Source organism: Bufo bufo, chromosome 1 (genome assembly GCF_905171765.1).
Source record: "Bufo bufo chromosome 1, aBufBuf1.1, whole genome shotgun sequence".
Taxonomy (NCBI): domain Eukaryota; kingdom Metazoa; phylum Chordata; class Amphibia; order Anura; family Bufonidae; genus Bufo; species Bufo bufo.
In genome coordinates, this window is record NC_053389.1 from 793,665,904 (window position 1) to 793,737,992 (window position 72,089).

General features: G+C 48.1%; 2 protein-coding genes and 1 non-coding gene across 3 annotated transcripts; all 3 read left to right on the top strand.

Annotated features, from left to right (window-relative positions):
* The first annotated feature begins 840 nt into the window (after positions 1-840).
* Positions 841-21,867, top strand: TNPO2 (transportin 2). The gene is made up of 25 exons (XM_040415049.1): positions 841-968; positions 3,114-3,227; positions 3,459-3,534; positions 4,881-5,030; positions 5,222-5,328; positions 5,632-5,765; positions 5,842-5,923; positions 6,005-6,127; positions 6,217-6,335; positions 6,517-6,577; positions 9,337-9,505; positions 9,693-9,845; positions 9,931-10,156; positions 10,599-10,770; positions 11,043-11,129; positions 11,239-11,346; positions 12,206-12,364; positions 12,443-12,530; positions 12,702-12,800; positions 12,888-12,983; positions 18,328-18,403; positions 18,486-18,585; positions 18,660-18,734; positions 20,017-20,163; positions 20,252-21,867. Exons 2-24 carry the CDS (start codon positions 3,129-3,131, stop codon positions 20,122-20,124), a joined length of 2,667 nt encoding a protein of 888 aa, XP_040270983.1. The 5' UTR covers positions 841-968; positions 3,114-3,128; the 3' UTR covers positions 20,125-20,163; positions 20,252-21,867.
* Positions 10,869-10,936, top strand: LOC120987509. Its single transcript, XR_005776105.1, has one exon. It is a non-coding gene; the product is annotated as a small nucleolar RNA SNORD41 (small nucleolar RNA).
* A 2,772-nt stretch (positions 21,868-24,639) lies between the features above and the next one.
* FBXW9 (F-box and WD repeat domain containing 9) lies at positions 24,640-49,819 on the top strand. Its single transcript, XM_040415053.1, is given in 13 exon segments — positions 24,640-24,736; positions 31,314-31,773; positions 35,880-35,979; positions 35,981-36,011; positions 36,091-36,219; positions 36,993-37,105; positions 37,531-37,622; positions 37,853-37,972; positions 37,975-38,000; positions 47,817-47,930; positions 48,256-48,345; positions 48,610-48,675; positions 49,475-49,819. Coding segments are annotated over 12 exon segments (1,377 nt in total). The 5' UTR covers positions 24,640-24,736; positions 31,314-31,352; the 3' UTR covers positions 49,550-49,819.
* The last annotated feature ends 22,270 nt before the right edge of the window (positions 49,820-72,089 follow it).

Here is a 72,089-nt window from a genome sequence, read left to right on the forward strand (position 1 = left end):
AAAAAACGGACACACGGATTCTTCACTGACATCTTCACAGATTAACCACTGACCCTCTTGTTATGGATGTCTACATGGACACGGACGTGTGATAGAGGCCTTACTGGGAGCAATGGATATTGCAATGAAGGTCCAGTCATATCCACACCATAAAGAGACGTGAAGCAAAGTTAGGGAATCGCGGCCATGACGTAGCTCAAAACCGCAAGGCCATGCGAGCTGCAGCCATTTTCTATGTATTCACTATAAATTGATGTTAAATCTCTTGTCTGTTGTTGGTAGTCATATGGTTTTCAGTCATGTAGCGTCCGTGTTTCCACCGGCCGCCATATCTGGTTCTACTATAAAAATGGTGAGTGACCCCCTAGATGACGACACGACCGTTGAGCGATTGCGTCTACACGCAACCATTTTTCCAATTTTTTAATTTACATTTTGCCATTATAATTAATGTGATACAAAAGAAATGTCCGACATGTGACATTTTTTTTATTATTATATAGATTTTTAATATCAGCATGTTCCAAGCACTGACCAAGGCTCCACATTTATATATATTAAAAAAAGGTAAGGTTATTCGAGTTGCCCATAGCAACCAATCAGATTCCAGCTTTCATGAATCTAAACCCAGCAGAAAAATGAAAGCGACGTCCTCATTGGTTGCTGAGAAAACTCCCCTTTTGTAGTATCCAGTAGATGGATTTGCCCGAAACAAAGATGACGCCCGCGGTCGGCTACTGCTACTCGCGAGTGGTCACGTGGTGTGGCGCAACGACAACGGCGAAATTTGAAAATCCCAGGCTAAAGACGGCGGTCGGGAGGGGTCATTGTCGAAACTGACTCCGCCCAGCAGAAAGTCGCCTTATTGGTTGGTTGGAGAGGTGCACTGCGAATGACGTCATCAGCCCGCGCGCTCTCTCTCTCTTTCTGTGTCTCCGCCGCCTGCGAGTCTCCTCCATCCCTGCGAGGTGAGCGGTACCGGAGGGGAGGGGACGGACAGGGCCGCGGCGGGGATCTGGTGATGGAGAAAGGGGCGGGAGCTGGGCCGGGGGGAGTGGGAGTGCAGGCGCCAGCTACAGGTGGGAGCCGGCCGGGTATGCCGCATGCGGGGGGCGCAGTGCCTTACAGGAGGCGGGGGCAGGTGGGGATCCTATAGGAGGCTAGGGAGGGGGATCCAGGATCTGCTACATCGCTGGGGGAGATCCTACCCCGGTCAGGACACCATCTGGAATCCTCTCAGGTGGCCCTCAGATCCATGAACTTACCAGACCAATAGAGGAGTGGGATCTTCTCGGGTGTCCTCAGATCCATGAACTAACCAGACTGATAGAAGAGCAGGATCTGGGATCTTCTCAGGTGGCCCTCAGATCCATGAACTTACCAGACCAATAGAGGAGTGGGATCTTCTCGGGTGGCCCTCAGATCCATGAAGCTCTCAGACCAATAGAGGAGTGGGATCTTATTGGGTGGCCCTCAGATCCATGAACTTACCAGACCAATAGAGTAGGATCTTCTCGGGTGGCCCTCAGATCCATGAACTTACCAGGCCAATAGAGGAGTGGGATCTTCTCGGGTGGCCCTCAGATCCATGAACTTACCAGGCCAATAGAGGAGTGGGATCTTCTCGGGTGGCCCTCAGATCCATGAACTTACCAGACCAATAGAGGAGTGGGATCTTCTTGGGTGTCCTCAGATCCATGAACTAACCAGACTGATAGAAGAGCAGGATCTGGGATCTTCTCAGGTGGCCCTCAGATCCATGAACTTACCAGACCAATAGAGGAGTGGGATCTTCTCGGGTGGCCCTCAGATCCATGAAGCTCTCAGACCAATAGAGGAGTGGGATCTTATTGGGTGGCCCTCAGATCCATGAACTTACCAGACCAATAGAGTAGGATCTTCTCGGGTGGCCCTCAGATCCATGAACTTACCAGGCCAATAGAGGAGTGGGATCTTCTCGGGTGGCCCTCAGATCCATGAACTTACCAGGCCAATAGAGGAGTGGGATCTTCTCGGGTGGCCCTCAGATCCATGAACTTACCAGACCAATAGAGGAGTGGGATCTTCTTGGGTGTCCTCAGATCCATGAACTAACCAGACTAATAGAAGAGCAGGATCTGGGATCTTCTCGGTGGCCCTCAGATCCATGAACTTACCAGACCAATAGAGGAGTGGGATCTTCTCGGGTGGCCCTCAGATCCATGAACTTACCAGACCAATAGAGGAGTGGGATCTTCTCGGGTGGCCCTCAGATCCATGAACCTCTCAGACCAATAGAGTAGGATCTTCTCGGGTGGCCCTCAGATCCATGAACTTACCAGACTGATAGAAGAGTGGGATCTTCTGGGACAGATTGTGGGTGGTAGGCAGAGGGATCTCTTGTTAGAGACAGGATTTTGGATCTTCCTAGTTCAATGGGGTGAAATGATGGAGGGAGACTGATTCGGGATCCTTCCCAGGTAGATCGGGGATCGCTGCGGGAGATTCCTAGGGTAGTTTAGGGATCTAGGATGTTCCCAGTTTGATGCCTGGTGTGTGTTAATTGGATCTGATGGGGCATTGTATGGGATCTAAGACAGAAAATGATCACGGTGTAAGGTGGGGGAGCGTACGCATCTACATGGCATGGGGATGGGGGGGGGGATGTTCACACCGGTTCTGTGATCTACTGGTATTTAAAGGGACTGTAGAGGGTGAAGGATCTGGGATCTATATTAGGGGCTGTCAGTGCTCCTGAGACCCTGGAGATGATGCAGTCATACATCCTGAATACCCTGAGGGTCTCTATTCATACTGTCTGATCTGGGGTCTCCCATCACTTCACATGTGACACACAGTAAGCAATGTCCTATTATTTCAGGAGAGGCACACGTTGATCACGTGGGGGGGGGGGGGTGGTTCTGTTAGTGAGAACTTGGCTGCTTAAGGATGAACCGGATCCTCCAGCAGCACAGAGTGTTTCAGCAGAGTAATGTGCTCATAGGCTTGTAATACTGATATAAAGCCGCTCAGTGCGTCCAGGAAGTCCATAGAACAACAGTGACCCCGGCAGGCGGAAAAGAGGTACTGCACCCCTGTGTATGTCCCATTGTTGATCATGTATCTCTCTGCAGCTAGTGGTCGTGAAGATGGACTGGCGTCCGGATGAGGAAGGATTACAGCAAGTCCTGCAGCTCTTAAAGGACTCTCAGTCCCCGGACACGGCCACTCAGAGAGTTGTCCAGGAGGTATCCTTTACACGCCGCGGTGATGAAGCGTATATTACTCCCAGGCAGGATCTGGTTGGTTATTATGTACAGGCTGGGCTCCTATTACCAGGTTTAGGTGGGATCGTATAGAACAGGCAGGAGGTGTCGGTATAGTGTGAGGGGTGACTGCACTGCACGCTCTGGAGCCCCGGCGTCTGTCACAGGTGAGCACTCTCTTCTCTACCAGTCTTGTCCTGAACGGTCTCTCAGAAACTGAAGCAGCTCAACCAGTATCCCGACTTCAACAATTATCTGATCTTTGTTCTGACGCGGCTCAAGTCTGAAGGTATGCCTGGTTATTGTATAGGACACGTGGTGGACTGCTGGTGTAAGGGGTCGAATACACGTGGACACAAGTACTTTACATAATCAGTGGGGTCACATCTGGGGGTATAATCCACAGGGTCACACGGTGTATTGGGTGTAAACGCTGGCCGCATGATATGACATAGTGGTTATAATTCATAATTGGAGAGTATAGATATAGTCTATGAGCACACGGTGTACAGCACTATATATAACGTGGAGTACAGCGCTGGGTGTAATGTATGGGTTCAGCACCTGGTATAAACTGTGAAGGCATGGTATACAGCCCTGGGTATAATCTGTGAGCGTACTGCACTAGATGAACTCTGTGGGCACATGGCGTACCACCCTGGGGTATGATATGTGGCATACAACACTCCATAATCTGTGGGTGTATACAGCACTGAGTATAATATGTGGCCTACAGTACTGGCTATAATCTGTGGGCGCGCTGCGTGCAGCACTGGGTGTCATCTGTGGGCCCGCTGCGTGCAGCACTGGGTGTCATTTGTGGGCCCGCTGCGTGCAGCACTGGGTGTCATTTGTGGGCGCGCTGCGTGCAGCACTGGGTGTCATTTGTGGGCGCGCTGCGTGCAGCACTGGGTGTCATCTGTGGGCGCGCTGCGTGCAGCACTGGGTGTCATCTGTGGGCGCGCTGCGTGCAGCACTGGGTGTCATCTGTGGGCGCGCTGCGTGCAGCACTGGGTGTCATCTGTGGGCGCGCTGCGTGCAGCACTGGGTGTCATCTGTGGGCGCGCTGCGTGCAGCACTGGGTGTCATCTGTGGGCGCGCTGCGTGCAGCACTGGGTGTCATCTGTGGGCGCGCTGCGTGCAGCACTGGGTGTCATCTGTGGGCGCGCTGCGTGCAGCACTGGGTGTCATCTGTGGGCGCGCTGCGTGCAGCACTGGGTGTCATCTGTGGGCGCGCTGCGCGCAGCACTGGGTGTCATCTGTGGGCGCGCTGCGCGCAGCACTGGGTGTCATCTGTGGGCGCGCTGCGCGCAGCACTGGGTGTCATCTGTGGGCGCGCTGCGCGCAGCACTGGGTGTCATCTGTGGGCGCGCTGCGCGCAGCACTGGGTGTCATCTGTGGGCGCGCTGCGTGCAGCACTGGGTGTCATCTGTGGGCGCGCTGCGTGCAGCACTGGGTGTCATCTGTGGGCGCGCTGCGTGCAGCACTGGATGTCATCTGTGGGCGCGCTGCGTGCAGCACTGGGTGTTATTGCTATGGTTACGTAGTATTGCTTATTGCCGTTGTATTACTTTCCATGCCCCGCTGGGTGGTCACCTGAGGCCACCAGTATAACAACCTGTATCTGTATTGAAGATGAACCCACGCGCTCTCTAAGTGGTCTGATCCTGAAGAACAATGTGAAAGCCCATTACCAGAACTTCCCCCAGCCCGTGTCTGAATTCATAAAGCAGGAATGTCTGAACAGCATCGGAGACTCGTCCTCCCTCATCAGAGCCACCATCGGTGAGTCCAGCTTCTTCTCCTTTAGGCGCCGCTCGCTGGATATGATGCAGATGATGTATGCCTGATCTGCAGTGAGGGCTCTGGTATTCATACTGTCTGATCCTGCGCAGCCACTAGGGGCGCTGTGTATGAGGCTGGAACCTCCCTATAGACCTGGACTTAGTTTTGTGGTTTCTATGTTTTCTCTCCAGGGATTCTCATCACTACCATAGCATCAAAGGGAGAGCTGCAGACCTGGCCAGAACTGCTACCTCAGCTCTGCAACCTGCTGAACTCGGAGGACTACAACACCTGTGAGGTATCCGTCAGATGAGTAGTAGTGACCCCCCCAATATAAACAATCCACTCTAATTCTGCTGGGTCATGGCTGACAGTGTGATGGTTGCATTAGCTAGGATCTGCTGTCACAGGGAGGGACTGGGCACAAACCATTAACCCTACAGCTCCCAGAATGCTCTATTCACTTCTATAGGAGTTAGAAGAACGTGTTTGCAGTTTCACGGCAATTGGAGCGCCAAATGTTGCTGACTCTCGTTCTGGGCTTCTTCTGGTCAGACCTCAATGGATCTAATAGTTCTTCTTGTATCTGCTGCTTTTCTAGGGAGCATTTGGCGCTCTTCAAAAAATCTGTGAAGATTCCTCCGAGCTCCTGGACAGCGACGCTCTGAACAGACCGCTGAACATCATGATCCCCAAATTTCTCCAGTTCTTCAAGCACTGCAGCCCCAAAATCAGGTTTGTCTTGTCAATCCCCATACATAGACCCATCGGCTCTGCCCACGTCTGACACGCCGTCTCCTCCCGCTCGCAGGTCTCACGCCATCGCCTGCGTAAACCAGTTTATAACGGACCGCGCCCAGGCTCTCATGGATAACATCGACACTTTCATTGAGGTTAGTGAAGCAGGAAGCTGCGGGCAGACCCGCCATTGCATTGTTTGATGTGAGGGTAATGAACCCCTTCCTTCTCATCAGCACCTATTTGCACTTGCGGTGGATGAAGACCCCGAGGTCCGCAAGAACGTGTGCCGGGCGCTGGTGATGCTGCTGGAGGTGCGGATAGACCGGCTGCTTCCTCACATGCACAGCATTATCCAGGTCTGTAGTGGGTCTTGTCTTCTCATCGGTCATGTCGGATTAGAGCCGCGAGGCTCAGAGGTGTTTCTCTTTCTCTCTCCCTCCTCCAGTACATGCTGCAGAGGACGCAGGACAGCGACGAAAACGTGGCGCTGGAAGCCTGCGAGTTCTGGTTGACGCTGGCTGATCAACCTATTTGTAAAGACGCTCTGTCCAGTCACCTGCTTCAGTGAGTACCCAGCATGTCTCCTCCAGACCTGACACAGCACCCTTCGCATCGCTAAGTACCTGCACCCATAAAGCAGTCCCATATAATGACCCACATTACTGATGCTCCCAGTCTTTACGTAGCGCTATCTCAGAACCATTACGCAGGCAGCGCACCTAGAAATCTGCCGTCTGTCTTGCAGGTTAATTCCCATCCTGGTGAACGGTATGAAGTACAATGAGATCGACATCATCCTCTTAAAGGTGAGTGTATCTATTCCTCCAGAGTTCCTGTTCCTACCCATGTGAATTCTCAGCTGTTACTTAAAGGGGTGTTTCATTCTAAAGCATTTATTACAAATCTACTAACCAAAAAAGCCCCCCCCCCCTCAATGCTAGGACAGGGGACCCTGTTCATAAGACCATAAGACCGAGCACTAGTTAGTCTGTGGCGCTGAGCGCTCTACTCTGCTGTCTCTGGCAGTCCCGTAGAGATAAATGGAGTGGCAGTGCACATGCTCAGTCTGTTGTTCTATGAGGACGTGATCATGGGGACCCAGCAGTCAGACCCCCACCGATGTAATAGTTATCCTCTATCCTGTGGACCGGGTATAACTTTAAGGGGCATTCCCATCACAGACAATGGGGGCATATCTCTAGGATATGCCCCCATTGTCTGATAGGTGCAGGTCCGCACCTACAATGAGAACGGAGCAGGGAAATGAACGGAGGGCGCACTGCGCATGTGCAGCTCCTTTCATTTCTATGGTGCCGCCGAAAATAGAAATGAATGGTAGCAGGGGCCACGCGTGCGTGATGTGCTCCCATTTACTTCTATGGGAGCAGCGCTTGGTGGTGGACGGACCCTGGGAAATCCGGGGTCCTCCAGCCACAGCTTTGCCCGCTCCGTCCTTGTTGTAGGAGCGGCTCCCAGAGGTGGGACCCGCACCTATCAGACAATGGGGGAATATCCTAGCGATATGCTCCCATTGTCTGTGATGGGAATACCCCTTAAATATAACCGGAAAACCTCTTTACCAGCATATTGTAAAATCTTTATCCCCATTGGCAAAGTTCCAGATATGTCTTTTTTTGCTTTTTTCTTCATTTAATTTTCCAAAAGATTTTCATGCGCAGTAAAGCTATGACCCTAGTGCGTACCTCCAGTAGTCCTCGCTAATCCGAAAGCGTGCACACGCTGGTAGTGTGATAGAGCACAGTCCTCTATGGACAGGAGCCCAAAGATGCTGCAAAAAGAGCTCCGATTAACTGGAACATTGTCATTGATTATGTCAAAAAGTTAGTTTAAGGCCTCATGCGAACAGCCACTTGAATTCACTTGAATAGGTCTGCAATCCGGAAGGTCGGCGCGCAGCGGAAGCACCACAGAGTTTCTGTCCGTGCCTTCGCACTACTTTTTTGCGGTGCGGATCGTGGACCCTGTTCAAGTGAATGAGTCCGCGTCCACATGCTGCAGCCCTACAGTCGGTGTACGTGCATTGAGGACCCGGCCGGCATACGTTCGTGTGCGTGAGGCCTAAAGGGAATCGGTCAGCTCCAGATTGCCCCCCCCCCCCTCCCCCTTAGACTAGAGTAAGCAGTGTATAGCAAAGTGACACAGAATCCGGTTACGTAATTATGATGTTCATACTCACTTGCGTTCTGACTCTGTTCTCCAACAAACCAGTAGTTAAAAGCTGGACAACACCTTTAAAGGGGTTGTTCATCTTTTTTGGGGGGGAGGGGGGGGGGGCTTCCTGGCCAGACCTGCAAAGAGAAGCATACTAACCTGCTCCCCACTGCTCGGTCCTGGCTGCTGCTGCCTCGTTCAGGTCGGCTGTCAACATCCACTTTGACAAATAACTGGTCACAGCGGCCATTCATCGCCTGCTGCTGCGTCAAAGCGGATATTGGCAGTAGGGCACCCGAACAAGGCAGCAGGTGACAAAGAAGCTGGGAGTAGGTATGTAATGCTTCCCCGATCTGCCCAAAGGGCACCCTAAAAGGTGAACAATCCCTTTTAAATGGGTTGTCCAGCTTTTAACGAGTGATGGCCTGCCCAAACCTCCCCCAAAAGTTCTCTTATCGATGCATGCCCCTACACGGAGAGCCCAGAGATTACCTAGAGCAGTGTTTCCCAACCAGCATGCCTCCAGCTGTTGAAAAACTACAACTCCCAGCATGCCCGGACAGCCTTTGGCTGTGCGGGCATGCTGGGAGTTGTAGTTCTGCAACAGCTGGAGGCACACTGGTTGGGAAACACTGACCTAGAGGACTGCGTGGCTGTACGTTCCTCCTGTCCTCAGTGGCATGTGCACACTTTCGGATCTCGGAGCGAACGGGCTTTTATAGGGATGTCTCCCCACGTGTAAACAGTTTGGACAATTAAAGAGAGAAGCAAAAGAAGTGTTTGGAAGTTCATCATTGAGGAGAACAGAACATAGGTCCCTCATTGTCTGCTTTCTACTGTTAGCTGAGCTCCCACAATGCACTGCTCTGACCAGGATCGGGAAACCAGCAGGAGTCTGTTGCCTAGGCCTTAATGGAGGACATACAATGTGACTCTACGCTGTATGTAGATTTTACTGAGAAATATCAGGTTTGAGGTGTAGTATTCATTTAGGGGGGGGCGTTTATGCGGACCGTATCCATTTTGTGGCCTGCAAATCACAGATCTGCAAAATACAGATTCCGCCCGAGTGCATCCTGCAAAACGGATAAGAATATGTTCTATAATGTGCAGAACAGGTGCACAGATGACGTCCCTGTGCTGTCCGCATTTATTTGTGGCCCCATAGAAATGTATGATTTTGCGGCAATTTCCACAATAAATGCGGCTCAGACATGGACTAAAAATACAGTTTTGTGAATGAGGCCTTAAGGGGGGGGATCTAGTGTAGAAATTGTCTGCTTTTTGCTAGGGACATCCCTTCCTGATCAGATGGCCGGGACACCCATAATCCTCTGAGTGAAGGGGGTGCGCATGGTCTCTGCCTGTAACAAGTGTTTCCCTTGCTCTTCAGGGAGACGTGGAGGAGGATGAGACGGTCCCGGACAGTGAGCAGGACATTAAGCCCCGGTTCCACAAGTCTCGCACTGTGACCCTGCAACACGAAGAAGAGCGAGTGGAAGGAGAGGACGATGGTGATGACGAGGATGATGACGACGACACCTTGTCTGACTGGAATCTGAGTACGTGCTGCTCCCTCAGTAGGCATTGTTCACATTAGGGAGCTCCAGAAGTGATGCAGATGCTTTCCCCCTGACTTCCTCTGAGGGTCTCTTGTATTCATACTGTCTGATCGGAGCTCTGCGAGTTCAGGGTTCTGCTTCTTCTAGATGAGTTGTGAAGTAACAAGGACGTTGTGTTCTCTCGCAGGGAAATGTTCAGCGGCCGCCCTGGACGTCCTCGCTAATGTGTTCCGGGAGGAGCTGCTTCCTCACCTCCTCCCGCTCCTCAAGGGTCTACTGTTCCACCCGGAATGGGTCATAAAGGAGTCCGGTATCCTGGTCCTCGGAGCCATCGCTGAAGGTAGTATACCTATGCCTCCAGTATGCTGGCCGCAAGGTCCCGGTTAACCCTTAAAACCCTGACTTCCTGTTCTTGTCGCGTGCAGGCTGTATGCAGGGCATGGTGCCCTACCTGCCTGAGCTGATTCCTCATCTCATCCAGTGCCTGTCTGATAAAAAGGCTCTAGTCCGCTCCATCGCCTGCTGGACTTTGAGCCGGTACGCCCACTGGGTGGTCAGCCAACCCCCCGACCTTTATCTGAAGCCCCTTATGACGGAGTTACTGAAACGAATTCTGGACAGCAACAAGCGAGTGCAGGAGGCAGCATGCAGGTATGAACGTGGCTGACAGGGGGGCTCATTCCTTACCAAATCTGAGAAAATCCCATCCGCTGCTGAACTTGCCCTCAAACAGGAACTAACATCGGCAGGGGGCAATAACCAGCACCAATCGATGCTCGTTTTAAGGGCCTGTCACATGTCGTGGTGCAAAATGAATGGGGGTCAGGTGATCGTTATTACGATCATTTGTTCCCCATACAGTTTGCCTATTGTCAACAGCAGATCCCGTATATACAGAGCGATGTGCTCCAGATAAATGGTGAGTTTTGGGTGTCACGTGAAAGATGCGATCACCTAGCAAACATTTGGCGGTTTTCGTGTGATCGGCGTCGCCTTTACACGGACCGTTTATTGGCAATGAGCGCGCATTTGTTCCCAGCGATTGGCCCAAGCCTCCGCCTTGCTGATAAGAGATGTCCCGTCTGTTCCACAGTGCGTTTGCGACCCTGGAGGAAGAAGCCTGCACGGAGCTTGTACCGTATCTAAGTTTTATCCTGGACACCTTGGTTTTTGCCTTTGGAAAATACCAGCACAAGAATCTCCTCATACTCTACGATGCCATAGGAACCTTAGCGGACTCTGTGGGGCACCATTTAAATCAGCCGGTGAGTGGTGAGGAATCTTCAGGAGATGCCTCTGATGTAGACATGGTGGCACTGGAAGGATTGGGCATTGATGCATTCAGTTTTGAGGGGCTGCGCCTCCGGAGGTGATGCAGATACTTGTTACGTGATACACATGTGATGTCTCTATTCATACTGTCTGATCCGGAGATCACGCCTCACCCTACACTGTATGTATGATGGAAGTGCTCCATAGGTCATCCCCCCCCTCCCCCTGTCATCGTGCTAATAAATTATGTCTGATGTGTTCCTAGGAGTACATCCAAAAACTGATGCCCCCTCTCATCCAGAAGTGGAATGAGCTGAAGGATGAAGATAAGGACCTTTTCCCACTCTTGGAGGTGAGGATTGTTCCACAGATCTATATCTAGGGGTGCGACGTGAAGTAGGTTGTGAAATGCACTTGCTGGTTCTGCTCCTCCATCTGTGTAACCAGACCTCTTCTTGTAGTGCTTGTCCTCCATCGCAACCGCCCTGCAGAGCGGATTCCTCCCGTACTGTGAGCCGGTGTATCAGCGCTGTGTCACGTTGGTGCAGAAGACCCTTGCTCAAGCCATGGTGAGTAGGCACCTTAAACATCTAACCCCTTCCCGACACCCGCCATGCATGTTCGTGAATGCCATAGCCACTCTGTTTCCGCTGTTTTAAATGGCATTAACCCGGGGCTAATGTCTGTGTTCGCCAATAGTCATTTAACCCCTCAGATGCCGTGGTCAGTTGTGACAATGGCATCTGAGGTGGCTTTACTTCACGGCCATCGGGGGAGCCGTTTATTGCGTCTCTCTGAAGAAACCCATGCTATTAGCCAGTGAGGGCTAACCTCCAAACTATGACTCCCAGCATGCTCTATTCATTTCTGTGAAGTTCTGAGAACAGCCAAGCAAGTTGGCATTTTGGCAGTCGTAGCTGGAGTGCCGGAGGTTAGCTATCACAGCTATAAGCTATTGCAGTTGTAGTTCCTATGGAGCCCTGCAGGTGGCGAATCGGGACACGCAGTCTAATAACTGCTATTTAGTCACCTAGGGCAGGCATGGCCAACCTGCGGCCCTCCAGCTGTTGCAAAACTACAACTCCCACAATGCTCTGCTGATAGCTGTTGGCAGTCTGGGCATGATGGGAGTTGTAGTTTTGCAACAGCTGGAGAGCCTCAGGTTGGCCATCCCTGACCTAGGGTGACAGTGGGTAAAACGTTTTTAAAAATATAAAATTCTAATTTAATTGTAATATCTTGGACAACCCCTTTAAGTCCCCATGCACACAGCGTTTTTTGCTGACTGTATTTGGCATTGGTCCTGTGCGCTCAGTCTGCCTCCCGTTGTCTTCAGTGGGAGGCTGTGCTGCACTTCACGTCCTTTCTCAGCGCGGTGTCTGCTTGGGATTTAGCTCCATTCAATTCCTGTGTGTCTATCTCTGGCAGATGTACAGTCAGCATCCAGACCAGTATGAAGCCCCCGATAAAGACTTCATGATCGTGGCCTTGGATCTTCTCAGCGGGCTGGCGGAGGGGCTTGGAGGCCATGTTGAGCAGTTAGTGGCCAGAAGTAACATCATGACCCTCTTGTTCCAGTGCATGCAGGTGAGGGTTGTGTTTTTGGTCCTGGTAAATCACAAGCACTTTTGATTTTTGTTCTGAGGCAACTCCTTTCACTTTCAGGACATTATGCCGGAGGTTCGGCAGAGCTCCTTCGCTCTCCTGGGTGACCTGACGAAGGCTTGTTTCCTGCACGTGAAGCCTTGTATCTGTGAGTGATGCCTCTTTGCCATAGATATTTGTGGTGTAATTGAAGGCGCTGTACAAGTCATTCTAAAATCTGCATGTCATTCTAAACTTGACCACTAGGGACGCTGTTCTATTGCCATCTATAAAGTTAAGACTAGGCTTAGTCAGTGGTTTCTGTTCTTGTCTTTTACAGCTGAATTTATGCCCATTCTCGGCACCAACTTAAATCCAGAGTTCATCTCTGTCTGTAACAATGCCACCTGGGCCATCGGGGAGATCTGCATGCAAATGGGTGAGTGTGTATACAGCGCCGACCCCCCCGGTGGGCTGCAGTCTAGGCACCCTACATTGTCTAACCAATGCCGCTTCTCTCCGTCAGGGGCCGAGATGCAGCCATACGTTCCTATGGTCTTGAACAACCTGGTAGAAATCATCAACCGGCCAAATACGCCCAAGACGCTCCTTGAAAACACAGGTTAGCTCCTAGTTTGGTGGTGGTTGTGTTTTTTTTTGTTTTGTTTTTTTAAATACTACTTTATGTTCTCCCCTTAGTAACAACTTTTTCCATTTCATCCACCATGACGGCTACACATGAGATTGACCTCTTGAACTCTATAGGGGCAGGAACACAGAGTTTAAAAGGCCACCACCCACTCTCACCGTCAGTGTTTCCTGTCCCTATGGAGCACCTCACAGAGAGACCTCTCGGGGGGAGGTGAAGATTTTATGCCAATTTTATTTTTCGGATACCTTTTTTAAGAAGAGAGGGTTACTTCTTGTCCTCCTTCCCCCTCTGCCATCTTGCGGTTGCTACTAAAGCTGAGCAGAGGACATATACGGGGGTAGATTCTCGTCCCTGAACAGCGGGAGCCTGTTTTTACTCCATAACACAAGGTCTCCCTTCCCCCTTCTGTGAGGAAGCAGACCAGAAAAGAAAGGGCACGCTGCTCATACGCGCCGCAGTCTACACTCTGTTCCCGGCATTGCCGGAGGGGGCGGAGCCTAGGATCATGTGGAGAGCGCACGCGCACACTAGTGACGTCAGATGCCGCGCTGGATGAAAAAAAGGCTGTGAATTCAACCTGCCGCTGCCTCCACTGTGTTTCCTTCTCCGGAGATATGTCGGCTCCTGATGCCCCTGCAAGCCAGATGGATACCGCATACCCGCCCTCAGCTGCTCCTATCGTGAGTTCCACTGGGGGGAAAATATCTGTGACCTTGCATATTTCATGTGTTTTTAAAATCTCTGATACCTGGTTGCTCCTCTCTTTAGAGGGAGTGAAAGAGCCCAAAGTTAAAGCCAAATACACAAGATGCGCAACTTGTGCAAAAAGACTCCCTGAATATCACAAAAAGAAGTTCTGCCAGTCTTGCATTAATGAGGTCGTAAAGGAAGAGCAACCATCTATCTGCATGGAGGTTAAATCTATGATTCAAAGTGAAATGAAATCCTCTTTGGACCTCCAAAGCTAAACTGTGCTCTATTGTGTTTTCTGGCGAATACGTTTTTGGGCCAGTACTAGATGTAATCCTAGAGGAGGCTGCTGACAAAAAAAAAAAAAAGGGTTCCCAGAAGAGGGCAAGAAGAAACCTTTTCGTCCATTTAGCTCACAATCCAGATCCTACAGGTGAAAGTGAAAAACTGAGGAAGGTTGAGAAATTTTCTATCTCCGTGGGAAGACGTAACCCAGAATCCCTGGGCCTTAGACATCGTAAAAAAATGGCTACGGGATAGAATTTTCCTCCACCCCCTCCAAAAAAGATTTAAAATAACACCCCACAGTCAGAACGTGTTAGCAAAAATTTGGCAGGGAGTCCTCGACTTAAAAAAATCTGGTGTGGTATTAGAAGGTCCCGAACCAGAAAGGGGCTTTTATTCAAGGTTATTTTTAGTCCAAAAACCCGTTACTATTATAAACCTAAAAGGGCTAAACAAACCTATAACCTACAGAAAATTCAAAATTGAGTCAATTTCATCAATAATTCCCCTAGTCCAAAAAAGGAGCATACATGACATCCATCGATCTAAAAGATGCCTACTACCATGTTCCCATCCATCAAAAGTCACAAAGATACCTCAGATTCGCGTTGAAAGACGACGAGGGCATAGTCAATCATTTCCGGTTCACTGCTCTACCATTCGGTATATCCTCCGCCCCAAGCGTGTTCACAAAGCTGGTAATAGAAATGATTCCCCCTCTCAGACTAGAGGGCCTAACATTTTTGTTCCCTATTTAGAAGACTTCCTCATACTCAGAGAAATTCAGAGCTGGAAACGTCCGGACAGACCAATTTACGTGATACAAAAAATCTCAGAATTGGGCTGGTTGATAAATGTGAAAAAATCCTGCCTAGTACCAGCAACAAAAATGAAGTTCTTAGGGGTAATGCTAGATTCAATTACCCAGACTTCATCTCTACCACAGGAAAAGTTGGAATCTTTCAGGGAGAGAATAAGGAACTTCCAGCTTCAAAAACAGTGTTCTATCAGAGGGGCCATGAGTAGTGTTGAGCGAACTTCTGTTTTAAGTTCGGCGTCTAAAGTTCGGCTTCCGGTTAGCGGAGAATCCCGATATGGATTCCGAATTCCGTTGTGGAAGGAAAGGGAAAATCTGTCAAAAGGTGTAGCCTGGCTAACAGTTCCAGAAATTAAAATTAGATGCAGGTGGCATTGGGTGGGGGGCAAAAGTGGCCTCCTCAAGCTGGCAGGGCAAGTGGTCAGACGAAGTAAAGAGCAGATCATCAAACTACCGAGAACTGGGAGCGGTCTGGCAAACCCTAACAGTATCTCAAGACATGTTATTCAAAAAGCATCTGAAAATATTCTCCGACAATACAACAACTGTGGCCGATCTAAAACACCAGGGAGGCACAGGATCTCCAAGCTTGAGGGGACTGGCAGAAAAAATATTCTTCAGAAAAGAATGTCCTTTCAATTACAGCAATCCATCTCAAAGGTTCAGAAAACATACAAGCCGATTATCTCAGCAGAAAAACATTAGACCCAGGGGAGTGGTCTCTAAGTTAAGAAATTTTTCAAAAGATGGGGATGTACCTCAAATAGACCTATTGGCTTTGAAAATAAATGCGAAAGTAAGGCGTTTTGGTTCCTTAAATCCCAGAGAAGAACCATGGGCTGTCGACGCTTTCTCAGTCAGGTGGACTTGGAACCTCGCATACGCCTTTCCTTCCTGGGCCGTAATCCCTCGGGTCTTGCAGAAGATATTAACAGACCCAGTAACTGTGATACTAGTGGTCCCCTACTGGCCCAAGAGAAGCTGGTTCTCCATCCTAAAGGAGATTGCTGTGGAAAAACCGTGGAAAATAGTATTTCAGAAGGACATTCTATCGCAGGGCCCCATCCTTCACCAGGACCCCAGCCTGTTCAAGCTATAAGTCTGGATCCTGAAAGCGAAATCCTAAAAAGTAAAGGGCTTTCGGAAAAAGTCATTCATACTTTGAAATCCAGCAGGGAAAAAGTCACCTCGGCTATATATCTCAAAATCTGGAAAAGCTACTGTAGTTGGCTAGGGGAAGTATCCCCGAATAGGTCACCCCCATGTATCCAGAAAATTTTCGATTTTTCTCCAGAGGGGGTTGGATATGGGCCTTAGCCCTAGTACGCTAAAGGTCCAGATCTCCGCCTTGGGGGCCTTCTATGATATGGATAAAAAGATTTATAAGAGCTGCCTCCAGACTAAGACCATCTCTAACCCCAAGGGTTCCCCAGTGGGATTTAAACTTGGTCTTGAGATGACTAATTAAGTCTCCGTTTACTCCTTTATCGGACATTTCAATTAAACACCTTTCATTCAAAGCAGCATTTTTAATTGCTATAACATCAGCTAGACGCCTGGGAGAAATTCAGGCCTTCTTCTGCTGAGAACCCTACCTTTTTTTTAAAATTTTTCCGGACAGAATAATACAGAGATTAGATCCGGGTTTTCTACCAAAAGTGGTCTCAAATTTCCATAGAAATCAGGAAATCATCCTACCTTCCTTTTTTTTTTTTCTACAGACCAACAAAATTCAACAGAAGTACAATTCCAGTTCCTGGACGTAAGAGATAGGATTATCCAGTACCTGACAGCTACTAAAGAATGTAGGAAGACCGGCCATGTCCTTATTCAGTTCGCAGGTCAAAATAAGGGGAAAAAAAGCTTCCACGGCCTCCATTGGTCGTTGGATTAAAACCACGATATATGCTGTTACTCAATGGCGGGTCAAGTTCTGCAAGCGGTTACCCCCCCCCCCCAAGCAAGTAATCTGGTAGTTCTCATGTGTAGCCGGCATGGTGGATGAAATGGAAAAACCGTAATTAGACTTACTGGTAATTCTGTTTCCTTGAATCCACCATGACGGGTCGGATATTCCCTCCTTTAGTTGATAAGATATTGAGTATGAAGATATAGATATAAATTTGCACCCACTTTGGTAATTTGTAAACACTGAGGGTGAGAGTGGGTGGTGGCCTTTTAAACTCTGTGTTCCTGCCCCTATAGAGGTCAAGGGGTCAGTCTCATGTGTAGCCGTCATGGTGGATTCAAGGAAGCAGAATTACCGGTAAGTCTAATTACGGTTTTCATTGGTACTTATTAAAAGTTGCTTACCAGGCTAACCCTAGACAACCCATTTTAAACATCACTCCAGCCCAGCCAATGTGTCTGTCTGGGCAATGCTCTGTTGGCTCATTGTAACAAGCCTTCAGCTGTGTGGGCAGTACTTGGCCAAGACCTTTCTTTCTTTCATTGTCCGCTGATGGCAGGCAGGAATGCTTCAATTGGCGTTAACATGGTACTTCATTTTGTAATGAAAAAAAAAAAAAAATTAACAATTTTTGCAGACTTTGCTTACGCCCCGAGTCTCGGTGATGTAAAATATAGATATGCCAAATTTCAAGAAGACTGGATAATATTAAGAGGTTGCACACTTTGATCAGTTTTGTAAAAGTAGGCAAAAATTAAGATTTTTCCATGTTAATTACTTTTATTGGGAAAACTAGAAATCACAAACTTAATATTAAAACTAGAGACTAAGATAAATAGGTAGTATGATGGCCAAAATGTGTTTTATATTAATCCACTTTGAACGATGCAATCCCTTCTTTTGTTAGCTTGGTGACGACTTTTCTGTGACGCTCGACGACCCTCCAGATTGTTTTTTGTTGTTCGTCCCCGACCGATTCGTTAAACTTTTATCAGAGCAATTCCTCTTTCTGCGGTATCATTGACCACCTTAAGAGCGTTCACGTGGCTTCTTAGAGAACCACTGCAGTATTCTGTCACGTCGTGGATCCCAAACAATTCAAAGAACGTCTTTGTTTTATTAGTAAAGAAATGGCTCAGGTCTTTTCCTTCAAAAACCTAGGTTTTTACCCTCAAATTGCGGATCTGCAAAACACGGACACTAGCCATGTGCATCCCTGTTTCTCACGTCCCTCCCTATGTTAAAAATGCCTATTCTTGTCTGCAAAATGGAGAAGAATAAGACCTATTTTTATTTTTTTTGTGGAACGGACACATTGCGGCGTCCACATTTTTTTTGTGGCCCCATGAGTCGTTATCCGATCAAAAAATGCCGGATGTGGATCCAAAATATGGTTGCGTGCATGGGGCCTAAAAAGTGGGGACCTGGTTGGCAAGGGGCCCTGGCTTATTCTTTGGAGAAGTGATTGGCCAACCTGGTTGAGACACGTCCTACCTATTCTGCACCGGCCACTTAAATTATAAATGACATCTGCCGGGTTGATAATATGGCGTGGTTCTCTGTATAATAGCACTTTTGAATGAGACTCACTTTTTGCCCCTTTCCTTTCCTAGCTATCACTATTGGGCGCCTCGGCTGTGTATGCCCCCAAGAAGTCGCCCCCATGCTGCAGCAGTTTATCAGGCCCTGGTGAGTGGCTGACACTTGTATCCCGTCCTGATGTATTTCTAGTTTTATTTGGGGCGTTCCTCATCGTTTCCTCCTACGACAGGTGCACGTCTTTACGTAATATCCGCGACAACGAGGAGAAGGACTCGGCCTTCCGAGGGATCTGCATAATGATCGGGGTGAATCCCGGAGGAGTAGTACAGGTAACTGGAGCAGGAGAGGATCAGGTCTCTTTCCATTGTGGGTCTTCTGTGTCCACATCTCATTTACCTTTCAGGATTTCATCTTCTTCTGTGACGCGGTGGCCTCCTGGGTGAGCCCCAAAGATGATCTGAGGGACATGTTCTATAAGGTCAGTCTGGCTGTGTCCTATCAGTCTTTCTATGACAGACGGTCAGTGTTTGGTCATTTCCAAAACTCCCATTGATTTATTTAAACGGTGCAAGCGTGCCTGAGAAGGGGCATCTGGCGTCCCTCTTGTTCTACGTGCTACAGAGGTTGGATTGGTACCAAAGGGACAACCACTTGTATTGCTTCAATTTCACTCATGGGTTGACCTTGTGGCCTCTGAAGAAAGCAGAACGGACACGGTGGCTTCCTAGAAGGTTTGTGGTGTTCAGATGAGGATAGCATCTACAAGCCCCATGCTACCAATGTCCTTGTGGACACAACCTCTTTAAATAAGTCCACACAAGTAAAAATATGTAACTGGATGTATGTAGGCAGATGAGGCTTCCGTGTGGCTTAAGCATCAGATTACCTACCTTGATTGTGGGGTTACAGCTTATGGGTGCACATCTTAGACAGTACAGATTTCTTGTAAGTTGGTAGATACAGTGCACCTTCTTTTGCTGCCCCCTCCTGGGGTTAAAATAACTTAAAGGGAACGTGTCGGCTCGTTTTTGTGATGGACTGCCCACCGATCTACTCCTGTTGCTCCCGAGGTGCTTCTTGTCCCCTTTTTTCCAGCTTGTAAATGTGCTGAAAATCAACTTTAATTTAGGCTCGCGCCAGATGCCAGTTGGCCTTCTTAAAGGTGTTCTCTAGGCTCCCCTATATTGATGACCTATGCTCGGGATAGGTCATCAATATCAGACACACCCGGCACCTCCGCCAATCAGCTGTATGAGGAGACGGCGGGCACCGCGTGCACATCCCGTCTCTCTTCCTGCTCGCTGCTGCTTTGCCATAGACCCGGGATGGCCAACCTGCGGCTCTCCAGCTGTTGTAAAACTACAACTCCCACCATGCGCTGGCAGTAGACTGATAGCTGTTAGGCATACTGGGAGTTGTAGTTCTGCAACAGCTGGAGAGTCGCGGGTTGGCCATCCCTGCCATAGACAGCAGGGGTGGTGCCGGGTGTTGGACCCCCGCTGATCTGGTATTGATGACCTATCCTGAGTCATCTCATTCCAAGGCTTGCATGCGCCATACAGCAGGAGAGCACTCGTCTCTGGTAAGTATTGTGTGTTTCGGGAGCACCGAGGGCTGAGAAGGAGCTTTCCCGCAGCGCATGCGCCTTGAAGCAGGGCATGCAACAATGGCACGTGTGTGTGTGATGTGCACGGACTTCTGCAAACCCCGTTGACATGTTTGGAGTATCTAACCACCTCAGATTTTTATGTTTTTTTTAGATTTTGCACGGTTTTAAGGAGCAGGTTGGCGAGGACAATTGGAACCAGTTTTCCGAGCAGTTTCCTCCGCTGCTGAAGGAGCGTCTGGCTGCTTTCTACGGGGTGTAATGTGAATGTGGGCAAATCTACACATACCCAGCGTGGGAGGTGAGAACGAGGGTGGAGGAGGGGGTCTCCTGGACGGGGGTCATAGCTGGAATAAGCTGATACGTTGTCTTCTCTCCTTCTTCTACAGGTTCCTGTTAGGTCCATGAGGTCATTGGGGAGATTGGTGTCCTACACCCCACACATCCAGTCTTTAGCGGGGTTTCAGGGAACAGTGTCCTGGGTCAGCGATATCCCTCCATTCCAGACTCCTTCCACCCGACTCCCAAGACGCCTCAGCGGAGAACAGGAGGATGGAAAACGCCACCTTCCCGCCCTCTGAGACTTTTTTTTTTTTTTTTAAACTTTTATAGTAACTGAGCATGAGGGGGGAAGTTGTCTTAGGATTGAGATGTTAACCCTTGTAGGGTGGGGGGGTAGGGCTTGTACTGGAGGAGCTGGTCCCACGTCAGGAACTGTTACCGGGCAGGGTTGGAGGGTTAGAATATAGAGCGGGAGGGAGGAGGGGGATTTACAGCTATAGATTGACTGTTCCCCTACAGTTTGGAGCAGGATAGGGTCAAACATAAGTAATAAAACAAAAAATGAAATTGCAGCAGAATAGGGATGCAAGCACAGAACAGAAGGTCGGCCATCTTTAAAAAGGCCCAGGTTCAGCCGGAGGAAGAGATTGTAAAGTCAGGAGATACGTCTGTAGGAGGAGAGTGATTGTGGATTTTTTTTATTTTATTTTTGCGTCTTTACTACTTTTTGCTCCCTTTGCTAATTTGCACAAGAGGTAAATGGTTCACTACGAGTTGTCTCAGTCATGGCGACGACAGGTAGAGTCTTGGACAGGATCAGATTTCTTAATTTTTTTTGTTATTTTAAATGTTAGTATCTACACATGTAGAATCGGTTCTGGGTGGGGGGGGGCGCAAGATTAGTGTGAAAAACGTGGAAGACTTTACTGCTGAGATCAGACCAGGGGAGGGCGCCCCCTAGTGGGTAAAAGAAGAAGAGTTCATGCAGGGATTCTAGCTCACAATGCAAAGTCAATGGATAATAAATACATTTTTTCAGTGGAGATCTCTTTTTATAACCCAGACGCTCGGACACAGAGACAGGACTCGTGGCTCTGCCCGCTGGTACCTGCAGTCTGCCTCAGGAGGATACATAAGGGTTAAAGGGATTCTATATGGAACTGTAGCTGTTGCTCTCCCTTTAACCCTTTAGTGCTGACGTGCCTGCATGGCAGTGTTTGCATTCATCTTCACCGCCCCTATAGGCTGCTGTGTGTTCTCAATGGAACGGATCCATGGAGAGCTGTAGGCACCCACTGCAGCCGTCGTGCCACCCTACCCCCCCAATAATGGCACTTGGGCACCTTATACTGCAAAGCGTAGTAGTTTATGACACTCTTTTACCCCTACTTTTATAAAAAAAACTTTTATCCATAGGCCAGGCATTGAGCCTCTAGTACAGAGCAGTCCATAGGTCTCATTGGCACTGAGGTGGATGCTGCCACTCTGCACCATCTGTACCCTTCAAAATCTAAATAAAATGACCAATTTGCTGGCCTTTTGCAAAAAAAAAATAAAAAAATGTAATGAATTTGTAAGGGGACAAGTAAAGTGCACACAGGGCACGTGCGATCCTCCGCCAGAGTTGTTTAAAGGGCATCTGTCAGCAGTTTTGTACCTGTTACATGTGCGCTTGGCAGCTGAAGGCACCTGTGTTGGTCCCATGTTCATATGTGTCCTCATTGCTGAGAAAAATGATGTTTTAATATATGCAAATGAGCAACAGGGGCGTTACCATTACACCTAGAGGCTCAGCTCTCTGCAACTCTGCCACTTTCATTGACGGGGTCAGTTGTAATGATGTTTTCACTGCCTGGCCCGGTCAGTCAAAGTGCCGAGGGAGGGGAAGCTGAGCCTCTAGGTGTAATGGTAACGCCCCCGTTGCTCCTAGAGGCTCATTTGCATATATTAAAACATCATTTTTCTCAGCAATGCGGGCACATGGGAGCAACACCGATGCCTTCAGCTGCCGAGCGCACATGTAACAGGTACAAAACTGCTGACAGATGCCCTTTGAAAAATGGCAATGAATTCTTCAAGGTGTCCATGATGTAGTTGGGCAATTACGGCCATGAGCAGTCTAGAAGACATTCCAGATGAGCGAGGATAGGCTGCTCTACATCTCGTCCACAAGGCAGACGGGGGGGGGGGGGGTCCAAAGTCGACAAAAAGTGGGGGAGCTCGCCCATAGCAACCAGAGTACAGGATCAAAGGAGCTCGGAGTCTGGTTGCGATGTGACGAGTCCGGGGGCCCGTGACCAACATTCCAGTACTTACCTGATAGAAAACATGTATTTTTTTATTTATTTTTTTCCTAATGAAGATTTGTAGCCAGAAAGTAGTAGAAGGGTCTGAGACGTCACTGACACTGTGAAAAGGGAGATGAGCGCGTGACGTGGCTTTAGGCTCAGTGTTGTATAGGAAAGGGTTAAGCCGGCCGCGTCCCTCCCTGGTGGGCAGGTTTGGCAGTTTTAATGGGTAGCGTAGGGTTAGACGGCGTACGGGTAGGTGTGGTGAAGTGTGAGCTCCTGGGCCGAGGTTTCCTTAGCATCCTCCCTTCCTGTTTTGCATAGTAGGGCACACCACTAGGCTCCAGGTGAATTCTGGGACTGTATATTGGTATTTGTGATGTAATGTTTCCTATGGTAAAACTGCAGTGTATTTAGTGTAAAGCCGTCTGCTTGCACCTTTGCTCAGATGAGAATTATATTCTCATTTTATGTATATTTTTTATTTTTTTTTGTTAACTAAAATGCAGTTTTTTTTTTGTGACTCGACTCGTCTACTGTCCTGTTTGTAGTGGAGAGGGTGGTAAGTGCGGAGTTCTCCTGCAGCGCCTCCACTGGAGGAATGAGGCATTACAGATTTAAAAATCAAAGTACTGGCCATGGTCCTCCACTCTGGGTGGATGATGAGGATCCTGAACAGTGGCTTCCTGGGTTACAAAGTCACGGCTACCTTCTTCTGAAAATGGCACCGCGCCTTTCTACAGGTTGTGTGTGTGGTACTGGCCCATTTTCTTCCACACAACTGAGTTGCAATAGTAGATACAACCCATCAACAAGTGAGGCGATTTTGGAAGCAGCCATGTTTTTCTATACCTAAACAATCCCTTTAAGGGCTCATGCATGAGGCCTAAGGCTAAGTTCACATCAGCGTTTTATTTTCTGATCTGTCAGAAGAACAGAAAAAAAATGGATCCTGAGCATCTGTTGTTCACATTTTGCATCCGTTTTAGCCATTTTCGCCTGAGATCCGTTTTTATTAAACGGGTGGAAAAAATGCATCTCTGATAGAAATGGCGAAAACGGATGCAAAATGTACACAACGGATGCTTACAATACAGGAACCGTTTTTTTCTCCTCTTCAGAAGGCCTCATGCACACGACCGTTGTTGTGTTCCATTCCGCAAAATGGGGTTCCGTTGTTCCGTGATCCGTTTTTATTTCCGTGCGTCTTCCTTTATTTTTGGAGGATCACCTGACATGAAGGAAAGTAAGTCAAGTTTGCCATGCAAATGATAGGAAAAAAAACGGACGCGGATGACAATCTTGTGTGCCTCCGCGTTTTTTCACGTTCCCATTGACTTGAATGGGTCTGCAAACCGTTTTCCGTGAAAGAAATAGGACAGGTTATATTTTTTTGACGGACTGGAACCACTGATCACGGAGGCGGATGACAAACGGTACATCAGCCGAGTTTTCAACGGACCCATTGAAAGTCAATGGGTCCGCAGGAAATCACGAAAAACTGAACAACGGACACGGAATAAAACAGTTGTGTGCATGAGGCCGAAGAACGGAAAATGAAACGTGATGTGAACGCAGCCTTAGGCCTCTTGCACATGAACGTGTGTGCCTTGTGGCTGTGCTGTGGGCTGCAATGCACGAACACCAACCGTGGGACAGTCGTAGCGGATTGCGGACCCATTCACTTTAATGGGTCCGCGATGCGCAAAAAGATAGAACATGTACTATTCTTTTTGCGGAACGGAAGTACGGGACGAAACCCCACGGAAGCACTCCGTAGGGTTCCCTTCCGCACTATTCCACATCTCCAGATTTGCGGACCCATTCAAGTGAATGGGTCTGCATCCGTGTTACGGATTGCCCACGGCACTGCGCCCGTGTTTTCCGCATCCGCAAATGCGGTGCACAATACGGCCACGGCGCGCACACGTTCGTGTGAAAGAGGCCTCACTCTGCCTTTAAATTCCTAGACCTTGTATTGTGCGGCCAAGCCGGCGCTCACCCCCTAATCCTGCTTCCTTGTGTCTAGTGAGGTACTTAGTTGACAGCTCTGTATGGCTGTGCATGCAGGGGGAGCGGCCGCTGCGGGGCCCGAACTCAGGAAGAGGACAGAAGGATTTATTTTCAGGGAGCGGTGAGTATTTACTATGCAATTCAAAAGATAGGTATTTACTAGTCCTGGCACTCAGTCCTGGCAGCGCACCACTTCAGGGCGGTACGTAGCGTGCGCGGGAGTGCACTATGACCTGATGTGCCTGGACACAGTGCTGCACAAACAGCAGAGGCGCCTGCAGGAGAACAGAGGTCAGTATTTTTGGCCCCTTCTGAGGGGTACGGCCCTTTCAAAAATGTGCTGTCTGGTCTGTGAAATGCGGTCCGTCCGACGGCCACATGGATTATGTGACCCAAACAGCCTGCATCACGGTGCTCTATGAGTTCAGGTCAGATGAGCCGGGACGTCTCTAGCGGTGGGCGTGCAGACAGGCCTGTTTTAATGGGGCACACTTCCCGACCACCACCCTAGGAAATGACACCCCACTGAGCCATATTTATCATCCATCTTACGGCCACAATTCCTGACCTGACGGCATGGTACGCATATATCTGATGATTTAAAGCTGGGCGTAGCAGCTGTAATACGGGTTCTAAAATACGAATCTGTCTTTACTACATGAGAAATACAGACCTCCCAAGTCTGAAGTGATCGCTCCACCTCGGTGTGTTAATGGCCGTAACCTGTATCCAGACACAATGCCGCCACGATTGCTCCATATAGACTTTAAGGGTACGGCGACACTGGTCGCGGCCAGGATCGCAGAGTGGCGGTGATCTTATAGAAATGAATCCAACACGGCTGGCTTTTTTTGTCACTCAAACTGCAATCCTATACATTTCTATAGGATCGCTGCGACCCTGGCCCGGGACCAGTGTCGCCGTACCCTTTAGGGCCTCATGCACACGACCGCGGCATGTTTTGCGGTCCGCAAATCACGGATGCTGTTCATGTGTGTTCCGCAATTTGTGGAACTGAACGGGCCGCCCATTATAGAAATGGCTACAAGACTAGGACATTTTTTATTTTTTGCAGGGCAACTGACGCGGACAGCACACTTGAGTGGTGGCCCCATAGAAGTAAATGGGTCCGCATCCGAGCTGCAAAAAAAATGCGGCTCGGATGCGGACCCAAACAACGTCCGTGTGCATGAGCCCGGTGGCTGAGAGCTTGAAGTGAAAAAAATAATCCTCTACTGCAGGAATAAGCGACCTCCGGCGCTCCAGCTGGTTTGAAACTACAACTCCCAGAATCCTCTGCTCACTTCTATGAGAGTTACAATAACAGCCGCGTAAAGTGTATACATACTGGGAGTTGTAGTGCCGGAGGATGCTGATCCCTGCTCTCTCCTGTTTTGTGTATGTAGCGCCTCTGCAGGCTTGAGCGTCTCTATGACAACAGACTACAAACATGGCCTCTATGTAGTCAGATCATGTGGTAATGGGGGGAAAAAAGCAGAAGGGAGTAAAGAAAGCATAAAAAAAGAGCACAACCTATAAAGCAGAGCAGTCCTGGATTTTAGGGGGTCTCCCCCATCCCCCCCTTTTCCCCCAATATGTACCCTGTACTGTGGGTCTATTTGTATAGATTTAAAGGGACAGCATCGGGAATTGAAGTGCAATTATTGGTAGTTCATTCACACTGCGTGAGAAATGAGCGACATTTGGGTGAGTATAGCACCCTTCAGGCTGTTTTTTTTTTTTTTTTACTATTTATACACTAAATATATACTGTGTGGCACTTTTTGGGTCCTAAATCCTATACGGCATATTGCTGTGTGGCACTGTTTGGGTCCTAAATACTATATAAGGTACATATACCAGCCTTGTGTGAATTACACCTAAAATAAAATAAAAAAATATATATAAATAATTTCCACAAATTTCATTTTCCTTAGAGTGCTGTACCACCTCTTCACCAGAAGGGTGCGCACTCATCTCACAAGAAGTAAAAGCACGGCCGCCGTAGCCACGCCTCTCGCTTCCTTATTGGCTCCTTTTACTGTTTCCACGGTTACACTGTCGCTACCGGACCGGCTTATGTGTGTCGCGGTGACGTCATTGACAGGGGCCGGAAGTATGGGCGGTGTCCTAGGAGACAGGTGTGTAGAATCAGTAGATTGAGAGGGACGTCAGGAAATGTATAAATGGTGGTGACTAGCGGCCGCTCTGTGCCTGGATCTACTGGGCATAGCGGCCCCTAGTCTGTGGGGACCCCCTCAGTCTGCCAGTATAGTATATATGTATCAGTTAAGGGGATGTCCTGGCTTAGAAGAACATGGGTTGTGTAACGGTATTGAAGTGAATAGAGCTGAGCTGCAATACCACCTACAACCGGTGGACAGGGGTGGCGCTGTTCCTGGAAGAAAGCGGCCATGTTTTTCTAAGGCTGGACAAGCCCTTTAAGCCTCATATAATAGGAATAGATTGGAAAGCTTTGTATTCATTTAGCGGGTACCTCTTGGTATGTGTCGCCAGGTCTGTCGAAAATGGTATCTGTCCGCCGATGAGCAACCGTGACTCAACGGAAGCGAATGGTAAATCTTTTGGGCAGCGGGTGGTGCAGGTCCTAGGTATTTTGGCGTTGCTGTAGTCGAGGGGGGTTTAGAGCCGCACCAGGAAGCTCTGATCCCAGCTGTTAACCCTTTGATCATACCGCAGTAGGATATAAGAGGATTCCCCCCTGTAATCGGAGACTGGGAGAGACCTTGCAGTCAGCTGTGAGGACCTACGAAGGACCCCAAGGCGCTCTCTCTGGGCGCACTAGTATTGCATCTAACTTCAGCCACAGGGGGTCATTTACCAATATTTTTCCTCCAGCTTTTGGCGTATAAATAGTTGCAAGACCCTTTTTTGAACGCCTACGGGACTATGTTGTTGCACAGGTGTTTTTACACCATTCTAGTCGCCTGAGAGTGATTGTGGTGGGGGGAAGGCGGGGGTGCTGGGACTTTGGCCCCGACACATTTACTGTCTTTTACGCCAGGAAGCCGTTAGGGACTCCAGGCGCACGGACTGCCGGTGAAGTGACCCCCACAAAGTATCATACAGGAATATGCTAATATATTATATATGGGAAATAGTTATAAAACAGTAATCCCATGATAGAATTTTTTATTTTTTTATTTAGAAATTAATGTTTAAAAAAAATCTTCCCCCCCCCCCCAAAAAATAAATAAAAATATTGCTATTATTTAGTGCAAAATATATTTTATTGTGCACACAAATGGCCTCCTGCACACGAACGTGGCCGTACTGTGGGCCGCAATGCATGAACACCAACTGTGGGGCAGCCGCAGCGGATCGCGGACCCATTGACTTTAATTCACTTATGGGTCCGCGATCCGGCCGTTCCGCAAAATGATAGGACATGTTCTATCTTTTTGCGGAACGGAAGTACGGGACGAAACCCCACGGAAGCACTCCGCAGTGCTTCCATAGTGTTCCGTTCCGTGCTTCCGTTCTGCACCATTCCGCCTCTCCAGATTTGCGGACCCATTGAAGTAAATGGGTCCGCATCCGTGTTGCAGAATGCCCACGGAACGGCGCCCGTGTATTGCGGATCCGCAGCATGAGATGCCGATGGTCGTGTGCAATAGGCATAAAAGGGGTATTTCCGTCAGCCCCATAGAAATGAATTGGGGCAGTGGCTGCGCAAGTGCGGTGAGCTCCCATTCCCTTCTACGGGGAGAGCGCTTGGTGGTGGCCGGACCGGAGTCCTCCAGCCACCACCTCCCCTGCTCCGTTTCTGGTGTAGGGACCCGCACCTATCAGACAATGGGGGCATATCCTAGCGATATGCCCCCATTGTCTAAGATGGGAATACTCCTTTAAATAAATGCACCTGTGAGGTATCCGCTTAACCGTCATAACCGGAAGAATTTCATTATGAGGTTATTTCACATGAAACATGAATGGAGTAAAAAATAAACAAAAAAACACTCCTAAAATCGCTTAGTTCTGCAGCAAAAAATAAAATGAAATATTACACCATTTTTTTTTTTATAGGTCCCCGCAAACAAGTGACAAAAAAAAAAGACATAATATTTCTCCCCCATGAAGCAAGGCCTCAGGCAGCCACGTCAATGACAGGAAGGGGCCACAGCGAAAACATGCACACGACCGTAGCAGGTCCATGCCGTATTGCGGAATGGAAACAGCAGATGCGGATCCATTCACTTAAATGAGTCCGCAATCCGGAAGGTGCGGTGCAGAACGGACGCACGGATCAGAAGCCTACGGAGCGCTGCCATGGGTTTTCTGTCCGTGCCTCTGCCCTGCGGTGCGGACTGTCGGATGCGGATTGCAGACCTCATTCAAGTGAATGGGTCCGCGTCCGCAGATAGCGGGCACATGGTCGTTGCTCAGCAACCTTGGGCACTCCAGCTGTTGTGAAACTACAATTCCCAGCACGCTCCATTCATTTCTTTGAGAGTTCTGAGATGAGGAAGTATGGATGCTGGGAGTTGTAGTTTCACAACTGCTGGAGTGCCATAGACTATCGTTTCCAAAAAAATGTCACGCAACATTATTGCGACAAATAGTTGCTGTTTAGCCCTAGTCTAAGACCTATTCAGGGGTTAAAGCGCGAAAATCTGTCTTAAGGGGGAGCTCCGTAAAAATGTTGCCGCTGTAATTATTCTGGAAAAAAAATAACGTCTCGGCTGCTTTGGTTGCTAAGCATCAGCTCCGTATGTTGGGGCTTAGGACTTACAGCGGATCAGGCTGGTGGGTGACAACTCGGGGTCTAGACTGGAAAGCGTTTACAAAGAACGCCTCGGTGCACGCGTGCATTACACTGTGTTATGCTTCATTTCCCCTGTGGGGGCGCTGCAGGGATATTCACTGGCTTGCATTACCCAGTTCTCCTTGAAGTCAATGGGTTTTCCATGTAAATCACAGAAATGGCAGGTCCTCCTTTGTTGTCACCCTCTGCTCGGTTATCGGCTGTCCACATTAGATCACTGGGGGTCCACCTGCTGGGGGGAGGGGGTTAGTTCCATATCCCCTGTTTGAATGGAGCGGCAGTCAAGCTTGCACGCACTGCCTCCGCGTACAAATTCTACATACTGCCGGAGATAAGCCGCTGATTACATCCGTACAGGGGGATACAGGACCCCCATTCTTGTGATCTGTACGGGGCCCCAGCGGTGGACCGATCTCACGACTGGATCACCTCTTTAGTTTAGATGCATATTTGAAAATGGCTTTTTCAAAAACAAGACCACCCCTTTTAGGGGACAGCCACGCGGGGGACAGATGCGACAGATTGCTACGCACAGCATTCCACAACACATCTGCACATTGCGTATCATGGCAACTTCTGCCGCAGGTTTCCGCCATGGATTTTTCCCCCTTTACAATGCAGACTTTGAATACCACGGAGGTGTTAAGGTCGCCCAGTCCCCCACTGTTCTTTAATTCATGCTGTCCCAACACAGGGACATGTGGCCCCTTTACACCATGCTGAGCCGCTTTAGGACAGCCCCTCTAAGCTTGAGGTATTTTTGGGTTTCTTTAATGAAAAAAAAAAAAAGCCCTTTCCACTTGCAAGCGCCATAACTGCTGAGATTCTGCTTTTTTAAACAGCAGAGTTCTGGGCTTAATGACTGCGATCAGTAATACTGCCGATCGCAGACATTTAACCCCTCAGATAACCGTGGTCAAATGTGACAAGAAGCCACGCACTTCCCGAGCCAGGCCACCCTACTCTGACTGAGATGGGGGAAGGCGATCCGTACTAGTAATAGGCGCCTGAGCCTGTACAAGACCAAGGGCAATTACAAGTGTATTCCAATGCTGACCTGCAGGTGGCAGCACTACATTGGAAACTCATTGCAGAATACAAGTGGCAATCTAATGAGTGCTCGTTAGTCGGTCTAGGCATCTATAAAGAAAAGTTTTTAAAATATAAAATAAAAAAAATTAGGCGTCACCGCGTCCGTAAATGCCTTCCCTAGTAAAATATAAAAATATTATTCCCATACGCGAACAGCGTAACGAAAAAAAAAAAAATCTAAATGCCCGATTCGACATTTTATTCCCCCCCCCCCCCCCCCAATTTTTTTAATATAAAAAGGGATCAAAAAGTCACACACCCCAAAATACAATTAAAACTACAGAAGGGTCCCACAAATACATGAGCCCCATATTCTAGACAGAATATGAAGATGAAATGAAAATTATTATTATTTTTTTTCAGTATTGAAACACAAAAAAACTATATATACCGTAATTGTAGTGACCAGGAGAATTAAAGTAACCGTCAGTTTGACCGCATACTGAATGCCGTAAAAACAAAACACATAAAACTATGGCGGAATTGTATTTTTTATTTTTTTTTACAATTCCACCCTACTTGGAATTTTTTTTCCAGCTCCCCCACTACATCGTATGCAATATCAAATGGTGCCATTAGAAAGTAGAACTTGTCCTGGAAAAAAACAATCCCTTACACGGCTATGTGAAAAATAAAAAAGTTATGGCTCTGGGAAGGCGGGGAGGGAAAACCGAAACCACAAATACAGAAAATTGCAGTAGGGGTTTTCCACCTTTCAGCTATGGATAGGGCATCAGATCGGTGAGGGTCCAACACTTGGCATCCTCATGATCAGCTGTTTGTGAACCCCCCCTACCTGGAGCCTTCTGCTTCCAGCTCCGTCCATTGATACGCTTCTGCTGCCAGTGGGTGCTGGGTGTTCTAATTAGTGGGGGTGCCCCCACCAATCTGATATTGATGACCTACCTGGAGACCTTAGGAGAACATTGCATTATGGGTTCCAGTGGTTGTCCAGCCCCTGTCTTCACGGTGTTTGTTCCTTTGGTGTAGATGTAGAGATAGTTGCTGAAGGTTTCTTTGCCCTCGCCCATGATCAACATGGCAAGCGCTCGGGAGGCAGAGTCTGGTAACGACTCTGATGGGGAAACCTCCGAAGACCCAGAAAGACAAGCAATGGATTATGTGTTAAGAGTTCTTCACACCGTGACCCTGCAGGACCGAGCTAACCGGGCCCCGCACACTCTGCCTGTGGAAGCTCAGGATGGGATCCAGCATGGCGGCTTGGATCTGAAGAAGTCTCCAGTATCAGGGGAGGATGGAGAGGTGACATCGCTGCTCTTACTTCTTCCCCTTGAACTTATCTTGCACATACTGTCATATCTGGACGCACGTTTCATCCATGGTGTGCTGCCATTGGTGTGCCGCACCCTCAGAGACATTGTGTCAGAGAAGATGACCTGGAGGGTGAGGGTTCAGAAGAGGGTCCGCTCCAACTTCCCAGTGGTAGAACGTAAGTCGTATAAAAATACAGCAATGCATTCACCTCTCCTCCTAATACACAGACATCAGGACACACAGACCTCTCCTCATCCTAATACACAGACATCAGGACACACAGACCTCTCCTCCTCCTAATACACAGACATCAGGACACACAGACCTCTCCTCCTCCTAATACACAGACATCAGGACACACAGACCTCTCCTCATCCTAATACACAGACATCAGGACACACAGACCTCTCCTCCTCCTAATACACAGACATCAGGACACACAGACTTCTCCTCCTCCTAATACACAGACATCAGGACACACAGACCTCTCCTCCTAATACACAGACATCAGGACACACAGACCTCTTCTCCTCCTAATACACAGACATCAGGACACACAGACCTCTCCTCCTCCTAATACACAGACATCAGGACACACAGACCTCTCCTCCTCCTAATACACAGACATCAGGACACACAGACCTCTCCTCCTCCTAATACACAGACATCAGGACACACAGACCTCTCCTCCTCCTAATACACAGACATCAGGACACACAGAACTCTCCTCCTAATACACAGACATCAGGACACACAGACCTCTCCTTCTCCTAATACACAGACATCAGGACACACAGACCTCTCCCCATCCTAATACGCAGACATCAGGACACACAGACCTCTCCTCCTCCTAATACGCAGACATCAGGACACACAGACTTCTCCTCCTCCTAATACACAGACATCAGGACACACAGACCTCTCCTCCTCCTAATACACAGACATCAGGACACACAGACCTCTCCTCCTCCTAATACACAGACATCAGGACACACAGACCTCTCCTCCTCCTAATACACAGACATCAGGACACACAGACCTCTCCTCCTCCTAATACACAGACATCAGGACACACAGACCTCTCCTCCTCCTAATACACAGACATCAGGACACACAGACCTCTCCCCATCCTAATACACAGACATCAGGACACACAGACCTCTCCTCATCCTAATACACAGACATCAGGACACACAGACCTCTCCTCCTCCTAATACACAGACATCAGGACACACAGACCTCTCCTCCTCCTAATACACAGACATCAGGACACACAGACCTCTCCTCCTCCTAATACACAGACATCAGGACACACAGACCTCTCCTCCTCCTAATACACAGACATCAGGACACACAGACCTCTCCTCCTCCTAATACACAGACATCAGGACACACAGACCTCTCCTCCTCCTAATACACAGACATCAGGACACACAGACTTCTCCTCATCCTAATACACAGACATCAGGACACACAGACCTCTCCTCCTAATACACAGACATCAGGACAAACAGACTTCTCCTCCTCCTAATACACAGACATCAGGACACACAGACCTCTCCTCCTCCTAATACACAGACATCAGGACACACAGACCTCTCCTCCTCCTAATACACAGACATCAGGACACACAGACCTCTCCTCCTAATACACAGACATCAGGACACACAGACCTCTCCTCCTCCTAATACACAGACATCAGGACACACAGACCTCTCCTTCTCCTAATACACAGACATCAGGACACACAGAACTCTCCTCCTCCTAATACACAGACATCAGGACACACAGACCTCTCCTCCTCCTAATACACAGACATCAGGACACACAGACCTCTCCTCATCCTAATACACAGACATCAGGACACACAGACTTCTCCTCATCCTAATATACAGACATCAGGACACACAGACCTCTCCCCATCCTAATACACAGACATCAGGACACACAGACCTCTCCTCATCCTAATACACAGACATCAGGACTCACAGATCTCTCCTCCTCCTAATACACAGACATCAGGACACACAGACCTCTCCCCATCCTAATACACAGACATCAGGACACACAGACCTCTCCTCATCCTAATACACAGACATCAGGACACACAGACCTCTCCTCCTCCTAATACACAGACATCAGGACACACAGACCTCTCCTCATCCTAATACACAGACATCAGGACACACAGATCTCTCCTCCTCCTAATACACAGACATCAGGACACACAGACCTCTCCTCATCCTAATACACAGACATCAGGACACACAGATCTCTCCTCCTCCTAATACACAGACATCAGGACACACAGACCTCTCCTCATCCTAATACACAGACATCAGGACACACAGACCTCTCCTCCTCCTAATACACAGACATCAGGACACACAGACCTCTCCTCCTCCTAATACACAGACATCAGGACACACAGACTTCTCCTCATCCTAATACACAGACATCAGGACACACAGACCTCTCCTCCTCCTAATAAACAGACATCAGGACACACAGACCTCTCCTCATCCTAATACACAGACATCAGGACACACAGACCTCTCCTCCTCCTAATACACAGACATCAGGACACACAGACCTCTCCTAATACACAGACATCAGGACACACAGACCTCTCCTCCTCCTAATACACAGACATCAGGACACACAGAACTCTCCTCCTCCTAATACACAGACATCAGGACACACAGACCTCTCCTCATCCTAATACACAGACATCAGGACACACAGACTTCTCCTTCTCCTAATACACAGACATCAGGACACACAGATCTCTCCTCCTCCTAATACACAGACATCAGGACACACAGACCTCTCCCCATCCTAATACACAGACATCAGGACACACAGACCTCTCCTTATCCTAATACACAGACATCAGGACACACAGACTTCTCCTCCTAATACACAGACATCAGGACACACAGACCTCTCCTCCTCCTAATACACAGACGTCAGGACACACAGACCTCTCCTCATCCTAATACACAGACGTCAGGACACACAGACCTCTCCTCCTAATACACAGACATCAGGACACATAGACCTCTCCTCCTCCTAATACACAGACATCAGGACACACAGACCTCTCCTCCTCCTAATACACAGACATCAGGACACACAGACCTCTCCTTCTCCTAATACACAGACATCAGGACACACAGACCTCTCCTCCTCCTAATACACAGACATCAGGACACACAGACCTCTCCTCCTAATACACAGACATCAGGACACACAGACTTCTCCTCATCCTAATATACAGACATCAGGACACACAGACCTCTCCTCATCCTAATACACAGACATCAGGACACACAGACCTCTCCTCCTAATACACAGACATCAGGACACACAGACCTCTCCTCCTCCTAATACACAGACATCAGGACACACAGACTTCTCCTCCTCCTAATACACAGACATCAGGACACACAGACCTCTCCTCATCTTAATACACAGACATCAGGACACACAGACCTCTCCTCATCCTAATACACAGACATCAGGACACACAGACCTCTCCTCCTCCTAATATACAGACATCAGGACACACAGACCTCTCCTCCTAATACACAGACATCAGGACACACAGACCTCTCCTCTTCCTAATACACAGACATCAGGACACACAGACCTCTCCTCATCCTAATACACAGACATCAGGACACACAGACTTCTCCTCCTCCTAATACACAGACATCAGGACACACAGACCTCTCCTCCTCCTAATACACAGACATCAGGACACACAGACCTCTCCTCCTCCTAATACACAGACATCAGGACACACAGACCTCTCCTCTTCCTAATACACAGACATCAGGACACACAGACCTCTCCTCCTCCTAATACACAGACATCAGGACACACAGACCTCTCCTCCTCCTAATACACAGACATCAGGACACACAGACCTCTCCTCCTCCTAATACACAGACATCAGGACACACAGATCTCTCCTCCTCCTAATACACAGACATCAGGACACACGACCTCTCCTCCTCCTAATACACAGACATCAGGACACACAGACCTCTCCTCCTCCTAATACACAGACATCAGGACACACAGACCTCTCCTCCTAATACACAGACATCAGGACACACAGACCCTCTCCTCCTCCTAATACACAGACATCAGGACACACAGACCTCTCCTCCTCCTAATACACAGACATCAGGACACACAGACTTCTCCTCCTCCTAATACACAGACATCAGGACATGTTTGATCCCGCCCCTTCTTTCATTCTCTTTCTCAGAGGAAACTTTGATTGGCTGTCTGCCTGTATAGAATTGGAAGAGCAGCTCTCTCATTGGTCGGATCATGGGAAGATAGAACATTTCTCATTGGCTGATGGGCATACGCCCTGTGGACGCCATCCTCCTGTTACAGGTGTGATATATATGTCTATCCTCCATCTGGTGCTGAGTACACGGAATGGGATCATATGATCGTACATATCTCTCCCCAGGGCGGATCTTTATGTGTGTCTGGCTCGCGGGACAGAAATGTCTGCCTCTGGAACCTACAAAACCTGGGAAAAGACCAAGAGAAAGTTATAGTGAAGCCCTTGGGGACGAACAAAACTGGAACCCATAAGGTATTGACGCTGTACGCTAGAGCAGTGTTTCCCAACCAGTGTGCCTCCAGCTGTTGCAAAACTACAACTCCCAGCATGCCTGCACAGCCAAGGCTGTCCGGGCATGCTGGGAGTTGTAGTTTTGCAACAGCTGGAGGCACACTGGTTGGGAAACACTGCGCTAGAGGGCGCTGCATCAGCGTCAGGGGTCAGAAACCTTCAGCACTCCAGCTGTTGTGAAAACTACAACTCCCAGCATGCTCCATTCACTTCTGTGGGAGTCATGGTTTTACCACAGCTGGAGGTTTCTGATCCCTAGCAGGCATAGCAGCCACTATGGAGCCACTGCAACGAAAAGGCCCATGCACACAACCGTATTTTAGGTCCGAATCCGATCCGCGTTTTTTTTTGCGGATCAGATGCGGACCCATTCATTTTAACAGGACTGCACACCGCGTGCCGTCCGCATCCGTAAATCCTCTCCACCGACCTGCAGAAAATTAGAACTTGTCCTATTCTTGTCTATTTTGCGGACAAGGATAGGACATTTCTACAGCAGTAAAAAAAAAAAAAACTGAAAATAATGGCGGCATGTACATGTTATCGCCAATCACAGAGTCCGCGGTTTGTGGACCCTAAAAAAAACACATACGGTCGTGTGCATGAAGCTTAAAAGATGTATGATAACATTGCATGTCCTGAACTGGGCCATTCGGGGCCCATGGATACTTGTTACGACTCCACACACACATAAAGCTGCATTTGTTGCTAGGAACGTCTCCCTTTCCCCACAGGGCTGGGCCTGGTCACTGGCTGCCTGTGAGAATCGGGTGTGCTCTGGGTCCTGGGACAGCACCATGAAGATCTGGGATATTGGAGCTGAAGGACAGCTGGTTCAGGACATGAAGTAAGATAACCGCACATAGGACGTTCACTCTCCTTTATTTTTAGCAGATGTCACGAACCGTCTCCCTCCGCTCCTATCTATTGAAGCTACATATCATAAATAACTGTGGGACCGCCCTTAAGGGGTCATAACTTTCTATATTGAGAATGGAAGTTAGAGGAGCAGCACCGGTCAGTCACATCCCAGCATTAAAGGGAGCACCTCGCCGCTGGAGGTGGCTTGTAATGTCGTACCCGAGACACTTTGCAGGTCATTTCCATTGAGGGTTTATCACCCCAGCCTAAAATTGCTGATCACCAGGAACAGTAAGCTGCATATGGCTGTGCAACCAATTGAGGCAACCTATAGCTTTACATTTAGCACCCCTAGAGATAATATGCCACCCCTAATGACAGAATCATAATCTCACCTTAATCTCCCTGCAGGGGGCGAGCTGCGATCCTTTGCCTGTCCTACCTGCCAGACATCCTGGTGGCAGGATCCTACGACAAGAGAGTGAGTGTGTATGACCCAAGAGGTGAGATACAGCACTGGGGAATCGGCTGTAAGCCGGGACCATGCACACAGTGTGGTACCTTGTTGTCTATTGCCTGCAGTGCCAGTTTCCACCACTATCGTTTGCTATTACTTTCCATAGGCACTACTACAAGAGCGTTACCCGTTTAGTGTCCCTCATTGAAGTCCTTGCATCATACAGCGATTTACAAATTTATGGTACAATGACTATTTTACTAACCCTATTTTCAGCTTCTTCACCATTGATAAAGTCCCGCAAGATACATTCCAGTCCAGTGTTATCTCTTGTAGCCGACGACCGTCACATCGTGTCTGGAAGCGAGGACAGAACCTTGGTTGTGTTTGACCGCAGGGTAATGCGTCCTTACAGAGAATACAGGTGGGATTATAGTTGTACAAACTACAGGCAGATCCTTCTTCATGGTTTTTTCCTCTCCACATATTTATATATTTATGTGCCCTCTTTGCTTGGTAGAAAGTAATTCCAGTCATCTGGCACCTGAAAGTCTAGAACTGTCGATGGTGCTGGATGATCGGTTACTGCTGTGACAATGCTTCATTCCTTAACCACTTAACAGTTTTGCCAGAGCTCTGCTCTGTCTTTTGAGGGACTTAATAGTTCAGCCGCAGGCCCCGGGGAGTCGGGGGGGGGGAAGGGGGGTCTGCTTTATCTGCCCATATCTCAGGATTGGTAGTATCTAGAGGTATGGGCATGGTCTCCCAAGCTTCAAACAAGACCAGAATCACAGCATTATCTCCACTACTTCGGGAGATATAGCTGTTGGAAATCGGATCGGAGTGAAAACAGTGAAAACCTGCTTTTACTTTCACTTTCAGCTGTATCGCTGCCAACTGGATTTCTATAAGGTATATCTCCCGATGCAGTGGAGATACGACTGTGATTCTGGTCTTGTTTGAAGTGGGAAGACCAGGCCAATATCTCTAGCTACTACCAATCCCATGATATGAGCAGCTAAAGCAGCCTCCCCCCTGCAGTCTGGAGGAGCAGAGGGCGCAGGTGGGGAGCTGACAGTCTGGAGGAGGAAAGACCCACAGAATAAAGTTATCATGTTACTTATAGCACACAGTGGATGCCGTAAATAAATTACACACAAAGTAATTTTAAATTGCTGTTTTTTATCTTTCCCCTTATAAATAAAATAAAAGTGAATATACTGTATGTACAACAAATGGTCCCTAAAAGAACAACTCCTCTCTGAAAATCAAGAACATTTTTTGAAGGAAAAAATGTTAAGTTATGACTAGTGGAACACAGAGGAGGAAAATGTTACCGGTCCTTCAGTACGTCAATTAATTAGTGGCCTATGATTTACAATTACATCAAGATGATTCTGCAGGTACTGCTGCTTCTCTCATGCTATCACTGGTGGGAGGTAATATACAGCCGTACTCCCATCGCAATTGCCAGACTCAGAGAAAACTCCAGCCCTGGCAGTTAACCCTTTCAGGGCTGTGATGGAGCCTGATTGCGGTGCCGTGTAACAATGTGGTCTTATACTAGTGACATGACTGTTTCTGTGCAAAGCCACATTATACTGCCATGAATATGCACAACTCATACCTGTAGAAACTGCACCTTGTCCTGTAATAAACAGGTAATAAATGGATGAGTTGCCTCCATTTCAGCACAGCTTTTCATGGAGATTAACCACCTAACAGTTTTTCCCGAGCTCTGCTTGGGCTTTGAGAAAATACAGTCCTGCCCGAGAGCCCTGGCAGCAGGGTAGGGGGGTTGTGCAGAGATCTGCTTAAACTCCTCATATCTCAGGTTGGATAGAAGCTAGAGCTGTGGTCTTGTTTGAAAGCTGACAGTCTAAGGTCTAAAACAAGACCATAATCACAGCATGTTAGGCCCATATCTCTGGCCGCTGCTAAGCCTGAGATATGAAGTGATAAAGCAGCCCTCCCCCTTCAGCAGGCTGTGATCTCAGCCAGCCTGAAGGAGGTTGGAGGTGGAGGCAGGACTGGTGCAAGGATTTTTGCCACCCTAGGCAAAAGCTAATTTTGCCGCCCCCTTGACTCCGCCTATTGACCACGCCCTTTGAACCACTCTTTTTTGTCGGCCACCTATTTATACAGACTGTACCCTTCATTGTGGTAAGGTCACGTTTTCTCCCCCCAGCTACATACTAGGGCTGCACGATATATCGCAAAAGTAATCGAATCGCGATAATCGGCAAATGCGATTTGGCGATTCGGCCGACCCGAAAATGCCGCGATTATATATGAAGGGGCCCCTATTGATAAAAAGTCCTCTGTCCTATTGATAACAGGTCCAGCCTCTGTACTTACTTTCACGATGAATGCACTGCAGCGACGAGCGGGAGCGAGCGAGGCAGCCGGCCGGCGCGTGACTGACGTCACTTAGTCACGCTCCTGCTTCCTGAATTAAGTGGGAGGAGCGTGACAGAGACGTCTGTCACGCGCCGGCCGGCTTGCTCTCTGCCGCTCTCTGCACTGCAGTGCATTCATAGTGGAAGTACAGAGGCTGGCCATTTTATGATAGAGCCGCGCCCAGGGATCTAAGTGCACTTACTATTATTCCTGGGCGCCGCTCCGTTCGTCCGCTGTGGCCCCCGGTATTTTCAACATTCAGAGCAAGGAGGAGGAGACGCCGGTGTCTCTCTGTCTCCCTGACAGCAGCGCTGTCCAATCACAGCTCAGAGCTCAGAGCCAGGGAGAAAAAAAAACTCCCTGGCTCTGAGCTCTGAGCTGTGATTGGACAGCGCTGCTGTCAGGGAGACAGAGAGACACTGGCGTCTCCTCCTCCTTGCTCTGAATGTTGAAATACCGGGGGCCACAGCGGACGAACGGAGCGGCGCCCAGGAATAATAGTAAGTGCACTTAGATCCCTGGGCGCCGCTCTATGCATCCTGCTACTAAGTTCATATTCTTGGACCTATGAAAGGTCCTCTTTAATTACATTCATTGGTGGCGCAGTGCGCCCCCCAAAGCCTCCCCCCCCCCATTATCACTTGCCACAAGTCCCCCCCCCCCCTTCCCCATTGTTATATGGTGGCCACAGCGTCCCATCCCCTCCATGGTGGCAGTGGCAGATTACACTGCTGGGGCTCAGATCGTTACCATGGCAGTCAGGACGCTACTGAAGCCCTGGCTGCCATGTTCAGCTCCCTGCTGCTGTGTGCACAAAGCCCAGGGCAGCAGGGAGACATGTGAGATCCTATTCACCCTAAAAGAGATCTATCAGGGTGAATAGCACAAGGGTGTAAAAAGATCCAGGTTCTAGTCCCTAAGGGAAGAAATGGTTATTAAATAAAAAGTTTAAAAAAACACAAAATCTAAAAGTTTAAATGGCCCCCTTCCCAGTTTTACATAAAAAAAATTACAAACAATAAAGAATAAACATATTACATATAGCCACGTCCGAAAAAGTGTGAGCTATTAATATTACAAAATAATTTCCGCTTGGTGAGGCAGTACAGAAAAAAAAACTCTAAACCACGCAATTCGCCATTTTTAGTCACCTTGTCCCCCAGAAGATGTCCCTCGATGTGAGAGGCATGTGGTGCTGTATTCTCCTATATGTAGACCTGGCTCACTACTGGGACCTGCGTCTCATCTTCTCAAAGTCCTTTTTTTTAAATTATCACTATATTACTATTTTCAATTTGGCGACTAAAAATGTAATTTGGCTCCTGGTCATTTTTTTTTGTCTGGAGCACTGGTTATGTGCGCAGTTTAGGACACCTGAAGGGACACATAGGGCATGAGGGGGACCAGCATAAGATGCTATATGTGTGTCTTATGCTGGCCCCCTCGTGGCCCCATGTGTCATAGCACACATCCCCTATAACAGTGCCATCCACAGGTCCCCCATAACAGTGCCCTCCGCAGGTCCCCATAACAGTGCCCTCGCAGGTCCCCATAACAGTACCCTCCGCAGGTCCCCCATAACAGTGCCCTCCGCAGGTCCCCCATAACAGTGTCCTCTGCAGGTCCGCCATAACAGTGTCCTCTGCAGGCCCCCCATAACAGTGTCCTCTGCAGGTCCCCCATAACAGTGTCCTCTGCAGGTCCCCCATAACAGTGTCATCCACAGATCCCCACATAACAGCGCTCATCCACAGATCCCCCACATAACAGCGTCATCACAGATCCCCCACATAACAGCGTCATCCCCAGATCCCCCACATACAGCGCCATCCACAGATCCCCCATAACTATGTCATTACCCAGCCGCGTCAGAGGCTCATATGGGAAAATCCAAGCAATAAGACCTCTAGCACAATTCCCTTAAAATATCGCATCGCACATCGTTATCGCAATTTTTAGGGCCCTAATCGCAATCGCACAAAATTCCCATATCGTGCAGCCCTACTACATACCATGTCATCCACAGATCCCCCATAAGTGTCATCCTCCACAGATCCCCCATAAGTGTCATCCTCCACAGATCCCCCATAAGTGTCATCCTCCACAGATCCCCCATAAGTGTCATCCTCCACAGATCCCCCATAAGTGTCATCCTCCCTACAGATCCCCCATAAGTGTCATCCTCCACAGATCCCCGCCCAGCGCCGCCTCCTAGCTAATTTATTCAATTCACCTTGCCTCTGTGAATTGCATAGAAGCGCCTTCATCTCGCACAGTCGCACTGGCAGAGGCATCGTCGAACGAGGTGCACTGGAAGACGGCGCATGCGGACCTCGCTCGACGATGCCTCTGCCAGTGCGCCTGTGCGAGATGAAGGCGCTTCTATGCAATTACAAAGAGGCAAGTGAATTGAATAAATTAGCTAGGAGGCGGCGCTGGGCGGGGGCCGGGGGCCGGTGCCTCCAGCAAGAGTGCGCTCTACGCGGTGGCGTACCTTGCTTATGGGTGGTGCCGACCCTGGGGTGGAGGGCAGTGGGGGAGCTGACAACCTGCAGTATTGGAGAGAGAAACTATTTCTCTAAAAAAAATAGAAATTTTGGGTAGGGAGGGTTGGGGTGATGGGTGGTTATGATTAAGGTAAAATAATAATAATGTAAAATTGTAATTTTGTATGAAAAATTTGATGGTTGCCTATTTTTAGCTTCAATAAGATTGAGAAAAAAAGAGAAAAGAAAAAAAAAATAGAAATTTGGCAACATCATAATTTTATGACTCACAGAATGACGTTATCATGTTTAGTTACACGATACAGTGGAATGTTGTAAAAAAAAAAGTCCCCCAAATAATGTTAAAATGCTGGTTTTTTTTTTTTTTCCCTAAAAATTGAATAATAAAAGTTATTTAATACACTGTATGTAACCCAAAATGTTTCCTAAAAAAACTCTACAATTTGTCTGGCAGCATTCAGGTCTCAGTAACTAAATTGAAGAAAAAATCTTAAAAGTTAGGAGTCCTGGAACACGGGATAAATGTTACTGGTCCTTGAAGCGGTTCTGCCATGATTGATGTAAAAAATAAAATCATACAGTACTGACAATCTCTTTCTAACAAAGCTACAACCAGAGCTTGTAGCACATATTGATCCAGAGATCTCCCCATTATCTGCTCCAATTGCTCTTCTAGATTATCTTCAACCTGGCAGCTCAGGGGCCGTGTCCTTTCTGCTGCAGGTCTCTCCCTGTAACTGCCACAGCTTTAACAGTGAAGATTTAAACTGAGCATGTGCGACCTCCTCAGTGAGACGGATAAAAAATAAGGAAAAGTACAAACAGCAGGTGACGCTAAACAGATACAATTTATTAAATTGCTCACTGGCTGTACTAATTTTTCAAGCAAATGCAGGGGTTGTAGCTATAGTGGAAAGCAGCTGCTATGGGTCCCCAAACTAAGAAGGGCCCGCCCAAAAGGAGGACTAAAAGATTTTATTGTCAGGGCCCCTTCAAACAGTGTTATACAATGACATTATGTACAGTGACATGGACATACAGTATGTACGTATAGGAAACGGACAGAGCGCCTGCCGGGCCTGGTCTGAGAGAGCGATCTTGGCTAACTGCAGGATTGAGGGATGTACTGGAGGAGGAGTTGCTGGGAAGTGGAGAGGGTGGGAAATGGGCGTTCAAAAATTTGCTGTGGGGCCCAGTGACTTCTGGTTATGCTTTGATTACATGCAATTACCAAAAATATCAGATCCAGGTGCTAGTAACATAGTCTATAAGGCTGAAAAAAAGTTATCCGTCCATCCAGTTCGGCCTGTCATCCTGCAAGTTGATCCAGAGGAAGGCAAAAACAAAACAAAAAAAACCCCTGTGAGGTAGAAGCCAATTTTCCCCACTTAAGATGAAAAAAATTCTATCCCGACTCCAATCAGGCAATCAGAATAACTCCCTGGATCAGCGACCCCTCTCTAGTAGCTATAGCCTGTAATATTATTACACTCCAGAAATACATCCAGGCCCCTCTTGAATTCCTTTATTGTACTCACCATCACCACCTCCTCAGGCAGAGAGTTCCATAGTCTCACTGCTCTTACCGTAAAGAATCCTCTTCTATGTTTGTGTACAAACCTTCTTTCCTCCAGACGCAGAGGATGTCCCCTCATCACAGTCCTGGGGGTAAATAGATGATGGGAGAGATCTCTGTACTGACCCCTGATATATTTATACATAGTAATTAGATCTCCCCTCAGTCGTCTTTTTTCTAACGTGAATAACCCTAATGCTGATAATCTTCAGGGTACTGTAGTGCCCCATTCCAGTTATTACTTTAGTTGCCCTCCTCTGGACCCTCTCCAGCTCTGCTATGTCTGCCTTGTTCACAGGAGCCCAGAACTGTACACAGTCCTCCATGTGTGGTGGTGATGTGTAAAGTGTCAGGACTATGTTCTCATCACAAGCATCTATGAGAGCAGCTGCCTGACACTGTTTTTTGCAGCTTAGTTTGCTGTTTATTAAAATTCCTAGATCCTTTTCCATGTCAGTGTTACCGAGTGTTTTACCATTTAGTATGTATGGGTGACTTGCATTATTCCTTCCCATGTGCATAACCTTACATTTGTCAGTGTTAAACCTCATCTGCCACTTTCTCTGCCCAAGCCCCAGTCTATCCAGATCCCTCTGTGGCAGTATACTGTCCTCTGTAGTATATATACCGTTTTTTTCTTCCCTCTTTTCTTTCTTCCCGTTCCTTCTTCTCCTTAGGCTCTCCAGAACCTTCTCTCTGATATCTTCAGTCCTCAGTTGATCGGGAGGCTCGCAGACAAGCATTTCTCCTCTCTTATTTCCAGGGCCTGACATTTTTCCTGAGACTTCCAGTTGCCAATGATTTTATCTTACCTTACATTAAGGCCTCATGCACACGACCGTTGTGTGCATCCGTGGCCGTTGTGCCGTTTTTCCCGTTTTTTTTTTTCGAGAAAGTGCGGATGCGATGCGATTTTCAACGGATGATTGCTAAGAGATGTTGTTTGTAAACATTCCGTTTTTTCTCACGTGCGTGCCAAAACGCAGTAGATTGCATTGCACTCCTACTGGTTTACGAAATCACGCAGTTTTCACTGAACACATCCGGACACGCTTGTCTGCAAGGGGCCTTAGTCTGGGACAATTCATGGATTTTTTCTTTGACTGGTCGTCTTCCCAGTAAGGTTCCTTTTCCATCCATGCGCCATGGAGTCTTTTTTTTTTTAGCTTTGGGTGGCTATTCCTCAGGGTCTTCCTCAAGGGAAAAACTCCCTTGGGGAGAAATCTAGAGTTAGGACCCCCCCCTTTTCCCTTTCCTGGGCATTTCTGTCAGTGTAATTACGTAGAAGAGGGTCAGTGAGACACACAGCATTATAAATCATTATAATATCATGCTGTCCATAGCAGGAAATTACGCCCCCACATGGAGAATGTTATCTGCACTGGACACGTTCGTCTGAAAGAGGCCGAACTGTAGAGGAGTTTCCATACTAGATCATAAATCTGTACATTCGGAGGGGACGGACCAAGTAAGGCCTCTTTCACACGGGCGTTCCGGATGCGTCGCGTGTGCATTGCAGGAAAACCGCGCGAGTAGGCACGCAATTGCAGTCAGTTTTGTCTGCGATTGCGTTCCGATGTTCAGTTTTTTCCGCGCGAGTGCAATGCGTTTTGCACGCGCGTGAGAAAAAAACTGACCCGAACCCGGACTTCTTCACTGAAGTTCTGGGTTTGGGTTAGGTGTTCAATTCATTTTATTGTTTTCCCTTATAACATGGTTATAAGGGAAAAGAATAGCATTCTTAATACAGAATGCTTAGTAAAATGTGGATTGAGGGGTTAAAAAATAAAAAAAATTAACTCGCCTCATCCAATTGGTCGCGCAGCCGGCATCGTCTTCTTTCTTCTTCTTTCAGAACCTGCAAAAGGACCTTTGATGATGTCATCGTGGTGAGCGCAGTGACGTCAGCACAGGTCCTGCTGAATGAAGATAGAAGGATTGCAGGTCCTTCTCTGTGCTTGCAAAGCACAGCGCCATACATTGTATAGTGGTTGTGCTTGGTATCGCACTCATCCCCATTCACTTCAATGGGGCTGAGCTGCGCCTAGATCATGTGACCGACCTAGGAAAAGCTGGAGAAAGCCGCTGCCTTCTCAAAGAGCTGATCAGCAGGGGTCCCGGGGGTCAGACCACCACCAATCAGATACTAATGACTTATCCAGAAAATAGGTCATCAGTTTAAATCTTTCGGAAAACCCCTTTTAACCGTTTTATGTCTTCCAGTTCATCCGTTATTTCGTCTTATAGAGCTGCATCTAGAAGACATTTTAGTGGACGACATGTTCTGCTTTGTTACTTTGATGTGTTTTTCCCTTTCACCCCCCGAGTTGTGCGCCAACTATATTTACTACAGACATGAATAGAAAATCTACCACTTAAAAACAATGGCTGCTGTGCACAATGTTTCGCCTTAAAGGGATTTTTGGCGATGCCAGAGGATTTGGCTACTTTACGATGAGGCCGTGCATCTCGTGAGGAATTGGGTGCACCTCCGGCAGTCCGTGTGCCTGGAGTAAGAACTACTCCACTCATCATGTGACCGCTGCAAACAGTCATTGGCTGCAGTGGTCACATGACCTATGTTAACACAGGGAAACCCGGGACCCACAGAGCGGGTGAGGCCACGATGGAGCGGGGATCAGGGAAGTATGACTACCACCCTCGGTCAGGCCACTAGTAGTGCTCATTTTTTACTCCCGGTGGTAAATTTGTTGGGGCCATAGTCCCAGCCTCCACCACTCCCGAGTGGCAAGCATGGCACAAATATGCACGTGCGACAAAATATAATCACAGGTGCGTCTAAAAAGTCGCAAAACGGCACCTTGCAACTTTTTATACACCAAAAAGTGACGTGGGGCACGTAGTAAATGACCCCTGATGTGTGTCTGTGTGTGTAGGTTCTGTTTTTGTTAATCCAGAGCTCCAGTCTTGCCGCCTGCGTGTACCCCGACCCTGTGCTTACTGTACCCGGTGCTGCTGCCATAGTCCCCATGAGTCAGTACCTCTGAACTGCTATAGGTGGCGCTGCTGCGCTCAGTCTCATTGAACCGCTCGGTCAGGATTTTCTCGGAGCAGATTAGTTCAGTAGTTCACAGGTCATCGGACCCTCTTCAGGACACAGCGCTGCCGGGCCGGCCATAGGGTCTAGTGGAGACCTATTCACTCCACCAAGTATCAGCGGCTTGTTCCTATTCACACTGCTGGTATCCCATCACACCCCAGGGTCTTCTGTGTCTCAGGTTTTTCTGTATTCTACAATATGATATGGCAGTGACGTATAACCGTAGTGGTAAGATTTACAGATATTGTCCTCTGCATTGTATCCGCCATTGCATCAAACATAATAAAGCTATCATCATTCATCCAGAAGATAGTAAAGTCTCAGATCAAGTTTCTGATCATTTCGTCTTGGAGACGAGCTGGAACAGAATGAACTAGTGGCCGGACCCACGGTGGTAGTCATACTTACCTGATTCCAGCTGTGTGGGTCCCTGGTCTCTATCCTATTTGACGTAGCTCATGTGACCACTGCAGCCATTAACTGGCTGCAGCGGTCGCATGATGCATGGGTGACGTGTCACTCCTGCAGCAGTCACGTGACCCACATCAAACGGATATTGACAGGGGGAGACCTAGGGCCGGCAGGGCAGCAAAGTAGTTGGAAAGCAGCGATGGGATCAGGTCTGTTTAAAGGGAAACTCCAAACTTAGTTCCTAATTGTAATACTTTGTCCTTATTTCTGGTTTATCTCCCTCAGCTGGATAACTACCTCTTCTGCATGTCCTATGAAGCTCCACAACTATGGGCTGGAGACAACCAAGGCCTGATCCACGTGTATGGGAGCCACGGAGGGACATTCAAGCAGCTGCAGGTACTAGAAATTCCAGTTTGCTGTCGGTACATTTTGATTGCAGATCTGCAGATCCAGGTAATACCTACCGGTGGTCAGATTGTACCTGCTGGTGGATCAGTTCAGTGTAATATTTGGGGTTTGTTCGTCTGTGGCCGGGCAGACGTACCTGATAAACTGGTCTATATACAGCTAATACCCTACTATCTGTATATGACAGGTGGGGTGGTATGTATTGCAGCACTGCCCCATTGCTTGTGTGTGTGTATATAGGATTCTCCTGCAGGGAGGATGCTGAGTTCTGATGCCTTTTGTCTTTGCTGTCACATCTTTTCCGTCCACGCAGTGCTATGATGTAGGACATGCATCCCAGGTCACTGGTATATGGCATTCAGCAGGTGCGCTGTACACGACGTCCACTGATAAGACTATGAAGGTAGGTGTGAGGTGTGTTCTATATTACATAATGGGGTGGGGGGTCACGATTTATTAAGACCGGCCTTGCATACTTCAGTATTCATAAAAGAAAAAAAAAACGTGCTGAAGTAAGGGGCGCCAAAGAGGTGCATCTTCTGGCAGTCCGGCGCAAAAAATGAAAAAAGTTGCACTTCTTTTTAGCAAAATGTTTGCTCAAAGTCAGAAAACCGGCTTTGATATTTAGTATTTTTGCTCCAGTTTTATAGATCCTTTCTGTTTCCAGGTTCACATTCCTACTGATCCGCCCAAGATGCTCAACACGCAGACGCAGAGCAGCGTAGTCAATGGGGTAAGAATGTCACGCGATGAGGACGGGAGGGGTAAGAATGGGGGATCACGGTACATCAGCACAGCTCATGTGTTGTCTCACCTGTCTCTATGGGGAATGTTCTTGAAGTTATCGAGATTCTCTTCCAGGGAGACAATGAAGTCATGCCTAAGGCCAATAATGCTGCCAGGTGAACTAAGGCCTGGCATTTTTTCAACAGACCCACCAGTGTGGCCGGAGCCGCGGTGCTAATCATACGTGCGCTGCTGAGTTCTGGCTCCATTGCTGCCCCACTGGCTCTGTCGGTCCTGGGTCTCCCTGCATAATATCCGGTTTGATGCAGGTCACAAGACCACTGCAGCCAATGATGCAGCGTTGAGAGGTCACCCATGCATCACGTGACGTCCGTTTTTCACGCGGACAAGACCCGGGACCTATAGAGCTGGAACCCAACAGCAGGGATCAGGTAAGTATGATTACCAGCTCGGGTCTGACCACGCTGGGGCGGCTGCTGAAGAGGTCCCCGGGGATGAACAACCCCTTTAAAGGGGTATTATAATGTCAAAGGACTAAGGTCTCCAGCTTTTTCCATGCACGTCGGCGCTCCATTCGGCTTGTGTTGTATTAGCTTACACGTCAGGTGGCAAGAAGTGCCGGTGTGCAGGAAGAGCCCCACTTCATTCTGAGGATGGGTGGGGGTCCCGGCTCTTGGATCCTGACTTTCCTTGGTTAGATGATGTATGTGCACGTCTCGTCCACATTATATTTATCTAGATTGGCCGGTGGTGATCCTTTTACCAGAGAAGTCATCTTTTCCCAGGTCAGTGCGGCCGGGCACACGGTGGCTGCAGCCTCTGGTGGCCAGACGGTGGAGATCTGGAGATTTCCGGACTAGTGGTGGACGTCTCTGGACTGCCATGCAAACACAAAAGAGAAATATGGAATCGCGTGAGGTGACCGGCGTGGAAACTGTTAAATTGTACCAGGGCTGGCGTCTTTTTTTGCTCATTTGGGTCTCCATGATGTCATATGTCGGTGGCCACGTGTACGGACACATGATGCGTGGCCATCAGCAGCACTGGTCTTGTCTGTATATTGGGCTCCATACTCCGTTTTTTAGTCACCATTTTAAATGCTTCAAAATAAAAATAAAAAACATGGAAAGAGTCCTTGGGGGCAACATCATCTGGGGTGTTTCTTATAGATGTCTGTATTGGCATGCAGTTACATTCCTCTGCTGCTCCCTTTCTCCTACTATTCTACTTGTGTGTCAGTCTACACTGTAGCTCTAGCATTATATTCTACAATAACTCCTATCCCGATAAGGGAGTGCTGGAGGCCTTAAACATAGAATCACGGGGGTCTCCTGACCCTGTAACTTATACTGAGACTTACTACTCTATAACGATGAAGAGAGCTTCATTGGTTGAAAGAAAACCCTGCAGTTAAAGGGTTAAATGATGACATTTATTCGTTTAGAGAATAGGCAGTTATACAATGTTCTAATATACATGTATTTAACATTTTGCTCACAAACCTTTGTTATATCTGCACAATAGCCTCTCACTAAAAAGAAAATAAATGGTACCGCACATTTTAGTCCTGAAAAATGCATCTGTAGGAGATCTGAATAGGACGAAACATGGCGTCGGTCATGTGACCTCTGGCATTCAGTCCAGATATCTAACAGGTGACTATACAGTATATAACGTATTAGTGCCTGCAGCACTTCATCATGTGTGTCTGTACAGAAGCACATCTGACAACATCACCTAGAGACTGGCAGCCATTGTGTAAATCACCTGGAAACAGGCAGTCATGTTTCCTCCATTGCTCCTCTGTAGTTATCCCATGAAATTGTTCTGTGTGTTGACCCAGCACATATATGTCACGTAAGGCTTCATGCACACGGCCGTTGATCGGGCCGTTCCATACATTGGAGACCACAATTTGCGGTCCCCAATGCACGGGCAACATCTGTGCGGATTTCTCAGACAGATTCCGACCCATTCAACTTGAATGAAACCGTGATTCGTCCACACCGCAAAAAAACAGTGCATGCACTACCTTTTTGTGGTGCGGAGGCACGGACAGAAACCCCACCGAAGCACTACGGTCAACGGCCATGTGCATAAGGCCTAACACTTTGCTTACTGAAAGTGAGCGGGGTGTCTAATGACTGATGCCGTGTTTCATTTAGGCTGGGGATGCATTACACAGGACTGACTAATTCATGGGCTAAACCATTCTACTGTGCAGATAGGGGTCACCAACCTGATATAAGATAGGTAGTTAAAGGGGTTGTCCGGGTTCAGAGCTGAACCCGGACATACCTCCTTTTTAACCCCGGCAGTCCCCCTGACATGAGCATCGGAGCAGTTCATGCTCCGATGCTCTCCTTTGCCCTGCACTAAATCGCGCAGGGCAAAGGCATTTTTTGGAGATCCGGTGACGTACCGGGGCTCTCCATGGGGCTGCCAGGAACCCCGGTGCTGTAAAACGGCAGGGGCAGCCCTAAAGCCCGCCCCTCAGAGCCGGTGACGTCACCGTACACACCGCCGGGCTGAAGTTTCCGCCCGGCAGTGTGTTATTGAAAACAAAAGAGCCCGTGCCCTGCGCGATTTAGCGCAGGGCAAGGGAGCGCATCGGAGCATGAGATGCTCCGATGCCAACATCAGGGGGGCTGCCGGGGTGAAAATAAGAGTATGTCCGGGTTCAGCTCTGAACCCGGACAACCCCTTTAAGGAGAATTTTAAATATATGTTTTTTTTTTTTTTTTTTTTTTTTTTTTTATTTCCTATTATAAATAAAATGAAAACGGAATACCCCTTTAAAACCCACCATGCTTTACTTAAAAGGGTTTTCCAAAAGGATAGGTCATCAGTATCTGATCAGTAAGGGTCTGACATCTGGGACCCCCACCGATCATCTGTTTTGAGAAGGTAGCAGTGCTTACCATTGTATAGTGGTTGTGCTCGGTATCACAGCTCAGCCCCAGTCACTTGAATGGGACTGAGCTGCTCCTAGACCACGTGACCACCGATGAACGTGTCGTCACATGGCCTAGTGAAAGCAGAGAGAAGTCTGCAGTGCTCACAGGAGCCTTCTAAAACAGCTGATCGGTGGGAGTTTTGGTTGTCACATCCCCACAGATCAGATACTGATGACCTGTTCAGAGGATATGGGGCTGTGTAGTGACAGAGAGGTCGCAGTGCCTGTGCTGACCCCTATACGTGAGCATCAGAAGTGGACAATGGAGCAATGGAAGATGGCATCACTATGGAAAGAAGACAAGCCGGCGGAGGCAGTGTGATGCTCTGGGTAATGTTCTGTTGGGAAACCTTAGGTCCTGACATCATGTACCAGACAAGTACCCCCCCACCCCTCAGACAAGTGCTAATGGATTCCCAAATGGCAGTGGTCTCTTTCAGCAGGACAATGCTCCTGACCACACGTCAACCATTGCTTAGAAAGGAGGAACGTGACTGAGGGTGCTGCCACACGTTCAGGTTTTTTGATGCAGTTTTTGAAGCCAAAATAAGGTCTGGATCATAAATGAGTATTACACTCACCGGTAATCCGGTTTCCTGGAAGTCTCCATGACAGCACAAACTGAGATTGCCTTCCTCTGATAGGACAGGAAAAAGCACACAGAGAGGTTAAAAACCCCACCCCCACCCCTCATCGCCAGTGTATTATAACAGGACTAGGACAAGGGGTAGAACGTAAAACTAGCCAAATAGTCTATTGACAAAGAAAAACAAGGGCGGGGACAAAGTTGTGCTGTCATGGAGACTTCCAGGAAACCGGATTACCGGTGAGTGTAATACTCATTTCCCCAGTCGTCTCCATGACAGCACAAACTGAGAACTAACAAAGTAACTTAGGGGGGGGACTACAGCACCTAGGACTTTACGTCCAAAGGCCAAGTCCTCGTCAGCAAACACATCCACCCTATAATGCTTGGTGAAGGTGTGGGCCCCTTTTCCAGGTAGCTGCCCTGCAGATCTGTTCTAACGAAGCAGAGGCTCTTTCAGCCCAAGAAGTGGAGACCGATCTAACTGAGTGGGCTCTAAGGGATGGAGGAGCCTCTCTACCGGAGGCTTTATAGGCCTCGGAAATGGTGCATCTAATCCAGCGGGATATAGAGCTCTTAGCTGCCTTCTTACCCTAATTTGGACCTGAAAACTGGATAAATAAATTCTTGTCGATATGCCACTCCTCTGTGGCGTGTAAATAATGAAGAACTGAACGCCTAACATTTAAATCGTGGAATCTAGATTCCTGCTCGTCTTTAGGGTTAGGAAAAAAAGACGGGATAACTATTTCTTGCCACCTATGAAAGGAGGAGACCACTTTGGGGAGAAAACAGGGGTCTAATTTGAAAACGAGCTTGTCGTCTAGCACCTTGAGGAAGGGTTCCTGTATGGACAGGGCCTGGAGCTCGCAAACCCTCCTTGCGGAAGATATGGCCACTAGGAAGATGGTCTTCTGAGTGAGCCACTTAATAGATAGGGAGAGCAGAGGCTCAAACGGAACATCTGACAGCCCTAAAAGGACGGTGTTGAGGTTCCATGGTGCGACCATATTCCTGACTCTGGGTTTTAGTCGATCTGCCGCTTTCAGGAATCTTGCTACCCAGGGGACCTCATAAAGGCTGGTATTATAGAGGGCCCCCAAGGCAGACACCTGAACTCGCATTGTGTTAGGAGCAAGACCCAAATCCAGCCCATCCTGGAGGAATTCCAGGATAAGAGGGATATTAGGGGTGGACTGGTTGAACCTAACTCCGCCCCAGGAGGCGAACTTCCTCCAAACCTTGAGGTACGCTTTGGAGGTGTTGGACTTCCTACTGAGTAAGAGGGTCTTAACTACTCTTTCAGAGAGCCCTAGCCCTAGCAAGAGGGATTGCTCAGAATCCAAGCGGACAGCTTGAGGAGGTTGGTATTGGGGTGCAGTATGGGACCCTGGGTTAGAAGACCCTCCTCTGGCCGGAAACGGATGGGATCTTCCGGGCTGAGGGACCTGAGGAGCCCGAACCAGCTTCTCCTGGGCCAGAATGGGACCACCAGAATCAGTCTGCACCTTTCGGACTGAAACTTTTGGAGCACTCTTGGGATTACTGGTATCGGGGGAAAGGCGTAGACTAGGCCCGTCGTCCAGCTCTGGGTAAAAGCGTCTATTGCCACACATGGGTCTCTTCGATTGAGGAAGAAGAAATTCTGAACCTTGCGATTCTTTGCTGATGCGAACAGGTCTAGGATGGGATTCCCCCAACGGTCCCGAATCTGTTGGAAAGCGCCTGGATCCAGACTTTGCCGACTGAGGTAATCCGCCTGGAGATTCAGGGATCCCTTTAGATGTACTGCCGCAAGGGATTGTAGATTCTTTTCTGCCCAAAGGAAGATTCGGTCTGAGAGCCTCTGGAGATGACCGTGTCTTGTTCCTCCTTGGTCCTGGATAAATGCCACCGCTGTGGAATTGTCCGAATTGACCAGGACGTGGCGATTTTTGGCCTGTATTTGGATGGACCTGAGGCCTTCCCACACTGCACGGAGTTCTCTGTAGTTGGAGGACATCTTTCTCAGGTCCTCGGACCAAATCCCTTGAAAAGTCTCCGAAGCCGTGAGGGCCCCCCAGCCCCAAGAGCTGGCGTCTGTCGTGAGGGAAAACACACTTTCCTGCCTCCATGGAACTCCCGATTCCAGGTTCTTGGTCTTGAGCCACCAGCCCAGTGAAGCCTTTACCTCCCGGGACACTAACAACCCCTAGTCCAGGGATGATCGATACCTGTTCCATTGTTTTAGAACCAGCTTCTGTAAAGGTCTCGTATGGAATTGGGCCCAGGATACCGCGGGGATGCAGGAGGTGAGATGGCCCAGCATCTCCATGCCCTGCCTTATTGAGCAATGGGACTGCTTGGTGAAGTGGAGGACCCTTGACCTCAGCTTCTGTACCTTTAGCGGAGGGAGAAAAGATTTTTGAAGAACTGAATCCAAGAGAATACCCAGGAATACCTTCCGATGGTCTGGGAACATGTCGGACTTCTCCCGGTTGATCAACCAGCCCAAGTTCTGGAGGCGCGAGAGAACCACTTGGATGTGTCTGTGAAGGAGATCTGAGGTTTCTGCTACTATTAGCAGGTCGTCTAGGTAAGGGACGATTATTATCCCCTGTTTGCTTAGGGAGGCTACGACCTCCGCCATCACCTTGGTGAATATGCGGGGTGCCGATGATATGCCGAACGGGAGGCACTTGAACTGATAGTGGCAAACTGTCCCGCCTTGCTCCACCGCGAACCTCAGATATCTTCTGGAACGGACCTGTATTGGGATATGGAAGTATGCGTCGGAGAGGTCTATTGTAGCCATCATAGACCCTCTTTTGATGAGCTTCACCGCTGACTTGACCGTCTCCATCCTGAACTTGTGGTAGGTGATGTGTTTGTTCAGGGGTTTTAAATTTATGATGGTCCGAAAATTGCCATTCGATTTCCGGACCAGGAATAAGGGGGAATAGTGACCCCTCCCCAAATCTCTGGCAGGTACCTTTTCTACTGCCCCCAGGCATAATACGTTTCTTACGCCCTCGGGCTAAGGGAGACTCGAGGCCCCTGGTGAGCTTGGTCAGGACGAACCTCTGCGGAGGAAGAGAATCCAGTTCTATAGTGTAGCCATGTTCTACGATGCCTAATATATACGGATCCGTGATGGTTTGTTCCCAAACCCCCAGAAAGGAGCTGAGCCTTCCTCCGACCGGGATGATGTCATTGTTTTGATGAAGAGGGAGAGGGATCTCCCCTGTTAGGATTAAGGAAAAAGCCTTTCCCTCTCCCGCCTCTGTAAATCCGCGACCCTCGCGGCTCCTCCTATCGGCCCTGGGATCCTGCTGGGGCCTCCGAAAAAACTGTCTCCTGGACTTGGATTTGTCCTCTGGAAAGCCCTTCTTACGGTCCGTGGCATTCTCAAGGATCTTGTCCAGGTCGGACCCGAACACGTTCTGACCGTGAAAGAGTAGAGATATCAGCCTGTTTTCGATACGGAGTCGCCCGACCAGGCTTTAAGCCATAGTACCCGTCTGGTGGTATTGGACAGATCCGCCGTGCGGGCAGAAAGCCTAACCGATTCTGCAGCGGCATCGGCAAGGAAGAAAGTAGCCTTCTTCAGAAGAGGAATACTATCCAGGATCTCCTCCCGAGGGGCCTTATTCGCTATATGGTGCTCTAGTTGTTCAAGCCACACTGCGAGTGTACGAGCCACACATGTCGCTGCTACCACCGGTTTTAGGAGAGCTGCTGTAGCTTCCCAGGTTCTCTTGAGCAGACTCTCGGCTTTCCTATCTAGAGGGTCCTTGAGCTGCGCTGCGTCCTCAAACGGAAGGACCGTTCGTTTCACTACCTTAGCAACGGGAGCATCCACCCTGGGAATGGCCTCCCAGTCGGCACAGTCCGCTTCGTCGAAGGGGTATCGCCTTTTGAGGCCCCGTGGGATAAAGGAACCCTTCTCTGGCTTCTCCCATTCTGCCGTATCATCTTCTGGACATTGTCCAGGACCGGGAACACCGATTTGTGCCTCTCCCCTAACCCCCCGAAAATCTCCTCCTGGACTGACTTGGACCTCTTAGGGACCTCCATCTTAACAGTAGCTCTGATGATTCGGATCAATTCTTCTGTATCCTCTGGGTTAAAGAGGAATTTCCTGTACTCACTACTTTCCTCCAATTCCTGAGATCTAGCCGAAGTCCCCGCATCTGACAAAACAGAGTCGGCCGAGTCCAGATCACTCCCGGAGTAGTCCCGACCTCTGGAAGAGGGTGGTCCGCGGCCCTGACCGGGCTGGGGTATAGGGGAGGCAGGGGGGTCCCTAGCGGCCAACGCTGATTGGACCTCCGTTCTGACCAGAGTCTTGATCTCCTCCAGGAAGCTAGAGCACTCTGCCTTCACCACGGTAGAGGTGCAGTCCTTACATAGTAACTTGGACCCTGAGGAGGCAAGGCGCTTAGAACAGACGCCGCACTTTCTGGGTCTGGATTTAACGGAGGAGGAAGACTCCTTTTCTCCCTGCAACACCAAGGGAGGAAAGGGTCAACCACTGCAGGGAAAAATACAATATGGAAGGGTGCCAGCAGGCTACTCACACCGCCCAGAGTGGTAGGGGGCTCAGGACCCGAGCCAGTGGTGGTAGGGGCGCTCATCTTCTCAGCTCCCGTCCACTTGCGTTGCTGTCAGCAGGTAGGGTGACCGTGGAGACCTCAGAGCGGCTGAATCGGCTTTTCCTTTTTGAATTTGGCGCCGGCCACGGCCTCCGTGACGCAACGACGCTGGCCACGCCTCCCGGCGTCTGACGTCATCACCTGGCGACGTCACAGCGTCGCTCCAGCCGCCCTACCTCACTGCTTTAAGCCCGCCTTGGCCGCCGCAGAGGGAACTTCGCCGGGATCACCATGAGTGAGGGTGACCCGGGCATAGACCGCGCCTGGAGGAGGGAGAGCCGGACCCCGGAACCGACCTCCGGTCTAACAGGTGAAACCCCGCCGTAGCAGGGTGAGAAGAAAAAGGTGAAGAAAAACGAAATAAAAAACTAGGGAACCCAGAAGGGCTCCCAGCACCTCTCTGGCATTCCTTCCTTGACAGGACAGGAAAAAACACTGGCGATGAGGGGTGGGGGTGGGGTTTTTAACCTCTCTGTGTGCTTTTTCCTGTCCTATCAGAGGAAGGCAATCTCAGTTTGTGCTGTCATGGAGACGACTGGGGAACAGGACAGTACTGCTGGCAGATACTTCTCCACTTTTTTTCAATCCACTCCTGGTTTGGACTTCAAAAACTGCATAAATAAACCTGAACATATGGCAGCACCCAATGAGCTCAAGGTGATGACTTGTTTCCAAATTCCCCAGATCGCAATCTGATCGTCATCTGCGGGATGTGCTGGAATAGCGAGTCCGAGCCACGGAGGCCGCACAAGCAACTTTCAGGATCTGCTGCAAATGTCTTGGTGCCAGGTACCACAGGAGACTTCAGAGCCTTGACAGGAAAGGGCTGTTTGGTGGTACTATCTACACCTTACCATTGTTGCCTGACATCCTGCTGAGCTTGGGATGGGCTTATGTTCCTAAGCGCTCATGCACACGACTGTATGTATTTTGCAGTCCGCAAAAAGCGGATCCACAAAAAATCCAGATGACGTCCGTGTGCATTCCGTGTTTTGAGGAACGGAACAGCTGGCCCCTAATAGAACAGTCCTATCCTTGTCTGTAATGCCGACAATAATAGGACATGTTCTATTTTTTTGCGGAACGAACGTAGGGAAATGGAATGCACACGGAGTATCTTCCGTTTTTTTTGCAGACCCATTGAAATTAATTGTTCCGTATATGGTGCACACAAAGAAAATACGTTTGTGTGCATGTCTGATCTAGCAGAGCTTCAGGGTAAAGTATGACAAAGGAAGAGGTCGCAGCTTGAGCCTCCGATGAGTTGGAGCTGTGTTCAGTCCAGATCCTCAGGAGTTTAGTAGATCTCCACCAATATCTGAAAGGGATCTGCACAGCTTTCTGTGCTATTAGCTAAAAGCAAAGGCAATAGATGAGAGAACGTACTTGCAGTGGGGAACCACAATATGCAGCAGGCCCGGAGAGCAGCGCTAGTCAATCCAGCTGAAGGGAAATACACGCCAGTGTCAGCATAGCGTCCTGGAGTCTCTAAGGGTCCATTCACACGTCCGCAAAATGGGTCCGCATCCGTTCCGCAATTTTGCGGAACGGGTGCAGACCCATTCATTTTCAATGGGGCCGGAATGTGCTGTCCGCATTTGTGGATCCGTACTTCCGCATCTGTGCTTCAGTTTCCGCAAAAAAATAGAACATGTCCTATTCTTGTCCGCAATTGCGAACAAGATTAGGCATTTTCTATTATAGTGTCGGCGAAGTGCGGTCCGCAAATTGCGGAATGCACATTGCCAGTGTCCGTGTTTTGCGGATCCGCAGAACACTTACGGACGTGTGAATGGACCCTTAGGAAAATGGGCACACAGCCAGAAATAGTGAAATACCGTCAAACGCCAACGGGGAGTTTTATCAAAGACCGGCCTTTTACACCACTGCCGGAGAATGCAACTAATTTGTGACAAGGCGCATCTTGCGGCTGTCTGTAAGCGAGAATGAAATCGACGGCAGCCCGGCCTCCCTAGTCATAAAGTGGTGAGGGCGGCACAGAAATGCCGCTTACCACAAAATGGGTCCCAAGTGGTGTTTAAAAAGTCACAAACACGAGATGATATATGCCCCCCAAGTATTGCTGCAGAGATTTATTCCTACTCACAACATTGTAAAGGTTACAATCTGTCTAATTCCTCGTTCGCATTTCCATTTTTCACTGACGCGCGCTATCGCCAAACAGACAGAAATCTGAACGAGGCCCAAGGCTACTTTCACACAGTCGGTGATTTGGTCAATATTTTCCATCAGTGATTGTGAGCCAACACCATTGTTTTTCTTGTGAAATTCCCAATAAGTTTGATGTGTCACATGACCCTCTGCCTATTGAAAAAACAAAAGTTGGATTCAAAATGGCCGACTTCAAAATGGCCGCCATGGTCACCACCCATCTTGAAAAGTTTCCCCCCTCACATATACTAATGTGCCACAAACAGGAAGTTAATATCGCCAACCATTCCCATTTTATTAAGGTGTATCCATATAAATGGCCCACCCTGTATAATGGGAAGATCTGCTCCTGTTCTGTGCTTAGACCCGCACCAGGTTTTGGCTCACAATCACGGATGGAAATCACTGATCAAACACTGACAGTGCGAAAGCAGCCTTAAAGGGTTCATCTTATCTTGGCGTTTCCACAGTGAGAGGAGACTAAGCAATGGCGGGGTGGCGCTCTGCTGTTTCTGTAACTTCCATTGTAGCGAACCGAAGCTACTCAATTAGGAGAACAAGCTACGCTGCATCTGTAACTCCCAAATTATCTGCTCCACTATTTGTGTACCTTCAGTTCACTACAATTGGAGTTACAGAAACAGCGGAGCGCCTCCCCGCTTGGCTGTTGACGTAGGCCTGGCCACATGGGCCAGCAGGTAGTCCCATCTCACTGTGGAAACCCGTTCACATTTTGCCAACTGGGCTTCATCTAGGGGTGACTAGTAAAACCATGTCACACCCATTTATTCACCAATATTGGCATATTCAGCAATTCAAACAAATTATTTTAAAAGAAACCTGATTCACAATCCTTAAAAAACATGCAGCATCTCGAGTTCTTATCGAGTCTTCCACCACACCTTGAGCTGGCCCCATCCTTGCTTAGATTATCAGGCTGGATAAGAATGGTGAGGCTACATGTATACAAATGTGGACATACAGTCGGGTGTACGTGATGTGCAAGGATGCATTCATACCCAAATCGGTTGAGAGCGCCTTTCACACGGATGAGTGGTCCAGAGAATGCCACGAAAACATTCCCCAGACCATAACGCTGCCACCACCAGCTTGTGGTCTTCCAGCAGTGGTTGCAGGGAGTTTGTTCTCTGATGTTTCTTGCCTGACACACCAATGTCCATCCGTTCCATGAAGCAGAAAATGTGACTTATCAGAGAAGACAACCGTTTACCAATCAGTGGAGTTCCAATTCCGATACTGCCATGAAAACTGAAGTTTTTTCTGCCGATGCAGCTTTGTTAGCAGAGGTGCACTGACCACCCGAGCCTCAGAGCCCTGTACGCAGTAGGGTTCACTGAACTGTTGTTTTAGACACACATCTGGTAGCCCCTGGTTCATTTTGGCGGTGAGCTGCTCCACTGCGGCGTCTCAGTCTGCTCTTGTGCACCTTCATAGACGACATTCACACGTGGTGCTGCGCAGTTTCCACGTCACTTATTCACATTGGTGCCGTTTATCCACTCACCGTACACTTTCACCACAGCAGCACGAGAGCAGTTCACAAATTGCGCAGTTTCAGAAATACCGCCACCCTTAGCCCCAGGGCTGTAGAGTTGAATTTAGTTTTGGGTGGAGTCCAAGTTGTTAGAAAAGTAGCTTTAAAAAATTGTTAATTAATATTATGTAATTAAATTAATAATTGTTCTAGGAATTTAGAAATGTTAATCATAAATATATTTTACGTTCTATCAGGGGCGTACATAGAAATCCTTGGGCCCCATAGCAAGAATCTTAATGGGGCCCCACTAACTCCGTCCACTGGCCCATCCCACCACCTGCCCTGGCTTCTCCCCTGCCATACCCCCAGCAGTTGCAGCCGTGTAGACATTAGGAGCTACTTTCACACTTGCGTTTCTATTTTCCGGTATTGAGATCCGTCATAGGGTCTCAATACCGGGAAAAAAAACGCTTTTGATTGTCCCCATTCATTGTCTGAGGGCACTGTCCACTATAAGCAGCACACAGGGGGTGCTATGGTGGTGCTGGCATAATAGTATACCAGTGCCACCATAGCCCCCCTTGCCTTATGAACTGTCAGAACCTCCTAATGCATACCTCAGCTGCTGCAGAACATATAAAGCTTCGTTCACATCTGTGTTGGGGCCTCATTCGTGGATCAGGTCATAAATGCTGGACACAATTTTATAGCCTGGAAGATGGAAACCTGACAGATCTCATCATAGTCAGCGGGATCCGTCAGGTGTTGTCGTCCATGAAGTGCCAGATCCGGAACTGCAGTGATTTTCGTTGTTGTGCTCCTATGACGGCAGAACAGCGACCGTCACCAGCACAGAAGTGAACAAGTAATATACACCTCAGCTGCTGCAGAACATTATAATAGTGACAAGGGAACTACAAGTCTCATCATGACCAGATTATTATTGTAAATTAGGGAGCAACACAGGGAGAGGTGAAAGTGGAGAGAACTACAACTCCCAGCATGTCCAGGCTGTTATGATCAGATACAAGTAGATATTACACAGAGAGAGTATAAGGCCGGGTTCATATCACCGTTTAGTTTTCAGTTCTTCTGATCCGTCAGATAAACAGAAAAATAAAGAAAAAAAAATGATCCTGTACTTCAAGCATCAGTTCTGCACATTTATGTCGGAGATCCGTTATTTTAGACAGAAAAAAGTCCTGCATGCAAAACGGAAAACTAAACTGTGATGAGAATCCAGCCTAAGAAAAGAGAACTACAACTCTCAGCATGTCCAGATTATAGGACATCATCTAGTTGTACCAGGTAAGAGCTTTAAAAAGAAATAACTATAACCCCCAGTATGGCCAGACTGGGTCATCAGTATACATTCCAAAGAGGGGGTATAAGAGGAGAGAACTACAACTCCCAGCATTACCAGCCTGTACTAGGGCATACGTTTAAATTACATTGAGAAACATATAATACGACAAAACTACAACTCCCAGCTTTTCTAGGATGTTATGTTATCCCAGAACACCACTAACCTCTCCTTCAGGCACCACACAGAAGCTCCGCCCCCTCACAGTGATATGCCACAGGTCTTTCACCAGTCCTCTGCACTGGTCACATGATGATGACATCACCAAAGGTCCTTTAGACTTCTGCTGCTCTGCTATTCATTGGCTTCCTGCACTGGTCACATGGTTGATGACATCACCAAAGGTCCTTTAGACTTCTGCTGCTCTGCTATTCATTGGCTTCCTGCACTGGTCACATGGTTGATGACATCACCAAAGGTCCTTCGCCACCTCTTACTTTCTCAGGTAGCCATACAAGTGTAATTAGTGGGCGGGGCCTATCCTCCACTGCGGGCCCCCTTCCCCCAGGGGCCCCATAGCAGCTGCGTGGTCTGCCTCTATTGGAGGTACGCCACTGCGTTCTATCAATGTAAAGGTGTATTTACATGCACAGACTGAGCAGACAGTACCATTCCTTAGTGATAGTTTCCTGCTTGTCAGTGGAGGTGTTCCTAGGAAGAAAAGGCGGGATCTACTGGCGGCGCTCCAAAGAAGAGAGGATCCCATGTGAGGAAGAGTTTATAAAGGCCACATTTGTGGAGTACAGGACTAATAGTTGTCCTGTGGACAGATTCTCCCACCTGAGCTGTGGATCTCCGCAGCTCCTCCAGAATGACCTCACTAATTAGTGCTCTTCTTGCCTGGGCTGTCAGTTTAGGTGGACGGCCATGTCTTGGTGGGTTTGCAATTGTGCCATACTCCTTCCATTTTCAGATGATGGATACGACAGTGCTCTTTGAGATATTCAGAGCTTGGGATATTTTTTTTATAACCTAACCCTGCTTTACACTTCTCCACAACTTTATCCCTGACCTGTCTGGTGTGTTCCTTGGTTTTCATGATGCTGTTTCACTAATGTTCTCTAACAAACCTTTGACGCCTTCACAGAACAGCTGTAGTTATACTGAGGATACATTACACACAGTGGACTCTATTTACTAATTAGGTGACTTCTGAAGGCAATTGGTCTCAGTGGATTTTGTTTAGGGGTATCAAAGTACAGGGGCTGAATACAAATGCACACCGCACTTTCAAAATTTTTATTTATTAAACATTTTGAAAACCATGTATAATTTTTTTTTCACTTCACACAAGTGGAAAAGTTGGAGGGGTATGAATAGTTTTTCAAGGCACTGTAATTGGCTGAGAAGTTGCATCAGAAAGGGACTTGGCTATACCACAGAGACATATAAATGGTTCCTTACCACATTCATCTGTAAATATCTTCCTGTCATCTGAATAAATGTAGCATTTTCATCACCAGAGTCCTGAACTCAAACTAACCCCATACATATATAACCAGGAGCCTTAGGGTTTAAACTAACCCCATATATATCTGATTAAAAAGAGGACAGACATTATCCTGCATAGTTATTAAAACAACAATGATACAATAATAGTGAATAGCAACAAACTATTACATATACACCCTTATCACGCCGTCTCTATGTTGGTGTCCCTCAAGCTCTGTCCTGGGTCCTCTACTTTTCTCCATTTATACATTTGGCGTGGGACAGCTCATAGAGTCTGAAGGCTTCAAATACCACCTCAATGCTAAAGACACTCTCCAGCCCAGATGTCCCTTCCCTGCTATCAAGAACCCCAGCATCTTCATTCTTCTCCACCCACTGTTTAAAACTGAAAATAAAGAAAATAGAATTCTTCATCTTTTCCCATGTCACTCCACATCTCCCCTACCTGACCATTACTGTTAAAACACAACACTTTCTCCAGTCTCGCAAGCCCGCTGCCTGGGGATAACATTTGAATCCCTTACGTCCTACCAGCAGCACAGATGGGGTTAACCACCCCCCATGGACTGGTAGGACCGGCGGAATTTTAATGAGCCCAAGTAATAATTAAACACTTAAACCTCCCCTATAAAGGAGGGAATCACCTCCAGCCCATTGTGTTTTTTTCTATCCTCCGGACAGGTGGACTAGGCGGTGATTCCCCCTCTCTTAGGGGGGAATCTTTTTTTCATGTTATCTGCGGGCTTTGCCTCCGCTTTTACTACTATGGCTTGTCCGGCAGCTTACCTTCTGCCGGCGCTGCGCAGCAGTGCTTTGCTGCGGTGCGTTTTTCGGCGTCCTTTTCCTTGCGGCTGCTGGGCGCCGCCATCTTCCGAATCTGACGTCACTTCTGGAATTTTTTCCTTGCGACGTGATTTCACGTCATTATTGCGATTTTTTTAATATATAATTCGTGATTTTATTGTGTTCCTTCCTGGGGGGAAACCTTTTTATTTACTGTTATGTGTTTTCTCCTCTGGGGGCGGGGACTCGGCTCTGAGCCACTCCCTCCCCTATTTAAGGAAACATTGTGAACCAGGTCGTTCTCTGGCTGTACATGCTTTTTAAGCTAGCTCCCAAAGTCCCATAAGCTGGTGTTCCTCCACTTATTGGTGCCTTATTTCTGGTCCTCATTTTCAGCTATCCGCCAGTCTGCCTTTTCTTTTACCTTTCTCCTGAAACATTTATTGGTTGTTTACAAATGTTTTACTTATTCTTTTTTTCTTTTTTCCCGCAGTGAGGTTGGTCAACGGTTATTCTAAGCTGAATTTACCTGCACTCGTCAGATCGCAGAAGATAAGCAGCTTGGGGCTTGGTAGGAACCAGCTTGGGAGACTGGTTGGGAATCCCTTGTTCCGTTGACTTTAAGAAAAGAAAAAAAAAAAGACTCCACGGGATTCGAATGGCAGAAAGGCGGTTTCCAAGCGGAAACATTTTTCGTGCTATGATTGTAGCGCGCTTTTGGAGGATAGCTGTCCCTACTCCAGGTGTGACGGCTGCCGTCCGAGGGTTCAACCTTCCACCGAACCTACGATGCAGGATATGTATCAGTGGGTAAAGACCTATGTTGATGGATCCATCAAAGGGGTTATAAGCCTGCTGGATGAGAGGCTTCCTACTCAGACTCCTATGGAGTCTTCGGCTCCAGTAGAGAGACCGTCCGTAGTCTCCTTGAATTCCTCCTCCTCGGATGAGGAGGAGCTTACTTCATGCTTCTTTCCTCCTGATAAGACGCAAAAGTTACTTAAGTCCATCCGGTCGGGGGACCATGATGTTGACCTGGGGGAGCCCTCTGATCCCGCTAGTCGGGCACTTTGTGTCTTTAAAGGGGTCCAATTCTAACTAAAGATTCAGAACCATGTTTCCGATGGCTAAACCCTTGGTGGAATCGTGGGGTTCCATTCCCAAGGTGGACATGGCGATTGCCAAACTGTCCAAGCGCACTCTGGTTCCTGCGGACGATGGGTCGAGTCTGCAGGATCCCCTTGACAGGAGAGCAGAGTGCACACTCAGGAGAGGTTATACGGCAGCTGCAGCTTCCGCGTCTACGGCCATTGCTGCTACAGAAGTTTCTACCTTCCTCTAGTCTCGATTAAACCAGATCCAGATGGATGTGGATCAGAAGGTGTCTCAGGACGACATTCTGGCGGCTTTCAAGACTGTCAACCTGGCGATGAATTTACTGTCTGATACAGCGCAACAACAGCTGAAGTTGGCGGCCAAAACCATAACCCTGGTGTCAGCAGCCCGCAGGCCTTTGTGGCTTAAGCCTTGGGCCGCTGACAATTGCATGTAGCCTTCGCTTTGAGCCCAACCGTTTGTTCGACTCAGAGTTGGATACGATTATGAAAGACCTGTCAGATTAAAAGGGGAAGAGTCTTCCCCAACAGTCCTTTCGGGGGCGGGGCAGACAAAACCGTGGTGGTAGGTCTGACCAGCAGTCAAGAGCCCGGAGGGACTGGGGAGCGCAGCGAAGAGGTTCGAGGTGCTCTCGTGAAGGAGCCAAGGATAAAAAATCCATCTCCTGACTACGGGCCTCCTCAAGGCTCTTGGATGACTCCCGTGACTCCTGCCATCCTGCCAGAAGACTTCCCCACTCCCCTGCCTCATCTTCCCATCGGAGGTCAACTCTCCCACTTCAAGGACATCTGGATCCGAGAGATTTCGGATCCCTGGGTCCTGAATGTCATATCAGAGGGGTACTCAATCAATATTCTTTCTCTGTCTCCGGACAGGTTCATCAGAACCAAACTTTCACAGGCCGCAAGGCAGTCGGTTCTGGAGGCTTACATTCAGGATTACATCCACAAGGGGGATCTGGAGGAGGTTCCGGCAGGGGAACGGGGCTTAGGGATTTACTCACCAGTGTTTCTGGTTCCCAAGGCGTCAGGGGATCTCCGGATGATTATCGATTTGAGATTCTTCAATCTCGATACGTAAGGAAAGTAAGGTTCCGTATGGAAACCATCAGGTCAGTGGTTCACGTTCTCAATCCTGGAGAGGTGACGGCAACCCTGGACCTCAAGGATGCATATTTGCACATCCCGATTCATCCTGCTTCCAGGAAATATCTCAGGATCGCGGTCCAGGTGTCAGGTGTCACCAGACACCTTCAGTTCGTTGCCCTTCCCTTCGGCATTTCTTCTGCCCCTCACACTTTCACCAAGGTGGTAGTTTCTGTGGTGGCGGCTAGCACTCCAAGGACTGACCATCATTCCTTATCTGGACAATTGGCTTTTAAAAGCCTCTTCCTTTGTGGTCCCGACCCACCATCTTCATGTAGCGATTTCCTTTCTGTTCCGCCTAAGGTGGATCATCAACTGGCAGAAGTCGAACGTGAGCCCGTCGACTTCAGTAAGATATTTAGGCTTCATAATCGACTCCGTTAGGAGATCTCTCCGGTTGACTCCAGAAAGAAGATCCCGAATACAGAACATGGCAGAATTCCTATCCGTGCCTTGGCGAGTTCCAATTTGGACTCAAATGAAGATGTTGGGGCTCATGTCAGCGTCTGCGTAAGCAGTCCCTTGGGCTTTATGGCACCTCCGGCCGCTGCAGTCGGGGGTTCTCTCCAAATGGAATGGCAGCCCCGCCGGGCTGTGCTCCCTGTCTTGGCAAACTCGGCATTCCCTCAGATGGTGGAGCCATCTTTTAGATGGGAAGTCTATGACCCAGCCAACCTGGGTCATATTGACAACAGATGCGTCCCAAGTAGGCTGGGGTGCTCATCTAGACTATTCTCCAGTGCACAGATCCTGGTCTCCTCAGGAGTGGCTCCTCTCATCCAATCTCTGCGAGATTCAAGCTATCCGGCTAGCCCAACTTCACTTCGCCCCTCAGATCCGGGGCAAAGCGGTGAAAGTCCAGTCAGACAATATGACTGCGGTACTTTACATCAACAAGCAGGGAGGCACAAGATCACTTACCCTCTTATCAGAGATCGGGGTGATTCTGGATTGGGCAGAATTGAACCTTTCACACTTATCTGCGATCCACATTCGAGGCTCCCTCAATATGATAGCGGATCGGTTGAGCCGCGGTCTTCCAACAGTGGAGTGGTCTTTACATCCGGAGATATTCAAGCAGATAGTCCTCAAGTGTGGAATGCCAGAGGTGGATCTTATGGCAACAAGGTTCAACGCCAAGGTGGAGAGGTTTTGCTCCCTTTACAGGGAGGACAACCCCCTGGCGATAGATGTTCTGTCAATATCCTGGAGGTTCAGGCTGGCTTACATCTTCCCTCCCTTTTCCATGATACAGAGAGTATTGATGAAAATTCGTCAGGATCAGGCCTCGGTAATAGCCATCATACCGTTTTGGCCCAAGAGATCCTGATTTACCCAGCTCATTCAGATGAGTTGGAGGCTCCCCCCACGGCAGACCCTGGTGTCATGGGACACTTACCTCTGCCCAGATCTGCACAGGTTCAACCTGACAGCCTGGAGGTTGATCAGTCCCTTCCCAGAATAGAAGGGCTTTCAGAGTCGGTCCTGAGAACGCAGTCTCATTCAAGAGCAGACTCTACTAAGAGAGCCTACTCACAGATTATGAGGATATTCTCTTCTTGGTGTTCCTCAAAGGAGGTGGCGTCTGCAGATCCACCCCTCCCCATCATCCTTCAGTTTCTGCAAGATGGCCGTGACAAAGGCCTTGCTCCATCTACCTTGAGGGGTCAAGTTTCAGCCATTTCAGCTTGTTTCAACAAGTCTTTTTCGCAGGACCCGCTCATTAAACGGTTCCTTAAAGGAGCTAAAAGATTAAAGCCTACAGTACTGAAACCCATCCCTCAATGGGATTTATCAGTAGTTCTCAGGGGGTTAGCATCTCCCCCCTTTGAGCCTTTGGAGGAGGTAGATTTCAAGTTTGTCACATGAAAACTTGTTTTTTCTTCTTGGTGTGACTTCGGCCAAGAGGGTCTCTGAGCTTCAAGCTCTATCAGCGCACGAGCCCTATACCATTTTTTTGCAAGACCAGGTCCTTTTAAGATTTCTCCCGTACTTTAGGCCTAAGGTTCCTTCTTTCCAGAATATCAACCAGGTGATATCCCTCCCGGTTCTTTCTAGACCTTCTACCTCCTCCGAGGAACCTGCTATACATCCTTTGGATGTCTTGAGATGCCTCCGGATCTATGTGGATAGATCAAGGAGTTCAGGAAAGATGAAAATCTTCTAATCCTGTTTGCCGGTAAGTTTAAAGGCCGTAAGGCGTCTAAACCATCCATCAGTCGATGGATTAAGTAGGCTAATGGGGAATCCTTTTGTTTCCCAATCTCTAGACCCTCCGGGGTTTGTAAAAGCCCATTCTACGAGGGCTGTAGCTACTTCTTTTGCCGAGAGGAGTCTTCTTCCGCTCAACGTGATTTGTAAATCTGCCTCCTGGAGCTCTGAATCAACATTCATCTCCCATTATAGACTAGATGTCAGATTAGCTGAGTACTCGGCCTTTGGGCAGACTATTCTTAGTTCTGCCAGGCATGATGGCTCTCCCTAGGGGTTCTTCTTGTTATCTCCCCATCTGTGCTGCTGGTAGGACGTAAGGGAATCGTTAATTTCTAACGATAATTTGTTTTCCCTTAGTCCTAACAGCAGCACACAAATTTCCCACCCTAGTAAGACTAGTTTTTTTCTTGCTATAACACAATGGGCTGGAGGCGATTCCCTCCTTTATAGGGGAGGTTTAAGTGTTTAATTATTACTTGGGCTCATTAAAATTCCGCCGGTCCTACCAGTCCATGGGGGGTGGTTAACCCCATCTGTGCTGCTGTTAGGACTAAGGGAAAACAAATTATCGTTAGAAATTAACGATTCTTCACTTCAAGCCACTCATCCAAACCCTCACCTTCACCAGCCACTTTCAACTCAAGAACATCTCTTGTATTTGTTCCTTCCTCACCCCTGAGTCAACTAAAATGCTAGTTCATGCCCTTGTCATCTCCCCCTGGACTACTGCAACATCCTTCTGTGTGGCCTCCATTCACACTCTCCTCCCCTCCAATCCATCCTTAACTCTGCTGCCCGTTAATCCACCTCTCCCTTTGTTCCCCTCTGCCAGTCCCTTCCCTAGCTCCCCATTGCCCACCAAATTCTGTTTAAAATACTAGCAACTACATATTAGGCCGCCCACAACCTGTCCCCTCCATACACTCTGACCTGCTTTCTCGATACATCCCCACACGTAATCTCCGATCCTCACAGGACCTCCTCCTCTGTTCTCCTCTTATCTGTTCTTCACACAATGGTCTACAGGATTCTCACGTGCTTCTCCCCTACTCTGGAACTCACTACCCCAACACATCAGGCTCTCCCCCAACATCTAAACCTTCAAGAGTACCCAGAAACCCACCTCTTCAGAAAGCCTACCACCTGCAAGGAGCAGCTGCCACCGCACAGCAGAGGAGCAGCTTTTACCCTCACCTACTGGTCCTTCCCCTTCCTTGTAGATTGTAAGCTCTTGCGGGGCCTGGTTTGTATTTTTTATGTAGTGTGTAACCCCCTCTTGATGTACAGCGCCATGGAATTAATGACACTTCAGATTATTATTAATAATAATAATAATAATAATAATAATACTAAATCACAATCCCTGACCATATTTTTGTCATTCAGTAAAAGGTTCTTAAATTTTCCTTATTTTCTGAGGTTCTTGCTTTATTCTTCAGCCATGAAAATCCTCTCCCTCTCTCTGTCTGAGTCCATGGCTTTATATCCAGCTGAACGGTAGTGTTGAGCGCAAATAATTCGAATTCGCTAATTTTATTCGCGAATATTTAGAATATAGTGCTATGTATTCGTGAATAGTGTTGAATATTCTAATTGCAAATATATCGCAATATATTACATTGCCAATTTTTCGCAATCAAGTAAAACAATGACTGGAGATTACGAATTCTCAAATTTGCAAATTTATGTTGAATATTCAGCCAAAAATTCGCGATATTTCGCGAATTCAAATATTGCCTATGCCGCTCATCACTACTGAACGTCTCCTCACTCATGACACTGAAATAGAAGAATCGTGCGGTATCAGTTCTTATAGAAATTCACCATCGTCAATAAGGAACAACTGAACTCCTTTATCTGTTTCCGGTAACCCCTCACTATAGAATAATTAATTTTAACATTAACAGGATCCTTCCATTTTCTATCCAAACCCAAAATTTTAATTAATAAGACATCTCATTAGGGCCTCTGCAATCCTTTGCCATTTAAAAAGCATCATACAATTAACAATGCCAAATCTTAAAAAAACATTAATCTTGTACTATCTACGTTCTTCTTTTTCTAATCTATTTTTATTTTCTGAATGTACATTTTTTTATTCTATTTTCTGAACATTTTTATGGCAACGGCCATCTTGCCTGAGCAGTTCTTAACAGCAATAGAAATAGTGCTTTACAGCAGTCACCATCGCCATAGACACAGTGGACCTCAATGACTTTTATGGAGAGTTTTCTAGGCGTGCCTCTGTGACCTGTAACAGAGGTCAGGAGGGAGCAGATAAGCTGTGATATCACCTATTGCGTATGGTGGATCCGGTCTTATCTATACACAGAGGTGATGTCATTACAGGCAGGATTAGGATGGCAGATAAGCAGGTAACTGCAGTAAAGTGATCTGTACAGACCAAGAAGTGGCGCTTATTATTAGGCTTAGTGGCCAGTGCGAAAACTGCAGGATTTTATGGTTTTTGTTTTGACATGGAAAATTAAAAACAACATCAAAAATTATTTTAAAATATGTTAAAACATAAAAAAGTGATTTAAACAGCAGCTCATTTTCTGATGACACATTAATCATTGCCTTTTTCCTAAATAATTTTTTTTTTTTTTACTTCAATGTATGATTCATACGCTTAACCATTCCAGCAAATCGCAGATGACAAGCCACATGAATGGAGATCCTAATGGTGGGGGCAGATCCCCCCTTTCCTCTGCGGCGGCTATCAGTAAATTCTCAGTTCAGTGATAATGATTGCAGTGAATCACTGGCTTTTTCCTAAATCAATGTAGACATTTTTTTTTTTTTTTTTACTTCAGTATACGATTCATGCGATTAACCAGCAAATGGCAGATTACAAGCCATGTGAATGAAGATCCTCTGCGGCGGCGATCAGTAAATTCCCAATGCAGATGATGACAATTATTTTTTTAACCCTTTAACTCTTTTCCTAAGAGCCTACCGCACCCGAATAAGCTGCTCCCTGTGCTCTACCTCACCCACAGTACACATAAGTAAATAATTTACATGTTATAAAACGTATAAATCGTCACTTGAACCAAAGATTCATGGAAATTCTCAGGAAAACTGTGATATCCCATAGGCAGCCATGTGAATAAATAATGTCCATTTTGGAAAGTTAAAAAAAATCTTAGCGCATACTTACGTGTCAGAGAGCGTAGTCATTTTCATTATTAGGACATAGAACACTTTACACTCAGTCCTCGAGGGGACATCATTTCAGGAACAGATGAAATCATATACACTGACAGTATACTCATCTACAAGTCTAAAAGGGAAGGTAAAAGTCGGCTCCAAAACAGCCCCGTAAAATAGAGGAAGCGGTGTATAATGTAAGTTACGTTAGTCCGGTAATTTATACTGTCAATCAAAGTGCAGAGGGCGCAGCAGTTGCAGAGAGAGCAGAGCCTCTAGGTGTAATGGTAACGCCCCTGTTGCTCCTAGAGGCTCATTTCTTTTCTCA

What these genes read in the sequence shown, in the direction of transcription:
- TNPO2 (XM_040415049.1), top strand. Translation starts at nt 3,129, where the DNA reads ATGGACTGGCGTCCGGATGAGGAAGGATTACAGCAAGTCCTGCAGCTC. An exon ending in CCTCATCAGAGCCACCATCG is followed by an intron (nt 5,031 to 5,221) that starts GTGAGTCCAGCT and finishes TTTTCTCTCCAG; the next exon opens with GGATTCTCATCACTACCATA. An exon ending in ACATGCACAGCATTATCCAG is followed by an intron (nt 6,128 to 6,216) that starts GTCTGTAGTGGG and finishes TCCCTCCTCCAG; the next exon opens with TACATGCTGCAGAGGACGCA.